This window comes from Pezoporus occidentalis, unplaced genomic scaffold (assembly GCF_034315485.1).
Source record: "Pezoporus occidentalis ecotype Australia unplaced genomic scaffold, CSIRO_AGI_Poc_V1 ctg68, whole genome shotgun sequence".
NCBI lineage: Eukaryota > Metazoa > Chordata > Aves > Psittaciformes > Psittacidae > Pezoporus > Pezoporus occidentalis.
Window position 1 is genome coordinate 1,049,285 of NW_026916030.1, and position 66,079 is coordinate 1,115,363.

The window sequence follows — 66,079 nt, forward strand, 5'->3', positions numbered from 1 at the left end:
GGAGCTTCCACTCCCGGGTGATGCTTCCCAGCTGCTGAGACACCACAGCGAAGGCACACGTCCAGCTGGGAACGTCTCAGCTCCACATCCCAGGGATGGGCCCTCCTGCAGGACGTCCCCCAAGGGCTCATCTTCCTGCTGCTCAACCACTGGCATTGGCAGCGCAGGGGCCACAGCAGGGAGTGGGTCCTGCTTGGAGCCAAGCTGGGCACAGCATGGTCCTGCTCAGCGTGGGGCTGTGGTGGGATGCAGTTGCCATGGAAAAATAAAACCCCTCAGAGGAAACTGATGGAATAATTAACAAGGAGCAAAACTGAAAGAGGGGGATGGATGTGATGCTTCTGCTCCACTGCCCAGGGTGGGCAAGCTGGGAAAGGGAACTGACCATCAAGGTAAAGCAATGGAAAAAGCAGGGATGTGAATCCCACCTAAATCTGAGCAGGACCATCTTCTCGCTGGGGCTGGGATGTTCTGAATTCTGATTTCTGGCCAAAAAAAGCAGAAATGAGAACTATGGGAGAAATTGCCTTCACACAATAGAGAAAACAGCATGGCCCTCTTCTGACCCAGGCTTTCAGTGTAGGGGGTGAGGGATGACGTCCCAGATGGACAGCCCTTGCTCCCCCTGGATGGGCCCATGGGATGGAGAGTGGCTCCATGGGACCTTCAGCAGTGGCTGAGACAGGGCATGTGTGAGGGTCTGTGCAGCTGAAAGCTGGGGTGACACTGGAGGGGACACTGAGGGGGACACTGGAGGGGACACTGAGGGGAACACTGATGGGGACACTCCATTCACCTGAGCAGGTCGGGCACTGTCACAGAAGAACCAGCTTTTAGCAACTATGAACATCCTGAATGCAAATGGCATCAAGAGGAGCACAAACGCTCTGCTCCTGAGGGCTCGGTGCCAGCCTTGAGCAGGGCACTGCCTGGACGCACCGTGTCCACCATCAGCAGAAGGCTCCTTCCCACCCTGCTATGAAACACAGCCTCCGATCTGTGTCTGCACCAATTTGTGCAGCATCGCAATGTGCTCCCTCCATCTCAGACACCAGTTGGCAGATCTGTGCTGTGAATGTCACGGCAGGCTTTCATAATAACTTCTCCCACCACCCCACGGAGCGCAGGGAGACGGGCGAACCATCTGCGGAGCCGCTTCCTCCCTCGCTGCAGGAGCCCTGGATCCCTTCCCCAGCCCACTCAGCCTGTCTCGGGGTGTAACTGAGCCGCACTCCAGCCCCTGCATCCCTCCCATGGGGATAAGCAGTTCCTTTGGGTCCCCCCCTTGCAGATGCCCCTTGTGGCTGCAGCAGTGGCCCTGTGGGTGAGGAGGTGACGGGGTCTGCGGCTTACAGCACCTTCTCACACGTGTCCTTCGCACTCAGCTCTAATGTAATGTTTTCCAGGGTAAAATACCAGCAGGATCGTCTCCATCTGCCAGACTCCTTCCCTAGCACAAGTAAGCAGCAGCACTTCAAGCTGTTGTGGATAAAATCGCTGGAATGTGATTTTCTTGGGCAGGAGCATGTCATTCACCAGGGCAGAAAGATGAGATCAGCTTTGCTGAGCAGCCTCTGCACAAGGGGAGCCCTAAACCTGGCAGCACCAGACTGGAGGCGAGCTGAGCCCGGAGCCCATCACCACATCAGGCTGCTGCTGCAACCTCTGCCAGCCCCTGCCACCACTGAGGACGGGTTTGGACCGTCCCTGGCTGAGGGTTTGTCCCAGCTTGGAAATGCGGGCAGGGAGCAGTGAGAGGAAGAAGCACCTAAAGCCCTGGCAGGAGCACTGGGCACCCCAGGGCAAGCTCCTTTCACTTGGGCTGTACAGAGCATCACCAGCAGGGTGATTTGTACCTGTTTGCACGCGGGGGGCAAGAGGCCGGGCTACAAAGGAGAGGAAAATCTCAGGGCACTTCAATGCAATTTTGCTGTTGGTGCTGCTGAGAGCTGGGAAAGGGCAGCACAGCCCCTGCCCCTGCGGAGCTGACGGCTTCAGCAGCTTCCGTAATGAGAAAAGGTGTTTGAGAGGAAAGAAGTGAAATGGGTTTTCCTGGTGAAGCTCCCGCTTGCTTGAAGCTGCTTCCAACACTTGTCATAATTAAAACACATCCACGGCATCACCCGGTGCTTTTGATACGTGCTTTCTCTGAAAGTATGATCTGGATCAATGAAAGCGTCCTAGGAGCTTACGGTAACAGCCTTGCTCAGCACTTTTCCCAGTTGAAACAAACCCGAGGGGAAGGCAGGTAGGAGGAGGGGTTTTCCAACAGGGCTATTCCGCACCCTGGAAAGAAGCCGCAATAACCTCCCTCCAGAGCTTCCCCCAAGGCTGATCTGCACATTAACACCAGAATGAGTCTTTGTCCCAACAATCTGGGTAGTTTGCAAAGGAAGCTTCGCCCAAGGCAAACGGAGTCCCCAGGGGGGAAGTCCCGAGTACCCAACATGCACCCACTGCTCTCTGGCTGAGCCAGACGGACTTCATGCCTTGTGATGGCCAGCCCTGAGCACAGCCAAAGCCTGGCATGCCCAGGCACTGACACAGCGATGATGACAGCCGCTAGATTTGAATTTGCCCTGAAAACACACTTTAATCAGATGTGATTGGATTAGCACCGAAACCCCGGCGCTGCCGGCGCAGAGGGCTGCCACTCCTCCGCCCCAAAGCCCCTGGCTCCGGTGTAACCAAGCCTCCCACCCGCAGCAGTTGTGTTCGGAGCTGAAGTTATGAGAAGGGACCTTGGTGCCAAAAGGAAACAGAAAACCAAGCCCCAAGCTCAGCCCCAAGCGAGGACTGAGCGGCTCTCCGGCCTCAGCACCCCGAGGGGTTTATTCCTGCCCCTCCTCAACAAGGTGTCAGAAATGTTCTTAATGAGAAGTTCCCTTTCAGACCAAGCGGTGTCTAAGAAGAGAGAAGGAGCCGTAAAGCCAGCGCTCATCCCCTCCTCTAGCCACACACATCACAGCTCCCTGGCAGCGGGACTGGCGGCGGGGCCCGAGTGCCACCTACAGCGGCCGGGGGGAACTAAGAGATCCGAAATCCTGCTGCAGCTCCAGGCTTTGCATTCCCTCTGCTCATCCCTCCCGCTGGAAGCACGATCCCTGACCGCGCTGCGGGCAGCAAATGCGAGGCCAAGGGGATGCTGCAGCTGGCAGAGCAGCGGGAATCGTGTCAGGGATGCAGGGCAGGTCCACGGCAAGTTCATCAGCTCCTCGTCAGAGCACCCCCGGCCTTTAAAGAGAGGTTAACTTGCAGCCCGTGTTCACAGCACAGCACACCAGTGCCCATGCTGCGGGCACTGGGGGTCCCTCACGTGTGTGAGGAGCAGGGACCTGGGGCTCTGCTCCTGCTCCATGGCAAAGCATTCCCGGTATAGGGATGAGGGGATCCAGCCAGGAGCCACGCTGCAGAGAGATCCACAGGAGAACATATGGTGTGGTTTTAAATGCACCCATAACATTTATTTAAAATACAGGCTCTAAAGCTTGCCAGCAGAGCTCAATAGCAGGAATCTTTAGGCTGAAAACTCTCTGTTGCACCTGAATCATTGCACTTGGGTTTAGTTGGGTTTAGCCTAAACAAATGGGGAGGATTGCAGGGAGAGCTGCCGAGGGCTCCCCTTGCAAGGTCCCAAACCCAACCTGCTCAGCAGGACCAGCCAACCCAGCTGAATTCCTGCTGCCCTAAGCCATAAATGCCCTGCTGCAGCCAGGAGATGCAGTGGTGGCCCTGGAGGAGAAGAGCATCTCTGTGTGTGTGTCCCTCTTGCTGCCAGCGGATGGGTGCAGAGGCTTAAGGTGCTGTTGTACCACGTCTGTACCAGGTTCGAGCTGCCCTCACAGGAGCCGTTCTCCTGCCCAGCCCTGCGGGTCTGGCAGCCGGATCCCTCCCGGCCCGGAGGTGAGTCAGGGGATGGCACCAGAGCAGGGTTTCCAACAAAAGGCTATGATGGAATTGCAGCTCCTCCGGCCGGCTCACTCCCTACCCAGCATGAACGGAAACACCCCCGTTGCCACAAGGCACGGGATCACCCCCATGATCTGTTCCTTCTCCTCCACCTTCCGCTGTGCTCTGCCAAGGAAGGGATGCCAGGAATAGCAGGAGATGGATGTCTCATCCCCTCGGTTCCACACAGCCCCGTGCCTGGCAGGGTGATGATGCTCCACAGGTACCTGGCGCAGCCCTTCAGGTGGGTGATGTGTGCAGGGCTGCTCCCCACAGCACCCATCCTGCCAGGGAGACAGACCTGGAAGGGGTTGTGGGGAGCTGGGGCAGCCCCAGGGGTGGCTGCACCCCACGTTCTGCTGCAAGGGCCGGGGTCTGCCGGCATCTTGGTGCCTCGTTGGTGTCCAATGGCAGCTGCACCATCTAGAGGAGAATCGAGCAGAGCCCAAATCCAGGCAGGCAGAGGGGCTGTAGGAAAAGGGTGAGGAGTCTGGTCATGAGAGAGATGCAAATCCTTCACTGAGACACGTGTGAGCGACATCAGGGCCTCAGGAATGAGCCCAAATGGCCCATCTTTCCCACAGAATGGGAACAGGGGGAATAGGATTCGAAGATGCCGGCCCTGCCTGCTTTACATGTGATTGATCCCTGCTGGCTGCAAGGAACAGGGCAAGGGAGAGGGGAGGGAAGAAACGCTCAGTGCCCGGCCTGCAGCCAGGCTGACCACACATCCCCGAGCCCGGAATCAACAGCTCTGAAAGCAATTTCGCTGCTCAGCTGGACCTGGATTACTTGTGTCTCTGAACAGATGTGCCTGTGACACTCATGAATGAGCACGGTGGAGATGTGAGCGAGTGAGGAAGGTGATGAAGAGCCCCCCTTCCTCCAGCCCAGCTCCCTGCTGTGCTCCCAGCTCCATTCCCGCAGGTCACTGAGGCCAAGCCGCTGCCCAGTGCTTCAAGTGCAGCAGGTTCCCGCTGACAACTGCTCTTCCCTTGTGCTGGAGGGATTCAGGGACCAAGCCATCAGGATCATACCCACAGGTATCCGGAGGGAAAGGGGCTGCATGCCATGGGGCTGGCTGTGCTGGAAACACCCCACAAGACACACGTGCACCCTCCCAGGACCTTGCACACAGCGAGGCTTTCACCTGCAGCACAGGGGGATGCAGGTGCTCCATTCCCATGGATTTGTTGGGTTTTGTACCCCTCCGGCCCCTGCAGATGGTGCAAGTCACAAGGCAATGTTGGTCACATCCCAAATACAACCACTAACACATCCCAGCTCCCAATCTGCCTCCTTTGCTGACATCCCAGTTTTCTCCTCCTCCTCCCACGAGCTCCTCGCAGCCCGTTCCTTCCTCCTGGTCTGCAGCACGTAGTCTGCAAGCTGCTCTGGCTTTCCCATCCCACGCTGCGTGCACAGCCCCGTGCTGCCTCCGCTCCTTCCCTTCCCTCCCATGGGGCTCCTGAGCCTTGGCCAAGCTGGATGCAGGCAGGGATGCCTGGCCGAGGGTCAAATCCTCAAGATCAGGATGAGGAAACTCTTGAGAAGGGCTTTCCATTAATGCCAGCAGCACAAGCTGCACCCAGGAGAAAGTGCCTCTCTAAATGCCACGTTTTCCTGATTGCTTAAAACAGGACGGGATTTGATCTGTTTCCAAAGCTGTTTTATGGATCTGTTGCACTGAAGGCATTTGCAGAGCCCAGTCAATACTCCTCCACCCGTGACAGCTCTGCAGCACAGGAGGGTGAATCTGACACTGCACCTAGCCCAAAATTACCATCACTGGACATATGCCATGGCCTTAAAAGCCCCAGGTAAAGCTAAGAGTGAACATGGAGTGTGTGCAGCCAGCACAAAGCAAGGGTGGTCGGGGCTCCTGCCCTCCACCTCTCAGCTGGAGCACAGGGAGGTGGCTTTGGGACACAGGGAGAGTGGGATGAGGATGAGGGTAAGTAAATACTCCAAGTAACAATCAGCATGTTTGCCAAATGCCGCTTCAACCAGCCTGGAACCCCCCCGGCAGGTCCCTGCACCCAGGGAGGCTTTTGCTCTCAATGGCTGGCCTGCTGATGGTGATCTGCTGGAGACCCCAAGTCAAAGGGCTGCACAGGGGCTCTGGCCCATGTCCTTTCAGCCTGGTGAAATTCAGAACAGTGGTGATCTTTGGTTTGATCCAAAGCTCATTTCAGGGAGCATTTTGACCGCGGAACCAAACTCGGCTGTTGCAGATCCTTAATCTGAGCCTGTTTGTGCAGAGTGCATCCTGCAATTGCAAAGGCACCGATGACTGAGCCTTGCTGTGCACTCTGGTCCCTGCCCTCCCCATTGCCCACCAGGGTGACCGGACAGGCAGTGTCCTGGGGTGGCAATGGGGACTCAACCCTCTTCTTGTGGACAAGTGGCTCCCTTCGTGCCACGCTCCAGTCAGACTCTGAGCATCACCAGCTGCCCTGTTATGAGCTCCCCACAGAGGTTTCACTTCTTTGCAGCCAAGAGACTCCATAGGATGCTAAAAAGAGAACTCCATGAAGGTGATCTGGAAAGCCCTCCTCCGTGTGAAGATGCCTTTTGAAACACGGGCTTACAGCTAACAGGGGCTGGGACAGCACTCAGGACGGTCCTGCTGGGAGTCAGGAATTGCTCCATGGAATGCTCGCCCCGTGGTCCCCTGCCTCATGGGCGACTGCAGGGATGGATGCTCCTGAGCAAGGAGCCAGGCAGGAAAGGTTCTCTGTAAATGCAGGATGTGATGGCTGCAGATGGACAAGTCCATGGTTGTGATGGGACTGCTCAGCAGAGGAGCTGGGGGAGCAGCAATGAAGGGAGCCTGTGAGTGCTGCAGCCCCAGGACAAGCTGGCAATGTCTCTTCAGGAACCACAGCTGGAAAAGCCTGCCCAAGGCCACCAGAAAGTCCCCATTTGGTGGCCCAGTGAACACCACATCACCCAGTCTGCCCTTCCTGGGTAGTCATAGCCCGTCCACAGGTGAGCATCCTTGACAAGCCGCACCAGCTCCTGGCTTCTTACACTCCTCGCTCCTCGCTTCTCTTCGAAGCCCCAGACACCGGAGACTGTGCCGATAACAGCCTGACACCTAATGGGCACAAGCAGAATTGTGACAAGAACAGAATCCAGCTGGAAATGCGCTGGTGGGAATTGCCTCGGAGCAGAGCCCATGGAGATGGACGGGGAGAGCTGAAGGAAGGAAACCCTTTAAGACAGCACATGAAAACATGAAAAAAAATCTAATTTAGCACAAAGGAATGAGCTCTATGAAGCGATTGAAGTTTTCATACGATTTATGTACTTTTTAACAAGGTTCTATAGGTACAGAATATGGAGAGGTGCCACATTTCCTTGGAAATTTTGGAGGTCTCTGCCACATGTAGCAAGGAAAGGTCGGGGCTGCAATCAAACCTGCTGGCTCTAAATTGTATTTCTCCAGTTGTATTCTTATGCCAGATACACTGGGATTTCCTACTGAAAAGGGGCATCCAAAAGCCATCCGTTGGGCCCCAGAGACCTTCGGTTTTGCTTAATGGTCAGTAAGGAATGGGAAGTGCATCAGATTTGAGTCAAAGCTGTTAAATGTGTTCTGTATCCGTGCTCTGTGCTATACTTTCCACTTGATGTGCTTCATGGAGCCGGTGGGTCTCTTAAGCAAATCCAGCTTCCAAAAGTGATTTACAACAGAGTCTTCTAAGGCAAGACACAGCAGAGCTTCTCAGCACCGAGCTCCACTCAGAGCTGCCCTTGGAGCTCTCTGCCCCAGATGCTGCTTCCCCAGGGAGCATCCATCCACTGTAGGGAAGCTCACACCATCTCTGCTCCAGGCGGAGGGTAAACAGAACCATTCAATGTGCAGCCCTCTTTGCTGGCAGCTTTCACAGCCATCTCTTTCTAGTTTTCTAAATTAGATTTCTCTATTACAACTTCAAGGCCTCATGAGTCTCCTTGGCATTTATTAAATAACTAAACTCTTCAATTTACCATGTTACTACACAATCCACTTGTACTCCATCTAACACAGGCACCTGCGATCGGGCTGGAGGAGCCGAATGGGCAGGAGGACACGGAGCAGGGCCACTGCTGTGACCTGCAGCTCACAGAGCCCTGCTGCAGCTCATAGCACGAGCAAGAGGGAACCAAGCTCTCAAGCCCCCCCGAGCCCTGTTCTGAACCAGAGCTAAGAAATGCGCTTGATTTCTGTCAAAGCCAATGCTGACACCACTTCTTTATATGGACCCCAAATACTGACTGAGAAGGTTCAGACTGGATTCCATCCACCTCTTTCCACCCACCTCCTTTCCCCATTGCTCCCCATTCCCCCCTTCCTCCCCATTTGGAGGAAGACTTCCAAAACCTCAATGGTCACAGCAGGATTTCACTTCTGTGGACCTGTTTTGCCCCAAAATCCAAAGATGTGCTTGGGGAATGCAGAACTGCCACCAGCAGAGGAAAGGGCTTGCAGGACCTGGGGCTATCGACTTCCCTTGTGTCCCAGACCCATCTGCGCACCCACCCAGCACCGGGTATGATTCACATTCCCAGTGGAATGGCAGCACAGCAGGAATGCCTGGTGCTTTAACACAGCTCCATGTAGGAACTAATTGGTCACGAAGCCGCAGGTTACCTGACAACAAGATCTGAGAGGTGAGCCTTTTTGTTCTTACTATTTGGTTTTAATCTTGTCCAATAAAAGAGCCATCACCTGAGCTCTGCTTCCAGCCTCTGATAACCCAGAGCAGCTTCTGCCTCTGATGTACCCAGAGCCACCTATAATGAGCGCCTGCTCCTACCCCCTGCAATAAGCTGCAAATGGGATGAGCAGATCCCGAGGTTGAGGAAGATGTTTCATCCCGAGCACATGAATGTCTCCCTGCCATTCCGGTCATCCTAACAAGGGGTCCAATTAGTGCTCCTGACTGTGTCATCCATCCAGCAGGGACACAGGGACCACTGCTCTCATTTCCACAAAGATCATGGATCAGGAAGACAAATCCTCCCTAATGGGACCTCGGGGAGAGGCTCTGCTCCTCTTTCAAGCTAAAGGGCGCACAGGGAGGTAACTTGCTCTGCAGAGCCAGAACATGCCACCTCCCCGGGCAAGCATAGAGCAACCCAGCAGCAGCCAGCCCCTCCTCCCAAGCAGTTCCATGTGCACAGAACCATTTATCAGGCTTCTGGCCACAGCTTTGGCTTTAATTTGATTTTACAAGCACTTTCACATGTAAATTGACTTGGCCCAAGAGGATACATGAACACAAGAGCCCTTTCTTTCCTCTGGCGTGGCGTTAGGAGCAATATGGTGAAAGGAGCAAAGTTGCCTCACCTCAGGGCTGCAGCTCTGCAGCTAAGGAAAAGCAAGTTCATTGTTTCCTTCTGCACACGGATGCTGGCTGTGCTGTTTTCAGCAGCCTTGTTCAAGCGAGCCACTTCAGAACATAAAAGCCTAAGAACACACAGGCCAGTGTCTTATCGGCTCCGTTTTATCTATTGTAAGAGCAGGAGATAAACTAATACGAGTCTGTAACTGTGTCTGGTGGTTTGAGACATGGTCCTGTCCCATTCCCAGGACCAGACCTGGTTTGGTAGGTGAAGGACTCCTGAGGGGGAAAAACACTTTAGAAGATGAGGTTGGAAACCGGGAAAGGGCACAAAAGGTACGAAAATACAGGTGCTCCCCAAAACAAGCATCCTGGGGTGAAAGCAAGTGGAAATCTGTTCCGCAGCACTCAGCATGTGTCAGCCCCACATTGTGCAATGTGTTGCCACAGCATGAGCACAAAAACTCAGCCCTTGGTGTCTGGCATCAGCAGCAGACACAGGGCAGGTTCAGTCCAGCCACGATGCCAGCTCCAGCTGCACCTTCCCTTTGCGTAAGGACAGAACAGATTCACCCCAGAGCCTGGCTAAATTCTCACCAGTGTTCAACACTGCACCAGGAGACCGCACTCTGAGTCCCGAGTTAACCTCTGTGGCTGTGGTGCTGGGATGCACTGCCAAAGCCGCAGCAGAACCAGCAGCATCGGTCCTGTCTGGAGCTGTGAATGAAAAGCGACACCAGGAATGAGTAATTGGATGTGATAATGGCTATTAAGGCAAATGGGCCTGATTCTGACATCCACAGCATTCTGGTGCACGGTCCCATGTCTGCACTACCACAAGCTGTCAGCCTGTTTTCAGTCTGGAACCCACTAAACCCACTGTTCCCAACTGCTGTTCTTGATATCTCCTAGCCCGAGCATTTCCCCTGTGATTTTGGAAACAAACAGCCAAAAGATGTGGTTTCCTCTGCAGTATCACAGGTGTTTAAGCACAATGGGAGGGAAAAATGCGCTGGGAAAGGGAAAACAGGCAGCACTTTGGGTTAAAGGACCAGGTTTGTGTTTGCTGGACATTGGTATAATAGAATCAGCCAGGTTGGGAAAGCCCTTTAAGCTCACCCAGTCCAACCATCCCCAGCCCTGCCAAGGCCACCCCTAACCCACGGCACTGAGGCCTCACCTCCACTGCGTGTGAACCCTTGCAGGGATGGTGCCTGCAGCCCTGCCCTGGGCAGCCTGTTCCAATGCCTGAGCACCCTTTGGGGCAGGAATTGTTCCTCAGCTCCATCTAAACCTGCCCTGGTGCAGCTTGAGGCTGTTTCCTCTTGTCCCATCCCTTGTCCCGTGGGAGATACCTCCTCGCTTCAGGATGACAATGCTTGTGAAGGTTTCCAAAGGGGGAGCTGGGCTCGCTCTGTATTTTCAGTGAACAAGCAGCTTGGAAGGGGTGTTCTGGAAGGATTCCGGAGCTTGGGAGCACAAGACAGGGCAGGCAGTGCATCCCTGGGGAAAAAACCTGCTCGCCAGCAACACGGGTTAGAAACAGAGCACTTCTGCACACAAAAGCTCGAACACCGTTAACTCCAGCAGCCAAAGCACCGAAACAGAGGCCTCGGCGCTCTCAACCGCAGTTCCAGTTTTGCATCCCCAGACTCCGGGCTTGGAGCAGTCTGCGCTGTGCCCTGCGGATGCTCTCCTCCCTGGCAGCCCCCATGGCGCTCCAAAGGGAGCACGATGAGACGCGCTCCTCCCGCGCGTTGTACTCGGCTCCTGTCTCCAAAGTAAGCGGTGCGAGCGCCCGGCTGGGAGCTCCCCCCAAGCCCGGTTGTGCCCTCGCACAGCCGCTGCCCGGACAGAGCCGCTCCGCGCCCGCAGGAGCCGCCGTTGGGCCCCAAACGCAGCCCCAGGGCTGCAAATGGCCGCGGACGCTCCTTGCCCCCGCCGGACCTCCCACTGCCCGCAGTTAAGGGGGTCCCGGCCTCCCTCCCCTCCGCGCCCGCTGCCGGCCTGCGGCGCTGTGGCCGCGCCTGCCTTTGTGCCCCGGCGGGACCGCCCGGCCCGGCCCGGCCCCTCCCCGCCCCGCCGCTCCCGCGGGCAGAGCCGGCGGCCGCCGAGGCCCGGGCGGTCGCTCCCGCCTTCCCGGAGGAGCCCTGCGGCGCATGCCTCCCGCTCCCCGGGGGCAGGGAAGGAAGCGCCGCCCGCCCCTGCACCAGAGCGGCGGGCAGCGGCCGCGCCGGAGCTCGGCGGAGAGGGGAGCCCGGCCCGGGAGCCGCCACCACCGCGATCCGCATCCCGGCCTCCCCCCGCGGCGGCAGCGGCAGCGGCAGGTGAGCGGCGGCGGGGGCGGGCGGGCGGAGCGGCTCCGGGGAGGCCGAGGCCCAGGTCCGGGCCCGGCCGAAGGCGGTGGAAGGCGGGAAGGGGCAGCCATGGCGGCGCGGGCAGGGCCCGGCCGGCCGCGGGCAGCGGGCGGGGCGGCCCCGGGTACGCCGCGAGCGGGAGCCCCCTCGGACACCCCCGGGGGCGCGTCCCCGCTGTGGGTGCCCCCCATGGCCCTCACGCAGCCCCTGTGGGTGCCCCCCCGAGGCTGTTCCTCCGGGTCCCCTGGCGTGGGTGCCCCTCGCCCCGGGCCTGAAGCGGTGCTGGGGCGGGGAAGCTCATCCCAGCTCCATGTGGTCCTTCCCGGCAGCCGCGGTCCATGTGCAGGGGAGCGAAGGTGCCTGCCCCTTCCCTGGAAGCTGTGGAAACAGGTTAATGGGAGCGGGGGGGGGGTTAGGTTTCCAATGGAGCTGAGAGCTCACGTACGGTGTCATCTGTTCTCATTCCTGATGAGAATTCTCATTTTTGATGCTCAGGTGCTCATTACAGTGACAAATGTTCCTAATTTATGCGTGCCCCCGTGAGTGTGGCGGAGCGGCCTTTAGGAACGGTGTGTGTTTGTGGAGGCCTGACCCACATCGTGTCGGGAGGTGCCTCCTGCTTCACCCAGGGGTGGATACGCAGGAGCACTGGGCTGGATCCTAGAGCAGAAGTTGGTCTGAGCTGCCTTCAGCTGCCTAAAAGGTGGAAGTTAGGACAGTGCTGTGTTGCTGCAGGTACCCACCAGTGAGGAGGGGTGTTCTTGATCATGATACTTACAGGTGCTCATAATCCTCATCCTGCTCTTAAAAACTCCTACAGCTTTGTGTTTACCAAAAGCTTTTATCCTGCGGTGAGGCCGGGGTGGTTGATGGCTTGGAGTCACTGCTGTATAGTGGGTTTCAGGAGGAAATAGGCTCCATTCCCTTTGTGCTGCCCAGGTCCCTGAGCTGTGTGTTTGATGCCACGCCAGAACTGGTAAAAGCTGTCTGGGGCTTGTGCGTGAGTCCAGGCGTGATGCTAACGTGGTTGCTCTGCTCTTTGAGAGCTGGTTTGTGTCCCACCACCTTGGATCACAGGCGAGCTCGTCTCATACCCACCTGTTGAACCGTATGGGCAGCGTTGCTTTTGCTATAGAGCTGAAACACTGAGCTCCGCACAGAGGGAGTGCTTTGGGAAGGGCAGTTCTGCCAAACGAAACAGGAGCGGAATGTTTTGCAGGGTTCTCTGCTCCCACCAGTCCCACTTTCAAAGGAAAGATCCCCTTAAATCTGTGCTTTCTTGCAGAAAATTCACTGCAAAAATACTCAGACAACCGTGAGTTCAGGAGGAGATCACACTGAGGTGCCATCAGAGCAGTTGTGTGGGGCTTGGCAACACCTGGTTGTTTAGGAATGTACAGAAAAGAGAGCACAGCCTTCCCTGGAAAGTGCAGGGAGACTTCTGGAGGTGAAGATAATCACCTGCTTGTGCTAGAATATACTGAGAACCACAAAGGATGAGGGCTCTGTCTTACCTTTAATGGCAGTAGTGACTGATTTACCCGTGGAGGTGATGCTAAGGAGTAAAACCCATGATTACCTGGCACAATAAGCCGCAGCGGTAATAACGGGTGATTTATGTTACCAGTATTATGACATGGAACTTTTAGAAGGTAAATGTGTAATAAAAACCATTTTCCTCTTTTTTTCTTGTAGGATGGAAGAGAGATCAGTCTGAAAAACTGTTCTGTCGTGGACCTGCTGTTGTCTGCTAGAATGTTCCTGATGAATGCTTCTCCTTTGGTAGCTCTTCAGACAAAATGGGAGTCCTTTGGACCAGCGAGGAATTGTAGATACCCTGTTTGCTACCCTGAACCTGAAGAAGAAGTCAGTAGAACCTCTGTAAGTGCAAAAGTTCAGATGATCATAAACAACCTGCAAAGTCAAGAGTCTGCCCTGGGTATGAACAATGAGTATGATTGTATTATGCAGAAGAAACAACAGGGAGAAAAGGGCAGCAGTAACAGAGTCACGTCTAGCCCTGTGTTGCTGCAGAAGCATCCTCAGTACACCCAGTGTGGGAGCCCTGCTGGTTCAGATGACACCGAGGAGGAAGAGGGTGTGGGGTTTGGGAGACTCCTGCTCGATTCTGATAGCGACGACTCGGTGGACCGAGGTATAGAGGAAGCCATTCAGGAGTACTTGAAAGCAAAAACCCAGGGTGACCAGTCCTTGCAGAGGGGTGCAGAGTGTTCTGAAAACATAAGCGGAGACAAAAGGTTTAAGAGAGAATTCTCACAGAACAAGGTGGCGAGTAACCTTCTCCCTGTGAAATTCAAAGCTGAGATGCTCTCTGAAGAGTACCTGTCTGACCACCTGGGCATTGGGAAAAGGCTGCAGCCTGCTTCCCCTCAGAGCATCAGTAGCGACGACTCTTTTGAACAGAGCATACAAGCTGAAATAGTGCAGTTCTTGAATGAGAAGAAGCAGCAAGAAATTCGTAAATGTGTAACTGGGGAGGAGAAGGATTCCCACGTCAGATCTGCCCTAAAATGCAGCAAGGAAGCGGCAAACAAACCAAACTGTGGTGCTATAAAGCAAGGTTGTAGCGCGCTGCTCTTGAGACACCGTGCCAAGCTGCAGAAACCCAGCACGCAGGCCAAGGGTTTGCAGTCTAAAACCCAACCAGAGCCCAGTGACTTCAGCCAGGTGAACCCAGCCTATCTGGAAATGGCCACTGCCAGCCAGCCCTGGGCAGTGGAGCAAGGTGAAGAGAGTGGAGCTAATTACTGGGAGAGCAGGGGAGCGCTTGTCAGCGAGAGCGTGCACATATCTGACTCGAGCAGCGATGATGGCATCGAAGAAGCCATTCAGCTTTATCAGCTGGAGAAAATCAGGAGAGAGGCAGGTCACGCAACAGACTGTGTCCCTTTGCAGAGGGAGGGACTTCCTACAAAGGGTCTGGCAGACATTTCTGCAAGCCTAACAATTAGCTCAACAACAAGTGCCTCACCAGAAATCCATAAAAGCCCTATAAGCAACAAGAGAAAAGAAACTGATTCCACCTCAACAGAACTCAAAAGCACCAGCAATGACTTTAACAAGCTGCTTAAACCACTGAAAAAAGCCAGACATTTTGCACTCCCAGAAAACAAGATTGCTGCTTGCGAGCTCACGCTGCAGGCCTCTTGCAGAGCAGACACATCTGCAGAGCTCATGTGTGCGGAAGCTATCCTTGATATTTCCAAAACAATCATGCCATCCCAAATGGGAAGTGACAGCAAATCACTCGCTGCAGACTCCTTCTCTCCCCAGCTCCTCTCATCCTCCTGCTGTGACAGCGACAGCAGCCTGGTGGACAGTGATGATAGCATCGAGCAAGAGATCAGGGCTTTTTTGGCTCTGAAAGCACAGTCAGAAAACCTTGGAACAAAGCCTCCCAGCCTGTCACACTCACTCCAGATACCTTTGCCTTCGGATCAAAACAGCCTTGCCAGTACCCTAGAGCCTCCTCTTCCCAAATCACTGAAGCTATCGCTGAATCGTAAAAAGAGACTCAAAAGGGAAGGCAGAATAGCAAAACAAGGTGCATCAAAACCACCTGAGCAGGTGGAGACCGGACTTTTCCAGCCAGGTAGCTATCCAAAACTTGCTGTGCTGCAAGAGGAGCGTGCCCCGAGCAGTCCCACAGAGCTTTGTGATGCTCAAAGGCTTGGCAGCAAAGAGCCGAGGCAGCAGCAGCTGCCGGCTCCAAAACTGTCTGGATCAGATGGCAAATGTGTGGCCTTGGACTCCGTAAACCCTTTTATGCAGGTTCAGAGCAGCACAAGAAAGCCTGTGAAAAACTCCATCCAGACTCCAGAGAGGGATGGTTCAGATGATGAGAGCAGTTCTCTGGATAGTGATGAGGACCTGGATAGTGCCATCAAGGACCTTCTGCGGTCCAAAAGAAAGTTAAAGAAGAAGTCCAAGGAGCAGAAATCTCAGTGCAAGAAGAGGGTGAGGTTCAGCGAGACAGAAGCTCAGCTGCTCGATGGATTTAGCAGCCTCCAGCAAGGCAGAAATCCCGTGGTGCTGAAGAGCTGCCTCTCCAAACCCAGAAAAGCCGCGAAAGAGAACCCGGCCCGAAATCCTCCTGACAACACAGGTGTCAAACCTCCCAGTGAAAAACCAGAGACCGGGAAGAACTTGGACTCTAACCTACAGCTTAGAAAAGGATCCAAACCCAGACCAGTCACAAGCCAGAATAACCTGCAGGCAGCTAAAAATAGGCAGTGTACTTTCACAGCCCCGTCGGGCGCTGACGACAGCAGTTCAGTGGACAGCGATGACAGCATTGAGCAAGAAATTAGGAAGTTTTTGGCAGAAAAGGCTAAAGACTCTGCAAGCACTTCGGAGCTCCAGAAAGATGATGCAGCTCTGGACCTATTGAGAGTGACCAAACAAACTGCTCCTAAAGGGAAAGCAAAGCCACAGCTGGTTGAAAGTGAGCTTGACCTTGTGCTGGGTCAGAGTGACAAGCCTGAGGTGTCTCAGCACACTGAGGAGCTGAAGAGCTCTCTTGGGACAGAAGGGAAAGGTGCAATGTTACATGGCAGTGGGAAATGTGCTTCCTCAGCACAGAATGTTCATACTACTGGTCAGTCAAAAGCTAAGCAAGGGCTGGTGGGGGTTAAAGGTGCTGCTGCTGGTGAGGTATCTGGAAGCACAGCAGGTAAAAAGGATGTCCCTAATCCAGAGCCCGTGCAGAAAACACTTCCACCTAAAACCAGCAAAAACAGAGGTGGTAAAGTACGAAAAGTAGTTACTGCAAAGCCCAGGTCCAAGAGAAAGAATACCTTTCACCTCAAAATCTCAAGTAAATTTATTGCAGGTCTAAAGGGTGCTCGGGACAGGAAGAAATCCATGCTTCTGAACAAAAGGCAGAAAGCAGAGAGCTTGCTCGCCCAGAGCGGTGCGTTAGGAACAGAGGCAGCTTCCCAGGATGCAGATGTGCTTAACCAGGGAAGAGGAGCTCCCTCGCCCAAAGATGAGTTTAGTGGGGAGAGCCCAACAGCAATAAAAGGATCCAGTTCTCAGAAGCTCCCTGGGGAAGGGTCAAGTCCCCCTGTAGCAGAAACCTGTGGAAGACTGGAGGCTGCTCCTCTGCCTGTCGGGGAGGAAGCAGGGGGCTGGGAGCGGGCTGGTGCTGCAGCAGAGCAGTCAGATTCACATTCCAATCTCCCTTTGCAGGAGCAGAGCGTGGCAGCAGTGAAGGTAGATAAGGTTTGCAGAGGAGCATCCAAAGCTGGGAGTGCACAGATGTGGATCGAGGCAGGAGATACCCACAAAGACAGCTGGGCTGATCCAAATGTAGATGCTCCATGCCCTCAGCACAGCGTGGCAGTGGTACAAGCAGATAAAGTCAGTAGAGATGCATCTCAGCAGGGTATACATGTGTGCAGCAAGGGAGGGAATAACCAGCAGGACAAGAGCCCAGCTCCAAGCTTAGGTTGCCCACCACAGGAGCTAAATGTGACAGCGGTAGCAGTGGATAAAACCGGTGGAGAAGCATGTGCAGATAACAGCACACAGATGTGCAATGAGGAGGGAAAAGCTGTCTGCGAGGACAGTGACAGGCAGGAAGAAATGCAGGTATCCAGCTCCAGTTTGGAAGGAAAAGTACCTGTCCTGGAGAATAGGGAAACCACTTGTGAAGTGGACCAAGGGCAGGAAGTTGTAGACAAACCCTGTGCAAAAGGTCCTGAGCTCCCTGCAGGGGTCTGCCCCGATTCCCTCTCTCTAGGAGGGGTTTCACATCTGTAAGTATGCTGCTTTTTACAGTAACAGTCTTTCTAGAGAACAAAGGTAATTACCTTGCTCAAACTTGAGACAGGGGAGACAGTGAGGGAGGCTGATACCTGTATATCACAGACACCTGTATCACCTGTATATCCTACACACACTAATGTGAAAGTGCTTCTGTTGAACAGGGATCCCATGGACAGGCATCCATCGTTTTTGTAGAATTTTGTAAATTATTTAAAGTGCTCTGAGGAAATATTTTTTCTAAGGATTTTTAGGGCTGCCGTTGCTGCAGGATGCTGTAGTCACTGTAGATAAAATACTGGCTCATCATGCTTTAAATGATGAGGCCTCTAATCATGTGTATAAACAGGAAACCTGTTTGTGCACGGAATACATTTGGCAATCTGCTCAGAGGAGGAGGACACAGCGTTCGATCGCGGTGCTCTGCCTCTGAAGCCCATTGTCTGACACCATTCCCGTTCGAGCTGCCTTAGGACAAACCCATGCCACGGGCCTGTGCCGGGGTCCCGGTTCTCCCCTGCCCCGGGGGCTGTTGGGTGAGTTCCCTCAGCCCAGCTCCAGCAAAGCCGGTGCAGATGTAGGTGTGGGGCTCCAGCCTTGAGGATCCAAATGCAAATTCAGGTAAATGGCGTGGATGGGTCTGTCTGCATGTCCTGGGTGAAGGCAGGAACCTTCTGAACCCCCCAGCCTCCCGCCAGCAGGTGATTCCATGCAGCCTGAGGAGCGAGTCTGTGCTGACACCAGGATCTGTGCATTTCACTAGATTGATGCCCTGTCGGGCCTGTGAGGCTGAAACAATTCCTCCTTGTTCTCAAGTCTCACTTTGCTGCCCTGCAGTTACCCATAGATGGATTTTGTTTCCTGTGTGAACTTCTGGAATCGAGTGCCCTTACTTGCCTTGTTCAAAGGGGTTTCTGAACTCTTACATCTCCATGGACTCTGATTTTCACTTACAGTTCTTGTGCAATAGAACAAAGCTGGGTTTGCTCTAGGACATCCCTGATGTAAGCGCCAAGGGTATTTCCAGCACTGTTCCTTCATACCAGTAGCTCTTTCTCTGCCTCCGTTTCCAGCAGCAGGAATAAAGCAATTTTTCACTACTCTCTATTTGTACTGACTTGATACGGGACTGAAGTAGCATGTTCATATCACCAAACAAAAGTGCCCCCACTCTGCCTTCCCTGAAAGATCCCAGAAGTGGGAATTCGAGCCTTTGGCTGGTTCTTCTCATTTGCGTGTCTTGGAGTCCTTTGAGTAGTTTGTTCTCACGTCTTGTCCCTGTGAACTGATCCGATGCTCTCTTTATCCAGTCTTCTCTCCCCTGTCCCTTGGTGTCTGTGTCTTCCTGGAGGCTGGCCTTGATGTTGGAAAATGGAGCGAAAGCAGCCAGGAAGGGATCCAGAGCCACCCAGGATCCCCCCTGGTGTGGTCACGTTTGCACAACAGCGGCAAACTACAGCGTAGCGTAGAGTAGAGCAAATAGCCATGGCATGTAGAGAAGTGAGCAACAGCCTTTGTGTGTGTGTCCTGTTGTGCAGTTACGTTTTAAACCTGTTCCTAGTGGTCACTTGACATTTCGTACTGTCCGGCCGCCCTTTTGTAGCCCTTGCCTTGGTGGCCGGTTTGTTGAAAGCATCAGTATCTCATTTTGTGCTAGGATACCTTGGAAAAGTGGTTTCTTCCTTGGCTCCCGTGCCTGCAGCCCCTGTGCACAGCCGTGGTTTTGGCTGCCTTGATGCAGTTGCAGGATTTGGGCCTTTTGTTTGCAATAGGTAAATAGAAGTTTTCAGAGTACCTTGCTTTCAAATGATTAAACTGCATTACAGAGGGGGTGGACGCATTCTGTACTGTTTGTGTAAATTAAGCTGGATGGTCCTCCTCAGAGCTGTCAGTAAATCAGCGCTGAGCCTCCCAGGGTGGTGGCTGCTGCCCCGTCCGTGTGTCTGTGTTCTCGGTACTCCTCACCACCAGATCCGGTTAAGAAGCCGTTCCCGTGAGCTTGTGCTTTAAAGAAAACCTGATTTCGAGCAGCACTTTTTTAAATTGAGAAACTTGATTTGTATATAGGAAATGGTGTACATGGATACGTTTATAATGGTTAATAAATGGGGTTCTGACCATGGACCGTGAAACCAGAGTGCTCCTATGGTTTGTGTCATCGTCTCGAGTGAGCAGTGGGTTTGCGTTACCTTCCCCCCCTGCCTGCAGTCCGAAGATGTGATTGACTTGTGCCCGGAGCTGCAGTTTGTCTTGGTTTGATAGTAAAGCCTCACCTAATTTTATCTGGACACATGAAGATTTTGCTTTCAAAATGCAGAGTAGCACGAGGCTGTTTCAGGTAGATTCCCTGCAGTGAAATGTGTCATCTTGAGGGTGACAATTTGGGTTGGTGCAGGTATTCCTTACAAAAGAAGCGTATAACATCTGAACAAACAGGTCAGTGTGTCTGAAGCCACTAAAACAGGGGAATGGGGGAAAGTAAACATAAGGAAACCAGTGTTTATAGAATCAGAATAGTTAGGGTTGGAAAGGACCTTAAGATCATCCAGTTCCAACCCCTCTGCCACAGGCAGGGACACCTCACACTAAACCATCTCACCCAAGGCTTTGTCCAATCTGGTCTTGAACACTGCCAGGGATGGAGCATTCACAACCTCCCTGGGCAACCCATTCCAGTGCCTCACCACCCTAACAGGAAAGAATTTCCCCTTTAGATCCAATCTAAACTTCCCCTGTTTGTTTTAACCCGTTACCCCTTGTCCTGTCACTCCAGTCCCTAATGAAGAGTCCCTTCCCAGCATCCCCATAGGCCCCCTTCAGGTACTGAAGTTTGACACATGGTGAGTGAAGCCTTGAGCAAACTGATGCGTACAGGCACATCTCCTGGGGCTGGCTGCACCTTGTGTGTTGCTCCCTTCCCAGCAAGCCTCAGTGGAAGGTAACTGGGTGACCTTAATGCAGCGTGTCCCTGGGAACAGTTGAGAGGTGAGGTGAGCTGCACCCGGATCTCCTCAAAGCAGCTGGCTTCGGTTCCAGACTAGAGCAGAGTGAGAGAGTTGAGACAAGGGAGGGAGGAGGTGGGGGGTTCTGGGTGAGGTATGAAGACTAGGGGGGAAATAGGTGACAAAAGCCACTGAATCCATTTGCAAGAGGGAGTCTCATCCCTAAACTGTTCCAGCTGCAGAAAAATGTGGCTAAAAATACGTGTAAACTGTCACAACCATCTGTATTAATTCAGCATTGTGTTTTTCATTTCAGGAGAAGAAAGGGAAGGTGTAAGAAGCTCAAGGTATTGTCTACTCTGATAGAGTAGCAGTGAATGGCTGAGGGCTGCTTATTCATTTCCAGAAGTTAAAGGTTTTAAGAAGTTAAGTGTTAAGGAAGCATTCCTGCTCAGTCCATGTGCTGGTTCCAGTGTGTTGGTGTGTTCTCAGCAGAGGTTCTTTAGCCAGCCCTTCTGTTTGAGGTAACCATATAAAGCGCAGTGAAAACTGGAATCGTTTGGGAGGTGGCATTGAAACCTTGGTGATGAGACCATGGGCCCACACTGGGGTTTCAGTGGTTGAAAAGGGACAAGTAAGGGCCTGGTTTTCTGTTCAGTTTTGGACCTCAGATTTGTGTTTAGTGACAATAATTAAAGAGGATTCCTCTGCCTTCCAAGGATGCTTAAATGCATCCTGCACCGTTTGCAAGGCTATATAAAAATAACCCAAACAGGGAATATCCCTCACATGAAGAGTATCATTCGCAGTGGTGCTTGGACACACTATTACACTCCTTGTTTCCTTTTTAGTTCTTCAGCAAACAGCTAGAACAGCGTTATGCTCATGTTTAATGTCTGCTGTTCCCCCGGTGAGGCGGGACAGTTCCTCATCAGACACAGGCTGCACAATTTCTGTTCAAGACGAGTTTATAAGCCACACATGCCAGGTTGTTCGTTCCAGTGCAGTTCCTGTGCAGGTGATGCAGTTCCACTCGCTGTGTAACCACCGTTGTTACAATAAACCTTGAGAAAGATGTTTTCTCTTGGATTAGGTGTCGTTATTTGAGTCGTTTCTGAAATCCCTGTAGCTTTGAGAGGTGAGGAAGGTGAAAGAGCTTTCTACAAGAGACCCAAAGACTCTTGGGAAACCTGCCCTTTGGTTATTCATTAAATAGTACAGAAACTGGTTTGAGGTCTTAAATTTTAATGATGCGTGGTACATGAGCCAAGAGCTTAAAGCATCATTAGTAGCAGGGAAAAGGTTAGGGGAATATAGGTATGTAATGTATATTGTTCTAGTATTTATGCTGCCTATAAACTAAGTAAATGGTTCATATGCACTGTTTAGCTCATATTTAATAACCTTAAATCTTCAACTGTTGTTCCTAATAGCAGTCATTCTGTGGTGATTTCTCCCATGTGTTTCTCCCAACAAATTCCTGGACTCCGTTTTAATAACACTTTTAAACTGGTTTTCCCCAAAGCTTATGCAGGCCTTAAAGAGGCCTGACTGAGGTGGTCACTGCTGGGAAGCGTGCAGGTTAATCTGCTGCCAGTAGTGAGCATGTGAATGACTTTGCAGTGCAGTGCTTCTTGTCAGGCTTTCAAAGAGGCTTAGCAAGAGATTGAGGGGCAGGTCAGTGCTGTTTGCTCAGGGGCCTTTCGGGGGGTGTGTGTGTGTGTGTATTTAGCCAGCAGTGACCCTGTTGCTCCCGCTGCAGCTCTAACAGTGGGACGGGCCTTTGGGGTTGTAGCTGGGGTGGAAGTTGAGGCGGTCATGGGCGGTGATGAAGTTGTCCGGACCCGTGACATAGCTCTTCTCCAGGGCCGTGTTGAGCCCACTGTTCCTGTACGGGCCCCCCATGCCTTGGATCCTCGTAAAGCCGTGTGGGGTGACATGGAAGGAGGTCTGGGGGGCGAACAGAGGGGAGAGGTTCTCAATGCCACCATCAGCAGCGCCTGGGCTCAAGCGCACACTGACGGGCCCTGCTGAGCCCCACGTCCTCCTCCTCGGGGCTGCTCTCCCCCAGCATCCCCTTGTGCTCGGGGCTGCCCCAGCCCCCGGCGGTCCCCAACCCTACCGGCACCTCGTGCACCGTGGGGGCCCTGCTGCCGTACGTCTGGTTCGTGGTGCGGTACCGCGGGTGAGGCTCCGGCTTCCTGCGGGGACAGAGCGGGGTTGGAGCGGGGCTGGAGCGGGGCCGGGGCCGCGCGGGGCCGGGCGCGGGGGGCTCACCCGTAGCCGCAGAGGCGGTCTGGCTGCGGGAAGCGGCCGGGCAGGCTGGCGCTGCTGCGGGGCCCGGCGCCCGCAGGCACGGACATGGCGCAGGGACGGGACCGGGACGCGGAGCCGAGCGTTGCCCGGAGACGGGACGCTGCGGGCGGGGCCGCGATGGCTCCGCGCCCCGCCCCGGGGATCGCCCCGCCCCGGCCCGGGAAGCGGAAGGCGCCGCTTGACCTTCATCCTCCTCCTCCTCCTCCTGCTGCAGCTGCAGCCGCTCCCGGCGCGGCGGGCTCGGAGCATGGCGGTGCCGCGGCTCCTGCGGGCAGGTGAGCGGGTCCCGTCCGGCTCCCGGCCCGCCCCCCGCCCGCCTCACCCCGCCTCACCCCGCGTTCTCTCCCCACAGCAGCCCCCCGGCTCTACAGCAGCATCGCGGCCCTGGCCCCGGCGCCCAGCCCGGCCCAGCCCCGCGGTGAGTGATGCCGCGCACCTGCGGGACCCTCGCCGGTGCCGCCAGGCCCCTGGGGTTGGGGGTGCATCAGCGCCCTTCGCATCCCCTGCAGACGCAACGCGGGACCGGCTCCTTACTGGGGTTTCTCTCTCTCAGCCGCGGATGAGAAGCTGCTCTCCGGGCCCCTCGCGCACCCCGACTTCTTCAACGTGAAGGAGCTCTTCTCCCTGAAAGATCTCTTCGATGCGCGGGTGCACCTGGGGCACAAGAAGGGATGTCGGCATCGGTGAGTGAAGCAGGAGGCTGCCCCGGGCTGTGTGCACTGGGTGGGTCTGGAACTGCCCGTGGAGACCCTCATATCCGCATGGGCTTGTACAGGGACCGTGCCCAGTGTGAGCCCTGCAGCCCCAAGCCCTGGTGGGACGCGCTGTGTGCAGCTCTGCAGAGAGCTCCTCTGGCGTCACTGGGGTTGGAGGCTGGGAAGGGTTCCACGGTGAGGCTGCGCCACATCCAGGCTGCTCGGTGCCCGCATCACCCCGTCCCTGCACCCCCTTGTGTCCTCCCTCTGCCCCCGCAGGTTCATGGAGCCCTACATCTTCGGCTGCCGCCTGGACCAGGACATCATCGACCTGGACCAGACGATGGAGCACCTGCAGCTCGCCCTCAACTTCACCGCGCACATCGCCTACCGCAAGGGCATCATCCTCTTCATCAGCCGCAAGCGCCAGTTCTGCCACTTGGTGGAGAGCACGGCGCGGGCCTGCGGGGAGTACGCGCACACGCGGTACTGGCAGGGCGGGCTGCTCACCAACGCGCACATCCAGTTCGGCGCCGGCGTGCGCCTGCCCGACCTCATCATCTTCCTCAGCAGCCTCAACAACGTCTTCCAGCCGCACGTGGCCATCCGGGACGCGGCCAAGATGAACATCCCCACGGTGGGGGTGGTGGACACGAACTGCAACCCCTGCTTGATCACGTACCCCATCCCAGGCAATGACGACAGCCCCAGTGCCATGGAGCTGTACTGCAAGCTCTTCAGGATGACCATCATCCGCGCCAAGGACAAGAGGCGGCACAGCGAGGCCGTGCGTGAGCTGCAGAGGAAAGCGGAGGGCAATTAGAGCCTGTGGGATGGTGCCCAGCGGGGTGGTGATGGGCGTCCTGCACCCGGAGCACAGGATTTTGGCAGGGCTCTGGTGCTGTGCAGAGGCCCCGCAGTGATCCCAGCTCAAACAGAAATGGTCCAGAGCGATGTGAGGGGGTGGGAGCCAGACCAGGGCCAGCTCCTGTCCGTGTGTGTCCCTATTGCACGGAGGCACCTCTGTGAGTGTGTGATCACTTGTGTTTCATGCTCCGTCCTGATGAATAAAGGGCTTCACAATCTTTCTTGTCTTCTTGTGAAACGGGGGCCTGTGGCCAGTGTTTATGGCCAAGGAAGGGGGGTGAAGGTTGTTCCCACCCCGGGAGCACACAGAGGGGAGCAGGAGGGGAGGTGGCACATCCCAGCGCTGGAGGGTCCCTGCTTTACCCCAGGGCATCTCGGGGTCCAACCTCAGCCACAGCCATGGCGAATGGCGGGGCCCCAGAGTGCGGCCGGGAAAGGGAGCTCCAGGCGCTGACACACGGGTGTGCGGTCCGGGATCCCGGTCCCGTATCCCCATCCCAGCCCCCGGGCCCCATCCCGGTCCCCCATCTTCATCCGGGTCCTCGGGCCGGCCGCTCCCGCTCCGAGTCATCCTGGCCAGCAGCGGGCGCTCTCGGGAGCCGCTCTCAGGGCGCGGCCCTTCCGCCCCCCCCGCCCTATATAAGCGGAAGGCGGGGGCGCTGCGGCCTTTTCGCCGTGGGGCCGCGATGGCGGCGGGGGCGGAGCGGGGCGGCCGCGGGGGCTGCGCTCACCCGGGCAGGGCTGGGCCCCTCCGAGCCCCTTCCCCGGCGGAGGGCGGCGGGAGGCTCCGGTGCAGGGGATGGGGATGATGATGGCGGTGATGATGATGATGATGATGATGGCGATGAGGAGGGCGCGCCGGAGGTACGGGGGTGCCGCTCCTGTGTGCACCCGGGGCCGCGTGCTTGGCGCTGCCCGCGGGGAGCCGGGGCTTGGTCCCTGCTCGCTCCCCCGCCCCGGGGTGCAGGGATCGGAGGGGAGAGAACGTGCCCGGCCCCGTGGCCGGGGAGAGCCGCGGCTGCCCGGGCAGCGCTGGGCTGGGTACGGGCACGGGCACGGGCACGGGTAGGGGCAGAGCCGTGCTCCCGTGGAGGGTGGCGAGCAGCGGGGCTGCCGCTGTTAACGGCTCCCGGCGAGCTGAGTAGCCCTGGACGTGCGCAGGAAGCGGCGCTGGTACTGCTGCGGGTTGATCTTGGGCTGCGTGAGGGGGCAGGTCACGGAGTTGTTATACACACAGCAGTTAGCTGCTAATCTGTGATGAGCTGGTATTGCCGAGGCCTTCATTAACATCCCTTTTCTTGCCCTCCTTCAGCCTGGCGGAAGACAAAGGGTGAAGTGAGAAAGGTTTGCGCGTCCTGAGAAGCCAGAGGTAAGTGGTGCTTAACGCAGAGACCTGCACCCTTCTGTTAATGCTCTGATGTACTGCGTTTAGTGTGTCCACGTGCACCAGATCCCGCTGTAACGCTACCGAGTAGGTGATGCTGTTCTACAAACGCGTGTGTTATCCCTTCAGTCCCTGTGGCGTTCCCTTCCTGCCACCAGAGGCGTTGCGAAGGTGGCTGCGGTGGCACCTTCGTGTCATGAGGTGGCGGAGAGCGACAGGCTGTGTTCTACGCTCGTTTGCTCCCGGACCCGTGGGCATTCAGAGTGATTGATGGCCTGACATGGTTTATAAACGGGGTTTAATTACCTGAAATGCGAGTAATTGCCCTAATGTGAGAGCTCGGTGTAAGGATACAAGGCTGCTGTGTGTGACCTGTAGTGGGTCTGCAGCAGAAGACCCACTGTGTGTGGCTTTTGTTTAGCCTTAAAATGGGTAGAATGCTGTGGGGTTATGAAATAACCACATGTGCCTAAACCCTGCCTGTGCTGAGCATTGGTTTCTTTAGCTTCCTTTTCCTGCTGTACCTTCCAAGCTTGTGTTACCAGTGCAACAGAGCCCTTCGGACCAGGCTCTGAGGTGTGTCTGGGTACACAAGTGAGCGATGTGTGCATTTCCCTTTGCAGAGGAAGCTGCAGGACCTGGCTGACGGGAGGAGGGCTCCTGCAGGACCCGAGGTGAGCAGCAGTGGGTGCCGTTGAACAGCCCCATGCCCCAGCTCGTGTTGCAGACGCGGCTGTAGTGCCTTGTTTGTGTCATTAGGTGGCAGAGAGGAAGAGGCTGTGTCTGTGCTGGGGCTCTGGAACCTGTGAGCACCCAGGAATGATGAGCAGCCTGACACTTGGTTCCTGGTTTTCCTGTGGTTTTTCCTTGAATGTTAAGTGTTTCAATGGTGAATAATGGACAACTCTGGAGGGACAGGGTGCAGAAGGGCTGCCCTCCACTGTGACACTAATTCTCTTCATGACAATATAATCTTACGTGACAGATAAGGGTACCTTTTATACTGTCAGATTCTGTGCTTTAGAAGTGAACCTGTTTTACTAACCTGCTCTGTTAAAATCTAATTCAGGTTTGTTGTATATCATTTATTGTTAGGAATAGCAGACTCCAGTATTCTCTAATAGCCCTGAGTCCTTGGAGGTTTGCTTTCCTGACATGTTGGTATCATTAGGAGTCAGAGGTGAAGAGCTTTCCTGTGCCAGAAGCTTGTAACTACTCAGCTCAGTAGCTTGACATTGCTGCTGCATTTACCTCTTTCTCCAGAGAACCAGCAGAATATGGAGCAAAATTCCTTAGAAAAGCAGTTTAAATGATGCCAATTTTAACTGCATCAGGGGAAGGTCCTTTTGGGTTTTGCAAGGACAAGCAGAAGTGACAGCTGCTGTCTTGAATTCTCTTTTTGCTTTCAGCAGCTCCTTATGGCCTGCAAGACACTCTTGCTTGCTGTCTGTTCTGGTGGTGAAAAGACACCTGGAGTTCAGCAGGGTTTATTTAGTGTTATGTAGATACCAAGAATCACACCTGGGCGTGGAAGGGATGGGGGAAACAGGCTTTTGAGTTTGGTGTTTTCAAAGGATTGATGTAGATAGAAAACCAGTTTGGTGTGGATTTAGCAGGTGCTGGAAACCATGCCTTGCTCCTAATGTTAACTCACCAGCTCCTCACTCCTTCCTCAAAACCCAAACTAAAGGTGTTTTTCCTCCTCACAGTTACAGCTGAGAGCAGGGCTGACTTCTGGAACTTGCTTCAACTGCTGCAGGTAGGTGTGGCATCACTTGGAAACCCACTGGGCCGCAGTGGTGTCTGGTAGGATCCTAGGGGTGGTACATCCTGTCCTTACGGGACAGGGACAAATGAAACCAAGTAAAATAACAGTACCAGTGTAGAGTTGGAGAAAGCCTGAATTCAGTAGTTTGGCATCTTTTTCTGTTGGAAAAACCTGCTTCAGGTGGCGCGCGCCCAGGTTCCTCTGCTTTGCTAATGCAGCAGTTTTTGTAAGCAACCTTTAACGCTCTTCACCTTTTCATTTCACTTAAACTGCCTTCCTCAGCTCCCCAGGAGCATCCTTTTAAAGGCAACTGTCAGTAGAAGAAGACACTTCTGTTAAAAGCTTCCGGTTTTGCGTGTTGAAGTGCCTGAGATAATGAAGATGGGTTCTGGTGCTATTGTAGTCCGACACGAAACGCTGCTGAAAACATGCTCATGTCTCATATGCAAGATAATGAGAGATTGTGTCTTAGGCATAATGAAAGAAAAAGCTTGATTTTAGTAATAAAGCAACAAATTGATGCGAAAACCTGAAGTCCTTTAAGTGGTGAGAACAGCTCTGGCCACGTGCGGTGCTGCAAAACCGAGAGGCTTCGCAGTGACTAATGGCTTGACAAAACCTGGCAGTGCTGGGTGGTGGAAAATGTCCTCATTAAATGGGCATTAGAGGGCCAGAGGTGCCATTAACCAAGTGGGCTGCTGCTGGCTGCAAAATGAGCCATTTAATTGGGAAAAGGCAGTGCCTACCAGCAGCGGCTTTGGGAAGAATGCTAATAAGGTGGTTGGGGATATGCTCTGCAAAGAGCCATGCCCCAAGATGGGACTCTTCTATTTAAATACCCTGACTTCTAACCCGAAACACACATTTGGGTTATTTCTGCTCAGGCTTTGCTTGCATCAAGGGTCCTGTAGCAGTAGTGAGTGCCAAATGAGTGTCTCTCCAGAGCTTTACTGTGTGAGGCATGGGAGAGCTATTAAAATGCTCCTAACAGCATTTGCTGTGAACCGTCTTCCCCACCCTGAGCAGCAATCCCAGGCTATGAATATTGCTTTACTGAAAGAGCTGCCTGGCTCTCAGCTGTGGAAAAGGTATTTTGCATTAAAGTGGCATTGAGAGGAATGAAAAGTCTTTGTGCACATTAACTTAGCCCTGCATCATTAGAACTGGTTTATGCCCTGGCTTTGAAGGCTGGAATAAGCCCAGCTCTTCTCTCTGCACTATGAATGTTGCCTCTGCAGGCAAACTCCCCTTTGATTTTTAGGGAGCCCATGAGGGAAAGAAGAACCATGAGCAGGCTCTGGCTGTGCTGTTAAATTCCCCCCCTTCCTGGACTCACCAGAGTGCGCTGCCAAGCCAGGAGATGCTTTTCAAATCCTTTGTTCTAGTGTCAAAGAACCTGTCCTAAATGAGGCTGATTTATTATCATCTGCCTCCTGTCACTGCTTCGGGTCCTGATCCACTGGGGTTTGCAGGCACTTGCCTTCCCCTGACTGCAGTGGTAGGGTGTTTGGAGATGCTGGAGTCTGGTGCTTGAAGCTTCCCTGTGAATCGTGACAACCCAGCCCAGCTGATGACTGCCCTCAGACTTGGTTTCGTTTCATGAAGCTTTTATTGGTTCCTCTGGGATGGGAAAGTGTTTGGGCAGTCTCAAGACAAACCTGATGTAATGCTTGTCAGCTGAATTAGAGCAGTTCTGTGTCCTGAGGAGCTGCAGTGACCAGCAGGAGCCTGGATGCATTAATCAGCTGCTTGCTGTTGACCTCTGCTGCAGTTGGAGTTGTCTCACACCCTGCGCCTTCTCTTGTTTGCAGATCATGCCTTGAGGTTTGGAACTCCAGCAGACCCAGCTGCAGGAGAACTGGGCCGTGGTGTCTGCAGTGAGGATCTGTAGGGTGCTGAAACTTCATCTTCTCAACGTGGGTTCAAGCTCACAGCAGCCAAAGTGTGCGGTGATGCTGCTGGTTCCGAGTGCTGCCTGCAACCTGCATGCTCGGATGTTGAAGAGAAATGATTGTTCTGTTCCCAGTGTCCTTCCTTGCCTTTGCTGTGCTGCTGGTGACTAGCTCCCAGAGCTGTAACCTTGTCCCTCTCCCACTCATCTCTCTCCTGAGCTGTTTCCACATTCTGAAGCACTCTGCTTTCAGTCTGTGTTTTCCCTGCATGGTAAGAAGGGTTATAAAAAACCCCAAACAACTAAATAAAGATGCCACCTCCAGTGAGCCTGGAATGTGTGTTTGTAGCACCTCAAGTAATACCTTCTTCTTAACCATTCTAGCATAGAAGACTTTATTTGCGGCTCTGAGAAGTGGGATGGCTTCTTTAAACAGTGACAGATAGAAGCCTTGCTGCTGACCTCCAGCCCCTTGTGGCTCAAATCTATGCTGCTAAAGCAGCTGAGATGGGATTGTCACTCTTCCAGTGTTCTGCTTTTCCTCTTTTTCCCAGCTAATGTGGGAAAGCTGGAGCAGGCCCCAGTGTGGAATAGCTTTGCCTTTAGTCATTTCTCACCCGTATTGTGGTGTAGCTTGTAAACGATGAGCACATGTGTGAAAACATTCGTGCTTTGTATTAGTGATGAACTGAAGCCTCTGTTCTTGGGGTGTGAGCTCTGAGGGATTCCTGGGAGTGTGTCCACTGCTGTGTGGATTAATCACACAGGAATGTGGCAGCTCCCATTGGAGGTGTCTGAATAAGCTGCCTTGGAGAGTTCTGCAAGCACAGGGGCTGTCTTTCTCCTTGAACTTGGTACTTTCAGAAATTCTGGAATCTAGGGTCTCATAGGTAAATGAGGACCATGGTGGTTTTCCTCTGCTTTTCTAGGTGCTCATGGGCTTTATCTACCCCTGCTTTGGGGGCAGGGAGTCGTAAAGTGCCAACAGAGCAGGGGTGGTGAATTGCTTTCCCAAACACCTGAGGGGAGGATTTGGAGTGGGTGTTGAGTTCCTTTTTCTAATAGAAGGAAATGATTTCTCTGGAGCTGGTTGCTATGGGAGTGCAGGACCAGAGATGAGGAGCTCGGGCGGCTCCATGGAGCCGCATCACCCAATTCCAGTCCCCTCATTCACCTTCCACCCAGCGTTCCTGTTCCACACAGGTGACACTGGGTGCCCTAATGCCTGGAGGTGGGGCCTTGGTCATGCTTGTGTCTCCTGAATTAACTGAGGAACTCACCCCACTTCAAACAAACCCCACAAGAGCTCATCCTGACCACAGCTGAGTGATGCTGCCCAGCCAGCCCCTCTGGGAAGCTGCACCAGCACTGAGTGTGGCTGACGCTGAAACATTCCCTCCATAAATAACAGTGAGAGGGAAGGATGATCCTATGGAATGAATAGAAGGGAAAACTGGTGTATCTCTTCCAAAGGGCCCATAAATCTGCAGCTGTGACACCAGCACTCGCACAGGGGAGGTGCTGTCAGATGTACTTCCTTTGTGACTGTACTTCAGCTATATGCCCCACTTCAGTAGGCAGTTGGTGAGAGCACTGCCATGTGGTATATGGCATATTCCTGTCAGCAGGCATATGACTGAGTGAGCTTGGGGTAGGTCACACAAATTCCTCCTCTCTACGCCCAGGTTTCAAAGGTTGCTATAATTGAGTGTTTAAAGGAAACAGACTATAGAGCCCTGGTAACATCTACACAGGCAACCAAGTGTCTGGAAGCCTGCTGCAACCTTGCCTGCGGATTCATTTTAATGCTTTAAGCTATTCTTGGCTTTAGATGCTTCCAAAGCCAGACCGTGTGAGAGGGAATGGCCTGTGCTGCCAATTCCAGGCTGCGGGCAGGAGCTGGTGGGAGCCTGGCACAAGCCACCACATCCCTGTCTGGGGTCAGGCACTTCAGAAGGAATGGTGGAACTGCCAGGCCTCGCTGCTGATCTGCTTCCTAAGCCACAGCTGGATCTGGAGGCAGATGACTCAGACACTCTAGGAGATGCTTTTGGATGGGGAAATTACCTTCCCCTCCTTTCCAGCTCGCGGGCAGGCTCGTGCTGAGGCTGCTGCGTCGCTACTGATGTGCTGGTGCGATTCACGTAAAAGCCATTTATTTACATCAGAGACGTTCATCAAAAGATGATGTGACAAGAACAGCACGAATGATTCACTCTCATCTCGGCGCTGCTTTCCTGTTAATCAAGGACCAGTTTGATGTCTCCAGCTGGGCTCCGCTTCCTCCTCGCTTTCCATCTCATCTTCCTCCCCCAAGCTCAGCCCGGCCCCGCTGTCCCGGCTCCGCAGCACGCTCCTGCCGGCTCGATGGGTGATCCCGATGATCCTGCTGGGCGGTGGAAGTCATGACGCTTGGTTTTCCGCGAGGGAGAAGGGGCTGCAGCTATGCTCAACTCCCTGCGCAGGGGGTATTTGCCTGTGGGGGAGAGGATGGAGAAACAGGCCTTCAGCCCTTGCACTCAGCTCTGAGATCGTGGATTCGAAACTCCAGGGCCGTGCTCCCCCTCCCCGTTAGGAGTATTTGGTGTTGGAAATCTTCTTCCAGAGCAAGGTCTTGAGGTTGTTGAGCACGAGGGAGTGGTGCACCTCCATCTGGCTGGCCAGGCCGCTGAGGGTCATGCACGTTCGGAGCTGCTTCTGCAGCTCCTCCTTCAGCTCCAGCGGTGCCCCGTACAGCAAATAGTCCTGCAGCAGCCCGCACACCTTGGCCAGGTTGGGCTGCACCACGTCGCTCTTGCACTGCTTCAGGAGCTTGTCGCACGTGGCCGTGCAGTCCTTCCCGTAGGTGCAGTCCCCGTTCTGCTCGCAGTGCCGGCCCTTGAGGAAGCCTCGGATCGTCATCTCCGTCGCCACCTTCCGCAGGTTGACCATCTTGAAGTCGTACTTGTCGTTGTAGCCCACGTTGCTCACGCTGGCCTCGCAGATGTAGAAGTTCCCGTAGGTGCCGTGGAAGATCTCCTCCACGAACTCCAGGAGGCCAATGGAGATCTTTGCCCGCCGGGGCCACGCTGGTGCGAACCACTGGTGGATGATCTGGTGCACGACCGAAGGCAGCAGCGGCTGGAGGAAGGGGGGAACGTCCACCCCATAGAGGGAGGTGTGGGGGATCTTCTCGGTGACGTAGAGGTCCCCGCAGTGCCCCAGCAGTTTGGAAGTGTGCTCTTTCTCATGCAAGGAGAACATGAGCAGGAACTCATTGAGCTGAAGGAGAGCCCAGATGGATTTGGCCTCTGCTAAAGACACTTTCCCGTCCCGGTTCACGTCCGCCATGCCGATGATCCGGCTCACCAGGCCTGCAAGAGAAGGCTGATCTCCCAGCTTGGACTGTGAACAGAACCAGAACAGAACAAGCGGCATCAGACCCCTGCAGCTCTCCATGTTCAGGCTTCACATCACTAAACTGAGCTGGGGAGGCAAAGAACTGAGCTTGGGAGAGGAGGGAACAGCCACCCTGCTCATACGAGCTCGGTACCACACCACTGGGTAGGGTTGGATCAATTCACCCCCAGCAGAATTTCACCAGCATCAGGGCTGCACTAGACCCAGATGGGAAGAAGCTTCCAGGCTGAGAGCTGGGCTGGGTCAGCCTGGAGAAGAGAAGGCTCCTGAAGGGGAGACCTTAGAGCAGCTCCAGTGCCTAAAGGGGCTACAGGGAACCTGGAGAGGGGCTTTGGACAAGGGCCTGTAGGGACAGGACAAAGGGAATGGCTTTAACCTGCCCGAGGGGAGACTGAGATGAGCTCTTAGGCAGAAGCTCTTCCCTGTGAGGGTGCTGAGGCGCTGGCACAGGGTGCCCAGAGAAGCTGTGAATCAGAGGCACCGTCTGTCCCTGTCCCCACCACTGCCTGCACTGGGGCCAGCCCATTCCTCAGGGAGCCCCATAGCTGCAGGACACGAAGAGGAGCCCTGCCTGGCACCCAGCACCAGTGGGGAAGCATGGGCCCGAGGAGCTCTCATTCAATGGGAACAAAAGACACTATGAGCCTTTCCAAATGGCATCCCGGAGGGACTCGGGCACTGACCTTTAGGAAGTTGAGCAGCATTTCTTTGAACTCATCCATCGACGTCCCTCGTGTCGGCTTGTCGAAGAGGACCACGTCCCTCCTGGGCACAGAGTCCGGGTGCCCATCTGCCTTCAAGGCTTCCTCGATGCCGCATTTGATGATCACCTCCGTCTCCCTCCAGAGCCCGCTGTAAACCTGCAGCAATGGCAAAGGGACACACTGAGATGGGAGAAAACAGCGAGCGCAGAGAACTTGGTTCTGCTCCAGTCTGGGACCGGTACAGGGACTGGGTGAGGACATTTCCCAGACTGAAGCTTGCTCCCATCCCCAGCCCTGTGGTGGCTTTCTAGGCAGGGCAGGCACCTACCTGCTGGGTGGGAGAGGAGGAGAGGCAGTGCTGAAAGAGGAGGCTGCGCTCCTCACACAGGTCCTTGCACGTGGAGCCAGAAATGATTCCTTTCTTGTACTGGTCACACTGGGGAGGGGAAGGCAAAGAAAGGAGCTCAGCAGGGGCAGATCCCTGCTCACCCGATAGATCCAGGCCCATCCGCACAGCTTGTGATGTGCAGCCCCCCAAGCACACGAACTGGGGGCGCATGAACCCCCCTCATCCTGTCACCAGCCCCGTGCCCGTTGCCTGCCGTGCCCAAACCCCTCAGGGGCTCTGATCCGGCTGCTGGAGCTGCTGGAGGCAGCCCTGGGCAGGAGAGGCTGCAGCTTTCCAAGAGCCTCAGGGCTGGAAGCGGGAGCTGCAGTAATTCACTGCATCTCCCCCTTTCATGTATCCCTGACATGACAGGAATTAACCCCTGGACCTGCTCACAGGGGACTCGGCGTCTGCAACCCCCAGCTCAGAGCAGGAGCTAGCGTCCAAGACCCCGTGGTCAGAGTCATGCAGGAAATCAAATCAAACGATCATGCCTGTTGTTATGGCAATTCCTGCCTCCCTTCCCTGCGGAAGGACGGACGAGCCAGGCATTTCACACAGAGCCATGGGCCTGGCAGGCTGTGTGACCTGCTCCCTGCCATGGGGCACACTCAGCACCCTGCTCCTGCACCCCACTGCAAACCTGAGGCAGGGGCAAAACGCACCAAGCCAAGCTCCCTGCTCTTTGTGCAGCTCCTGCTTTCCTTAGGGCACAAGAGCAGTGCCAGGGGTACCCACAGACTGGCTGCTCCCCTTTCCTCCTGGCTCTGCTCTGGGGTCCAGCACGATGCTCTCCCTGAATGGGGATCTACTCGCTGCCCTCACGTTGCAGCTTCATCTCCACAGACGTTAATCTGCCCATGGCTGCTTGGCCGACTTCCCTCCGACAGCTCATTAGATGCTTTCCCCATCGCCCTGGCAGGATAAGGCCACCTCTCCCACTCCGAGCTCCGTGGGATGCCAGGGAAGCAGCTGCCAGGAGCACTCCTTGGCACAGCATTCCTGATGGATGCTGCAAGGCACCACATGGGGCTTGGAGGGGGCTGGATACAGGCTCCTGCAGCACCACACACCCCGCACCGGCCCCGGTACCCACGGGCACTGCCCCATCACTCACGATGATCACGCGGCAGACGTGCCCACGGCACAGCTCCGAGTAGGATGCGTAGTGCATGTAGGCCACCCAGCTGCCCACGAAGATGCCCAGCCACAGCACCAGCAGGTACTTCACCTTGATGCCCGGGAGGCGGCTCTGCAAGGACAAGGAAACGCTGGTGAAGGCCGGGTCGTTGTCAGCCAGACAAGGACAACTTCTGCACGACTCGACCTGAGCGCCGGTGAAGCCTTCAGCCTGTTTTGTACAGATGCACCAGTCTCTTATGCAACTCCTGCTGCAAGTAGGACATATAAAATTCCCTAAAAGCAGGGAGATTACAGCGGTGGGCTGCGGGGAGCTGGATGCTGTGCATCCCTACGGCAGGGAGCTGCGGCCGTGTGCTCCTGCTCCGCTGCTCGTGTGAAAGCAGAGCCTGCTGCCTCTGCATCCTTGGGTGTGAGGGGTTCTGCTTCTACCTAGCCCCTTTCCATGGACACGGGAGGCAGCCACCAGCAGTGTGGGTGCCAGCAGAGGGGTGAGGAACCTCCACACAAACAATGTGAGGCTCCCAGCAGGGTTCGGGTGCTGCCATCTGCCCTCCTGCAGCACAGGGTGTTTACCTGACCTGTGTAGCAGGGCACAGAGCCCTGGCAGTTCCCACAGGCAGGGAATGAATCCTTGCATCAAGCACCCCATTCCCTCTGGTTTCCATGGCTAATTCCTGCTTCAAGAGAGCCCTTGGCCTGTGGCCATCTCCAAATCTCCTCTCTTCTCACACCGCATCAGTGGTGAGACCACGACCTGCTGCTGGGATAGGGCTGGATCCAACGCTGTTACAACCTGCCAGGGATCCCTGCTTGGTCTTGTAGCCCAAAACTGCTCCCACCTCCAAAATGCCTCATCCCTGCCTCTTGCCAAGTGCTGCAAGGGCTCTGCTGCAGCAATACCCGGTGGTGGTGGAGCTTCCTGCTCTCCTGTCACAGCGGCTTGGGGGTGAAAGCAGGCAGGTCTGCTCGGGATGGTGACATTATGCATAATTGCAAGCGCATCTTAACTGGAAAGTGAAGCAGGCCACGATGCCCAGTTTGCCATCGAGCCACAGCACTGGTAACAAAGGCCTGGTAAAGAGAAGCTGACCATGGCGAGGACTTGGCAAAGGATGTGTGGCTGCTCCCGGGAGCTGAAAACCAGCTCATGCAGTTTTCCAGAAGTCCTTGAAGTCAGACACAGACCACTGCGACCCACGAGATCCCCCCAGCACAGCAGCCCCCCTGAACCTGCCCAGGGGTGGGTATGTGACCCCCTGCTCTGGGAACGGGGCTGCTTCACGGTGGGTCCCACCAGTGGGGACCATGGTGGGGCTGCCACCCCCTCCCATGGGGACCCACATGGGTGACCTCGGCACAAAGGCTGTCCCCAGGTCTCACCACCCTCACTCTGCACCCAGCTCTGCCCTCCCAGCCACAGCCAAACCCAGCCCCTGCCCGTCAAAGTGGCCCCACACAACTGCTCCACAGCCGTTTTGGCTGGGAAGAGCACAGCAGGCAGGGCTGGCTCAGCACCCCAGGGCCCTGGGAGCAGAGCCGCAGCACTCATCCAGCAATCCGCTGTGCTGGGGACCCACAGAGCCTCCTCTAAACACTGCCCTCCCTATGCAGCCCTCCCTGCACCTGGTGAGCCCAGGGCTCTGCCCCATCTCCTACCACCATCCTCTGCTCACCAGCTACCCACTACCCCATCCCCGCTTTTCCCCACCACAGGGATAACCTCCCATCCACCGGGAAAACCGCTCTGGTCCAGGGCACTAGCCAGAGCCAGGATTTCTCATCCCATGGCTGCAGGGGAAAACGCCCAAGACAACAACCTGCCCCTGCATTCCCAGCCCCGCATCCCCAGCCCCACGTCCCATCCCCGCATCCCCGGCGGCACTGAACCGGGTCCCATCCCCCGGCAGCTCGGGGATGGGAAGAAGGAGAGAGCAGGAGTGGCGGCTGCACCGGCTCCTCCATCCAGCGCTGCGGGCTGGCGGATGGATGGGCTGTCCGGTGCTTCACGGCCGCTGCGGCTCCCCCAGCACGGCGGGGCTGCGGCTGGCCCGGGCTGTGCAACGCCCGCGGCCCCCGGTGCCGGTCCCCGTAGCCCCTTGTCCCAGACCGCGGCGGAGCGTCCCTTTGTGCGCGGCCGCTGCCAGGATGCGGAGATGGGCACCGCATCCCCCGCCCCGGCCCTGCGCATCCCCCCCGGTACCTGCAGGCCCTTGGAGCTGGGGCAGAACAGCACCAGATGCACCAGCCGCCGGATCCTCCGCATGCTGCGGGCGCGCCGCGGCCGCGGGCCTCAGGCTCCGGGGGGCATGGCCGGGGCTGCCGCGGCCCCCGCCTCGCCGCCGGGGAGCCGGGGGGGGCTCGCACCGACCGCCGCAGCCCGGCCCGGCGCGGCTCCGCCCGGCTCGGAGCGGCGAGGGGCGGTGCACGCAGCGCGGGGAGGCGGGGGGGGGCTGCCGCGGGGCTCGGCCCGGCACGGCCCGGCTCGGCTCGGCTCGGCTCGGCTCGGCACGGCTCGGCTCGGCACGGCTCGGCTCGGCTCGGCATGGCACGGCTCGGCTCGGCACGGCTCGGCTCGGCTCGGCTCAGCTTGGCTGGGCTCGGCTCCGCTCGGGGTCCCATCCCAGGCTCAGGCCCCCAGCCGGGGTCTCACCCGGGTTCCCCAAGGCCCGTTGATGACCCTGGAGATGCTGAGCCAGCCCCGGCACTTTGCAGTGGGGAACCCCCAGGGCTGAGCCGGGCATCACCCCCTTCTTCACCTCCTCACTGTCCCCAGCAGCAGCAGCACCAGCCCGGGCCTTCCTCCCCGTTTGCGTTGCATCTGGGCAGGGAAACCTCAAGGCAAGAGAGCAGCTGCTTTGTGTCAGGCAAGGAGCAGACAGGCCAGGAGCAGCCTCTCACCCAGGGGAGCGCAGCATACAGGGAAGGGAGAGAAAGGTGGAGAGACAAAAATGTGCCTTTTGGGGTGCCCTCTCTGCGCCCGTGGCCCTGGGGCTCAGCAGGCTCCCCAGGTCACCCTCCTGTGCCCGGAACCCTGATTCAGGGGGCTGAGTACAGAGCACAGAATGAAGCCCTCACTGGAGATGGGAAACGTAACACCTGGGCCCAAGCAGAGAGAGGCTGGAAGTGCCACGGAGCTGTCTGCGGGGCTCTGTCACATTCCGGGGTAGATTGTCCAGGGAATCTAATTAGGAGTGAGCAGACCTTCCCCAGCTGTAATATGCCAAGTAATGAAGTGATCGGTATTGATCGCTGGAATGCCTAATGAGCACTTATCACTGAATAATTAATGCAATCAAGCTAATACAAATTCTGCAGGTGGGATTATCTCTCACACCCCATGTGCAGGGGCAGGCACACCTCTCCCCACGGTGCCCATCTCCTCTTTGTATTCCAGACACGGGGGGGACCTGGAACCGGAGATGTTGGTGTTGCCACCCCACAGCCTGGGCTGTGACAGGGGTCTCTCCCCTCCCCAAAATCCCCGGCACTGCCTGATGGGATCCCAGCAGCAGGCAGCATCCTGAGCACCTCCAGGTTGCATGGAGGTGGGGAATGTGGTCCCACAGGAGCTGTCACCATCCGGAAGATGCCGGAAGCAGTCGATGCTGATCTCCAAGCTGGGAATCTTTACCTGGATTAAGTCACTTAGCCCACGAGAGCCCCACACTGATTTCCACTGGCACACTCCTCGGATCACATCCCAGCCGTGCCAAGAGCACTGTGCCCTGAGGACACAGGACCTCATGGGTCACCCACTGCCCTGGAACAGTCATTTGCTGACCTACAATATTTACCCAGTTACATGATAATGATATTCAATACTGAATAATTTATCTTGCCAGCTCTGGTGCTAACAGCAAAGAACAGAGCAGTGCTGAGCACCAGGCAAGGACCTCCACTGTCCCCTCATCCCCTCCGGAGCACCCTTTGCCTTCCCCCTGGTGGGATGTCAGTGGTGGGTGACACCAGCCCGATGCCATCACCCACAGTGCCCATTGCTGCTGCCTGGCTGGGGGTGCAGGACCCAGAACCAAAACAGGGGCTCTGCTTGCTCCTGCCCAAGTGATGCCATCAGGATCAGCCCCATGGCCAGGAACCAGTGGGATTTCTGCCCCGGGGGCTGCAATGGCACCGGGTGTTCCATCAGGAGCTGATGGAGCCAGGCTCCAATGCTCTTTCCTGTGCATCCTTTAAGGATTTGAGGCTGACGGCCCGCGCTTCCTGCACAGCACCACAGCTGGCTCTGCCCGCCAGGCCCGGATGGGGCTGAGCGCTGCAGTTATAATTAGAAATGCTAATCAGCTCTTGTGCTTCTGGCTTGACAGCACAGCCACCCCCAGCACCAGCTTCCCTCCAATCTGGCCTGTGCTCGCCCCCTCCGCTTCCTCTCCAAAGCCCTTCTCCTTGTAATTAAGCACTATGGAATTCGAGGGGGGGGGTCTGCTGAGGCTCCTTGTGTGCTTTGGGCCAGGGATGCAGCTCTGCAGAGCTTGCTGGGGGTGCTTTGGGGGTCTCACCCTCTGTTCACCACCACTCCCCTGGGCTGGGGACATCCCAGGGATGTCCTTGCCCCTTGCTAAGAGCCCAGCACCAGACCATAGGGTAGAAGAGGGGCAGCACCAGGGGTAAAGGCAGAACGTGGTGGCTGTGGCCAGGAGCTCTGCAAGGGGAGCCATGCTCATTAGGATTTCTGTCATGTGCCAGCCATGGGCTCTTCCCAGCCAAGGGAGAAAAGGAATTTGCAAAGGAGCATGGACAAGGAGGCTGAGCAGCAGATCCCTGCACTGGCTCAGCTGGTTATGGAGTTATTTATTCCCAGGGCTTGCATTAGGAGTTGCAACCCAGGGAATTCCTCCCTCGGCGGTGCCTGCAGACAGCCCTTGTAGCCCCCAGCCCCTCCACAGGACCCCCTCCTATTGCTCCATGGGCCAGGACATGGATTTCTCCTTTGGGATATCACAGAAAGGGAGCCGGGAGGGACTGGGCTTGGTGGCTCCTGCAGTGATGGACTCCCAAAAGGCCCCAGCAGCACAGGGAGCTGACTGGGAAATCCTGGGGACAAGCAGGACTGCATTTGTCATGAGGAACTGACTCCTTCCAACGCCCAGTGTATGCTCCACAACCACATGAGCAGGGTCGTGAGCACACAGGAATTAGCGAGGGTCTGACCCTGTCTGCACAGCCACTTGAGCTTCCCCAATGCAGACAGCTGGCTTAGGAGGCCCCTTTATTCTTTACATCCCAGATCAATCAGGATAGTTGTAATCAAGTCCTTGTGAAAGCTCGGAGCGGGCTTTGCTGCCCAGCGAGCTCAGGGGGGAGAGCAAGCAAGAGGGAGAGGTCATGCTGAACTATTGATGGAGCAGCAGCGGCGCTGCTCCCAGGGCTGGCTGTGCACGGAGCTGCCCAGGACAGTTTGCCTCCGTATCTCTTGCTAATGCTGCTCCATTGATTTCCTGTGACAGGCGGCAACTACAAGAGGTTTTTTTAGCTGGAGTCATTAAAAGCATTAATCAATAACGGGGGAAAACTGTTTCATGGAGACATATTCCTGTTGTGAATGTTCGCCAGTGTGGTTTGCTTCCAGCAGCCAGGGAGGCCTGCCAGGAAAGAATCCACCTCGCGCTGGACTCTGGCACCTCGAGTAGATCCTGAGCCAGCAAAAAGCTGGCAATGAGAAGGGATCACCCAGGGAGCACATGGCATCTAATTCCAGGTACCCCAGCACCCCAAACCACCCCGACCCTCTGTTCTCACACAAGGACCCCAGGAAGAGCCAATATGCCTGAAGTGTGCTCGGTACCGGTTTCATGCTGCCTCTGCTATACGCAGTTGCTGCCTGGCAGCGGTGTGCTGGGTGCCAGCAGCTCCCTCAGGGGTCCAGCCCTGTCCCAAGGCTCAGCCTGCAGTGCTGCTGCCATCGACAAGACCGGGAGCTCATTCCTGTGGCAAGACTGGAGTTGTTTGCAAGAGAAACCGTCCTTGTGCTGGGAGCACCCGAGGCCGCCCCGCTCCCTCCCGCCCTGCCCAGCGGTGTCAGTACATTTCCATCGCTCCACGGCAGCAACACCCAGGTCATTTCCCCGAGCAGCTCCTGTGCTGAGCCCCAGCGAGTGCCTGTGAGGCGCTGGAGCCCATTTCCCTTGGGGAGCTGGAGCAGGCGGCTGGAGACGTGCTCAGGAGCAGGAGGATGGGATCGCCTTCAAAGGTGACTGCAAAGGGAGGCGATGGGACAGTGTGAGCCCCATGCGCTGCTGCAGGCAGTGGGACCACGGAGGTGGTGCGGGATCCCACTGGATGAGCTCAGCTTGAGGAAAAGACCCAGGACACAGGAGCTGAGCTGTTTAGTTGCACTTGCAGACTTAGCCCAACGGCCCTCTCGGAACATCACACTGCTGTGTGCTGGAGGGGGCACAGGGAGAGCGAGCAGGGCCTGCACCCAGCAGGTACCAAGTGATGCTTCAGAGTAAGGAAATGCCTGTTTGGAGACAGGGACAGGGATCCCAGTGGATCTGAGCTTCCCTTTCCTCCCTGGGGCACAACACACTCAACTCCCAAAGCCCAGGCTCCCACTGCTCTCATGGGCCACTGCACTGTGGTAATTACAGCAGCTCCCGGGGGGAAACGGGATCTTCCTCTTCCCTGTAATTACAGCTACGCATCGGCAGCAAAGGGATGTGCGGCAGCAGGACAGGAGCGATGGGGACACTGCCATCGGCAGCAGATCCAGATGTCACGTCCAAGGCTGTGTCCTGTGCTGGGCTTACTCCCATTTCACCCCGAGCCTTGCCTGTGCGGGTGCTGTGATGCCTCGCACAGAAGCCGGGTGCCGGGGGATTTCCAGCCTGGGCGTGTGAATGGGAAGCAGTAGTGAGATCCTGCTGCCGTGTGTTTTTGCTGCCTCCCGGTTTTGGCAAAGCCTGCCAGGAGGAAAAAGTTAAACCCGGTCCCGGGGATGTAGGGATCTGAGCAGAATCCGCGCCTGATGGTGCAAACGCATCTCCAGCCTCCCCGACAGCCAGCTTGTGTGGGGTTCCTCATGCAACCACACGGTGCCAAATCAGCCTCATGTCTTCCATGGATTTAAATGTTGTTCAAGGCAGAGAAAAGACAAGCTCCGAAGTAAGACACAGCACAGGTTTTGTGGGGCCTGAGAGCCACCAAGTGCTCCGGCCCCTGGCAAACAGGACCATAAACCCCAGCTGGCTGCAGCAAACAGCTGAGCAGATAATGCTGTTTCCTTCTCAGAGCTCTCTGTAGGTGAGCAAAAGTTACAGGAAGGAAGGCTCTGACTATCTAATATACTTTTGCAATATAGCTTTTGCAATTCTCTTAATGGTGTGTTTCCAGAGTCAGACTCCCTCAGGCTCTTTGTCTTTCCAGTGACCACTGGAGGCTGTGTCTGCAGAATCACAGCACCAGAGAATCCCAGCCTGGTTTGGGCTGGAAGGGACCTTAAAGCTCATCCAGCTCCAACCCCTGCCACGGGCAGGGACCCCTTCCACTGGAGCAGCTTGCTCCAAGCCCCTGCATCCAACCTGGCCTTGAGCACTGCCAGGGATGGGGCAGCCACAGCTTCTCTGGGCACCCTGTGCCAGCGCCTCAGCACCCTCCCAGGGAAGAGCTTCTGCCTCAGAGCTCATCTCAGTCTCCCCTCTGGCAGGTTAAAGCCATTCCCTTTGTCCTGTCCCTACAGGCCCTTGCCCAAAGCCCCTCTCCAGCTTTCCTGCAGCCCCTTTAGGCACTGGAGCTGCTCTAAGGTCTCCCCTTCAGGAGCCTTCTCTTCTTCAGGCTGAATCACCCAGCTCGCTCAGCCTGGCTCCTGAGCAGGGATGCTCCAGCCCTCACAGCATCCTCACCACAGCATTTAGCAATCGTTTGTTTTTGCAGAACCCTTTTGCTACCCAGTCCTGTGGGTAACTGCAGCACTCACTCCAAACCACACTGAGTCAAGAGCCCAGTTCCTCCCCAAGTGTTTACTCTGCTGTCACAAGAGCACTGTGTCATTACTGACAAGCGCAGCCACGAAAGGAAGTGTGACCATGCGCACCCGGAGCCAACACAGCAGCTGGGGTCAGGCTGGAGCTCTGCCTGTGCGTGTGATGGCTCAGCCCTGGGCTTCCACACCACCAACACGAGGAGCAGCAGCAGGACTTCGTCTCCATGCACTGGTGCCCTTTTAGGCTGAAACAAGTGAGAGGGAAATGGGATTCACCCACAGCCTTCACCCAAACCGCTCTTGGCCACCATCTTTGCCTTGCCAAGCAGCCTGCAGCTGTAGATACAGCACAGCACAGCTGTGTTTGCCAGGGCAACACTTCTAGGAGGTTCCAGTGATGCCATCCTGGTGGTGTCAGCCCTTAGGACAGCCTTGCTCACTGATGCAAAGATGGCCCAGGTTACCAGTATGCCAACCTGGAGCAAGTGGTAGCAGCATAACTGCGTCTGTGTCATGATGCTGGGCTGTTGTATGTACCCTGACCTGCACAGAGGTGAGACTCAGTGACTCCAGGCTCCAAGATCTCTCAAAGCCAGCTGCTGGTGGAGACAGGTGAAGAGGGAAGAGGATGGATGGATGGATGGATGGATGGATGGATGGATGGATGGATGGATGGGTGGATGGATGGATGGACTGGCAGAGGTCTAGAATAAGTTAGGTACATAGATCTTCCTAGTGTCCACAAGTCCCTGACATGGAGGCTGCTGTGCAGCACCCAGCAGCAGGGGTTGCTGTCTAGGAGCTTGAGCAAGCCATGGCTTTGTGCTGCCCTCCCTGGGAGGGCTCACAGCCACCCACATGCTTTGACATGGCCAAGAGCAAGGAGGCTTGGCTGGTGTTTTGTCCTCCCCTGGCTTTTAATGTCACCAAAGCCAGCTGCTGCTTTCAACACGTGTCCCTTGGCAGGAGGCGAAGGGAAGCAGGCTGATAGGTAGAGATGCCAAAGACACTGTGGGACGTCAAGGGCAGAGGCACGGGGAGGCAGCGGGGACCAAGACACCACTCTGCAGACAGGGGCTGAGCACCTCAGCCCCAAGCCTCCGACTGCTTCACAGCCCTGTGAGGTGATGCTGGGTGACGGGCGCATCCCTCCTTCCGTCCCACCCCACTGAGTGCTTTCACTTCCCCACACACCTTCTCCCTGCGTGGGAGATGTTCTCATGGCTCCCTTTCTGTTCCAGTCAGAAGCCAGTCATCCAAAGGGAGGTCCCATGGTGTTTCCAAGGGAAGCAATAAAGACAAATAAAGATAAAACCCAGAGATGGATTGTTACAAGACACCATAAAACTAGGGCCAAGGCTGGTAAAGCTTTATTGACTTTTCATGGGCCCGGCCTCAGCAATCCCACCATCAGCAATGCTGCATGCTTTGCTGTTAGTGCTCGTGCCTGGTGTAGCTTCCTGAGGTCTCTGCTATGGGTGCTAGGGGACCCTGGGTGCCACAAACACCCTCAACAGGCAGCGTCTGACATGGAGAATTGACTGCTCAGCTCCTGCCTGTGTCTCTGGACCCCGTTCACACAGATTGCCTTGCACTGCATCTAAATAATTCAGTCTGGTGTAAATATGCAAACCACACCCTGCAACCCGAGGAGATGGGGGGGTAAAGGAAATTGGAACTGCTTCATTCTGGCTGCTGGACCTTGGGAGGGCAGGAGGGGGCTGCCTTTGCCTCAGCCCAAACCCAGCCCCATTTCAGGGGGTGCCACGGTCCCTGTTGTGTTACACAGCCCGCAGAGGCTCAGGGCCCGCTCCCATCAGGCTATTTGTTATGGTCATGTTGATGCACATTGATGGCTGCCGTCATCTGGCAGCAGAACCGCTTTGCCTTATGAAACCACTCAGCGTGACAGCTCTGCTGCAAGCAGGCAGGCCCATGTCTGCCTTCTAATCTGACATCAGAAATCCCTGCCTTTCCTTGAGCTGCAGGCTGATATTAAACGTTGCATTTGCATCACTCCAGATAAGCTGCTGGGGAGAAGGGAATTGCAGCCAAGCTCCTTTCGGAGCCCACGTGTGGAGCCGTGTCTGCCGCTGTTCGCCGCGGCCGCGCTGCCATTCCCATTTCGGGTTCCCAACGGCAGCCGGCAGCTGCGAGCTGGGCAGACGGGCAGCGCGGTGCCCCGGTGACACAGCACCCTTTCTTCTGCGGTCAGCAGAGGGGAAAGTCACGAGGATCACGCAGGATCGCTCCGGGCCCAGCGTGTGCTCAGCCAGAAAGGTCTGGGTGACTTCCCAGGCATACGGCGGCTGGCGCGGTGCTCGGAGCAGCCGGCAGCACGCAGGCCGGAGGATTAATCTAATGCTGTGTGGAGATGCTAATACAATCAGGGTTCTCTGTGGCATTAGCAGGAATCATGAGACCAGCGCTGAGATGTCATTGCCTGGCAGCACAGCTCAGGGAAGGAGCTTGTCCTCTGCTTCAAGCGTTCAAGATGCTGGGGAGCAGGGAAACGCAGTGAAGTCCCCTCTGCTTTGGTGACAGCTCATTTGGGGGCAGCCCGCTGCCTCTAAGGAAAGCCGAGGGAACAAGTGTCCTTTGGAACAGGACAACCCCTTTGAGTTTTCTGGGTGCTGGGGGTGCTGAGGGGGTGCTGGGGCTGCAGCCTTACCCCGGTGGGATGAAGGCCGCCGATGGGACCGGGGTTTGGCTCTAAGTGGTGTTGCAAACCCTGTGTGAGTGCCAGCACATGTGCTTTCTCTGCCCACAGAGCTGCTGGGCCTGATCCTGCCCTAACCCCAGCGCCAGCGGGGCGGCCCCGGCCCACTCAGCGCTGTTTGTGCCAGCATCGGGCGCCATGACGAGTGCGGGCGAGGCGCGGGCAGGGAGATGGGGTGATGGCGATGTGCCACAGCGGGGCCATGCTGAGCTCTGCTAGTGAGAACCATCGTGGGAGACCTGGGTACCGCACGGGAGGGACCCAGAACCCCCTCATGGCACCGTGAGGGGACCCCAAAGACCTTCCATGGCACCATGAAGGGACTGAAAACCCCCTCATGGCAGCGTGAGGGGATCCCAAAGACCTTCCATGGCACCATGAAGGGACTGAAACCCCCTCATGGCAGTGTGAGGGGATCCCAAAGACCTCCCATGGCACTATGAAGGGACTGAAAACCCCCTCATGGCAGTGTGAGGGGATCCCAAAGACCTCCCATGGCACCGTGGACTGAAACCCCCCTCATGGCAGCGTGAGGGGATCCCAAAGACCTCCCATGGCGCCATGGGCTGAAACCCCCCTCCTAGCACCACGAGGGGATCCCAAAAGCCTTCCACAGCACCATGAAGGGACTGAAAACCCCCTCATGGCACCATGAGGGGACCCCAAAGACCTTCCATGGCACCATGAAGGGACTGAAAACCCCCTCATGGCAGCGTGAGGGGATCCCAAAGACCTCCCATGGCGCCATGGGCTGAAACCCCCCTCCTAGCACCACGAGGGGATCCCAAAAGCCTTCCACAGCACCATGAAGGGACTGAAAACCCCATCACGGCACTATGAGGGGATCCCAAAGACCTCCCATGGCACCGTGGAATGAAACCCCCCTCATGGCAGCGTGAGGCGATCCCAAGGACCTCCCATGGCACCACAGAGGCAGTGCAAGCCCTGACATGGCGACATGAGGGGACTCAAAGCCCGCCCTCCCCGGGCTCCATGCGGGAACCAAACCCGCCCCTCAACGAGCCCCGAGGGCAGCCGGACCAACACGGCACCGGCAGCCGGCCCCAACCGGCAGCCGGGCGGGCCCCGGCGGAGGGGAGCGGCGGGGAGGGCCGGGCCTGGGCGGAGCGGAGCGGGGCAGCCGGGGCCGGGCCGCCCACATAAGGCGGGGTCAGCGCCCAGCGCCCGTCTCGGCGGCGGAGGCCGTTGCTGGGGCGGGGAGCGCGGCCGAAGTCGGCGGCATGGAGCCGGGGTGGCTGCTGTGGGGAGCGGCGGTGCTGCTGCTGCTCCACGTCCTGGCCGAGCTGAGCCCCGCCGTGGGCTTCGCGCTGCGCCTGGGCTGGTACTGCGTGCTCTGTGTGCTGGGCTCGCTGCTGGCCGCGCCCGCCTGCCTGCTGCTCAACGGCGGCCGCACCGTCCGCAACATGAGGTGGGTGAGCGCGGCCGCACCGGGGCCCGGCGGTGCAGCGCAGCCCGGGGCGGGGGGGGATCGGCTTCAGGCCCGGCCGCGCTGTGCGGGGACGCGGAGGGTGGCGGTGGCCGCCGGCACCTCGGTGTGAGGATGGAGGCCTCGGTGGTGCCCTCTGGGCCGCGCCGGTGCGGGCTGTGCAGAGAGCGCCGTCGGGGATGGGTGTGAGGATGGCGGCCGGTGCCGTGGTGAGGGGCCGTGAGCTCCGTGACAGCGCTCTGCGGCTGTGTGTGGGGCCGGTTCCCGGCGGGCAGAGCCGCGGTCGGCCCGGGGCCGTGGAGGTTGTGCTTGCTGCCGCCAGGCCCCGCTCCGCGGGCTGCTCGCGGTGTGGTTGGGAGCTGCGCTGTGAGCGCAGGGCTGGCACGGGAGAGCTCGGGCTCCTTGCTCTGCTCTCCCCCAGGCCGGTTGTTACCTGCTCCGACCAGCCCAGCCCAGCTCGAGTTCTGCGGGTGCCGAGGGAAGCGGAGCCCCGTTGCCTTGGTACGTCCGTTGGATCAAAGGTTGGGCAGCGTTTCAGCTGGTGGAGGTGGACTTTGCTTCGCAGTGTGGCTCTGGCAGGCAGGGCTCGGGGTGGAGCGGGCGCGGCAGTGCACGATGTGCTGTTGCCCTGTGGGCTCTGGTCCGCCCTGGTGCTGTGGGCCCGGGCGCTGGCAGCAGCAATCTGCCCCGGGAGCTCCAGCCTAGCTGCCTCTGCAGCCTTGGTTGCCTTGGCTTGCCCAGGGGCAGCTTTCCAGTGCATCACCAGCTTTGTGAGGCTCTGTGATGGCAGTTAGAGGCAACCCCCCCTCCTTCCCCACCCCTAAAGCTTGTAAAATTTGTGTCAACTTGAAGGAACTCTTTGGAAACAACAGCTCTTTGCACTGAGCAGCTCCTCGTGTTGAAACTTGGGGCTGAATTTAGGCCAGAACCGCCCTTTTCCTGTAACTTAAGCCTGTCATTTCCATGTGCTGGCACTGGCTGATGATGCTGGCTGGGTATGCCAGCCGCTGGGAGGTCTGTGGCAGAGGTGAGCCAGTGAACTCATTCCTGCAGCATCCCAGTCTGCTTATCCCAGGTCGAGGAAGGGGTTGGAGCAGAGCATGTGCTGGTGGACAGGCAGTGATCACAGCATGGCTGCCAGGTGCAGAACACCCCGTCCTTGCTGTGCTCCTGGCTCTGGTGCCAAGCTGTTGTGACTTGGAAGAGGTTGCCCTCATGTCTGACAGAGATAGAGCGTTTATCTAGAGGTGAAACCTCTTGTAAGAGCTTCTTATCTGGGAAGCAGTCCTGGAAAATCAGAGGATCCTGACGAGGCCTGTGTTGCAGGCTGTGAAGCAAAGCACATGGCCTCAGGTGGTTTGGATGCACTGAAAAGGCACATTCCCTCTTTTCTACTCTCATGCATCAGACTTAGAGCTCTCTGCAGCTGTGACCACCCCAGGTCAGGGTGGTTCGTACCAGCAGAGCTGCTGCTTGCAGTGTTGGAGGGGAGTGCAGCTCATCTGCTTAACCCCGTGGGTGACGTGGCCCCTCAGCAGGGCCGCTGGTGGATCTCTGCTTGCTCTGAGCTCTGCCCCTTTCCCTCTTTCAGCTCACGCCACATCTTGTGCAAGGCAAGGCTGGCTCTGCACTGGCAGGAGGAAGTTGGATGCTTGCTCTTGAGTAATGTGTAACCAGCCTCTCCCAGCAGCTCCTGAGCTGTGTGACTTCCAGAGCAGTGACCTCCTTTTTGGTTGGCAGTCGGGACCCAGGAGAAGTGGGATTTAGGTCAGTCTGGTGTCACAGCATCCCTGTGACCCCACTGATTCCTGTCACCCTGCCTCTCCTCACCTGGGCTGCACTGTGTAACCTCACTGCAGGTCCTGGCCACCTCCTGTGTCCCTTCCCTTGGTGTGGCTCTAACCTTTGAGCACCTCTTAATGACAGGGAGTGATAGTGCTGTTACTGAGCTGTGTCACCTGTGGGCACTGGCCTGGCCTGAACTCCTGTGTCAGAGCTGGCACAGGCATAGTCTACGTGGCAGGGTGCCCCATGGGGATATGGACCCCAGTGAGGGTAGGAGCCAGCTGGGGGAAGGTCACGCTGGCAGAGGTGTGCAGTTGAAGATGTGGAGACTCTCAGGTGGGGATGCTTTTGGAGAGCAGATGCTGGGAGCTGCTGCCAGGCCGCGGTGAGGCACTGGCTGGGTGCTCACCTCCTGCCCTGGGTGTCAGGGGTGCTTCCCAGGCTGGGCCCTGTGGTGGGGGAGAAGCTGGCAGTGGTCCCTCTGCCATGTCCTGCAAGGAGGAGAGCTTCCCCCCATTTGCCAAGGAGAAGGAGGGCCCTAAGGCAGGACATCCAGATGCTTGCTGGAGGGCAGGGGTCAGCACCTGAGTCTGCCCTAGGGGAGAGCCGAGGCGAGCTGGTGGCCGGGGGGGTTCACGTGCAAGCTCCTCTGCTTCCAGCCCTGGCAAATGGCTGTTCCCTGCCCAAAATAGCCCCTGTGTGCTGCCAGAGCCTGGCTGTGTCCTCTGGCCCAGTTGGAGGCTCTCCAGCTCCCACCTGCCCGGGTGGTGTGGATGGGCCCTGCTCCGTGCGCTGGTGACCAGTGCTGGGTGTGCTCAGCAAGGGCATGACTGGTGTCTCCTGCCAGCCCTTGGGCACACAAGAAAGCTGGGAGCTCTGTGGACAGACCTGTGGATCCACTGGGGAAGTGAAGTGACAGGCAGAAGTGCTTGCTTGAAGATGGGTTTGCCGGAGGCACCTTGCCTGTGCCAGGCTGTGTGGGAGCTTTGTTGCTTTCATCCTTGTGTTATGCAGGGAAGTATTTCTTTCTTTCATCCCTTCTTGGACTTCATGGCACGATGGCACCATGTTTGTATGATTAAGCAGCATCTTCCAGCACTGTGAGCAGCAGAACTGGCAGAGCCTTCCTTGGGTGACGGGTGTGCAGGTTAATGCCCATGTGCTGGGAGTGGCAGCTCCGAGGGGAACTGCTGGAACAACGTGTGGGGCTCTGCTGATGGCAGGAAAACATGGGTGGCATCAGAGCAGGCAACAGTTATGGCACAGGGGAAACAGCACCCAATGGGTAGGACTGGCAGCGGGAGGAGCTGTCTGTGATGCAGTGTGGAAACCAGCATCCCTCCCTCCTGGACTTTGGAGGGCTTCCAGCTTGCCCTGTGTGTAGGGCTCTTGCAGCTGCGCTGGGCTGGACTTGCCTGTACCAAAGAGCCCATAGTGAGCCTGGTTGTGAGCTGATGCTTTCAGCTTGAAGGAGATGTGGGCTTGGCTGTACCAGCCTCGGTTACAATCAGCTTCCCCCAGGCTTCCAGTAAAATTCCCTCAGAGGAGACAAGGCTTAAAATGCAACTGGGTTGGACCTGGGTGGACCACAGGGCAGATGGGACTGGAGGTTCTATGTCACAGAGGTGCTCTTGTCTCCTTCCACCCACCCTGTGGGTAGCATACCCGATCATACCCCTCCCCTGCCCTGCTGCTGACTGCTCTTCTCTTCTGCAGAATCATCAAAAATGTGGTCAAGACCTTCAAGTATTTCTTCGGCCTGAGGTTTGAGGTGAAGGGACTGGAAAACTTCGAGGTAGAGGGCCCTGCTATCATTGTGTCCAACCACCAGAGCATCCTCGACATGATGGGTGAGGAGTGGTGGTGGGGAGGGAGCAGTTGTCTTGCTCACCATTAGAAATCCTGTTCACATACCCTGGCCGAGCAGCCCCTGCCTGGCCCCTCTGGGCTTCTGAGCCCACTGGTCCAGCTCTCCCTGTCAGTGTTGATGCAGGAAGGTTCTCCCCTCGCCCTGAGCAATCACACCCCATTCAGCACCCCAGGTACTCCTCGGCTTCGGGTGCTTCTCAGCTCCCCCTTACACCCCTACCCGCTAAAAGCCTGGCTGGCCAAGCATGTGTGTCAGTGTGCTGGAGGGACCCTGCCTCTTGAGGGTCTTGCTATGACCTGCAGCCACCCTGCCCCTGTGATTCTGCTGTGTGGAGTCTCCTTCTGCTCTGCTGCCGGCAGCAGAAAAGCCGGTAGAGAAACAAGGCACTGCCCTGTCCCTTGTGCTCCCTTCCACACCTCGCATCATGTCTCTCATTCCATCTGGATGCAGGCAGAGGGGTGACTGCTGGGTCTCATCCTCTGCCATCATGTTAGGGCTGATGGAGGTGCTGCCTGACAACTGTGTCCAGGTGGGCAAGAAGGAGCTGCTGTACACGGGCTTCGTGGGGCTCATCATGTACCTCGGTGGCGTCATCTTCATCAACAGGAAGAGCACCACCAGTGCCAAGATGGTGATGTCAGAGGTGGCCAAGACTATGGTGGCTGAAAACGTGAGTGTGACCGTGGTGCTTGGAGGGGTGGCATGTGCTGGGCATCCCAGGTGGCACTCCTGGTGCTGGTTCATCTGCAGCTTTTGGCAAGGCTGGCTGGTGGCTCGGCCGGCAGGAAGGAGCGCTTGAAGCGGGTTGCTGGAGTGGAGCCTTATCTCTCCATGTGCAGGTGAAGGTGTGGGTGTACCCAGAGGGCACGAGGAACTGCACCGGGGACTTCCTGCCCTTCAAGAAAGGAGCGTTCCATCTCGCTATCCAGGCACAGGTAATGGTGCTGTGCCCCTGCTGGGGACCCTGGGAGTTCTGCAGTGGGTGTTGCACACTGGTCATGGTGTGGTTCACTTGCTCTCTAGTGAGTTGTTTCACAGCTGAGCTCCTCAGTTAAACCACCTTTAGGTGTCATAAGCACTGCCCAGCAGGAGCTGGGAGCCTTTTCCATCTCCTGCAGGAGTGACTTGGCCCCTGTGGATGGGTGGCTGCAGACAGTGGAGAAGCTGCCTTGTCCTCTCTGGGGACCACCCCAGCACTGCAGCCCTGGTGTCCCATCTGGAGGGCAGAGGTGGGGACAGGCACAGTTGTCTCCCTGGCTCTAGGCTTTAAAGGTGGCTGCCTGGCAGCGTGGGGTGCCGTGTCCATGCCCTGCTCCTGGGAGCACAGCACAGAGCTCCCTTCTGGCCAGGAGCCCAGCAAGCTCTTGGGGAACCCCAGAGCTGTTGATGCATTTCCCAATCCCCCAGGATGCAATAGTGTGGTGTTTGTTGATCCAGAGTTGTTAATGCTGGTGGTTTGGAGCAACACCTGGGCTTGTTCTGTGTGGAAATAGCTGCTCCCTTCCAGACAGCCTGATGGTACTTCTTTATGTCTTAAATGCCTTCTCGAAGATGACAAGATCTGGGAGTAGGCAAATTGCTCCTTGGCTGCTGGAGCTGTGGGTGCTCCTGGAGGTGGTACCTGCCTGGGCAGAGCTCCGGGGCACTGTGCCAGGGATGCTGAAGGCCTGGCAGTGCTGCCTGGGCCACCCTGCTCAGTTCCCAGTGCTGGGAACTGGGTGCCAGCGGGGAGATGGAGGGAATGGGTGCTTTACCTTCCCATGGCATCGTTTCTTGGGGCTGGGATGACCTCAGGCCTGAGGGGAAACTGCTTTCCCTAAGAGAGGTGTTACGGCAGGATCCTGGAGAAGGGGAGTAGGCGCCAGATCCGCTGGGTTCAGCTGGCCCAGCCCAGGGTGTAGCCTGCATCCTGCCATTCCTGCTGGGGTGATGCAACCGGGGCAGGGGCTGGCAGAAAGGAGACAGTGGAAAAAGCACCCACCTCTGACACTCCCCCTGAGTCATGGGCTGTGGATTGTGTCTGTTAGCACTGACTGTGCCCTCCTGGTGTGTCTGCCTCTCTGAACCTTCCCTGAGAGCAACTGGTGACCCTTTGTTCAGAAGCTGAAGGCGCACAAGCTGCCTGCCCCACTCGTGTGCCTGCACAGCAGGGCAAGGCCTGTCAGAACGGGCACCTTCCAAAGTCTGTGGCTCAGAAAATACCTGGGTTTGAAGCCTGCCCTGGGACTATTTGCCCAGAGAGCCAGTGCTGACCGGGGGCTGAAGTGTAACTTGGTCCTAGTGCCCAAATGTCCCCGTGCCTTGAGTTGCTGGGAGTGGTTTGAATCCCATTTGGTTCCTGACTGTCCCAGCCTTTGGGAGCGAGTCTTGCCTGTGGGACTGTGTGGTGCCCTCGGTGTCTGAGAGCTGGGCCAGGTCAGCTCTGCTGCTAATCTCTGGCCTGCCCTGGGCTGCTGCAGTGCAAGTAACTCCTGTTTTTCCTCTTCTTCCCCAAGGTCCCAGTGATCCCTGTGGTTTATTCCTCCTTCACCAGCTTCTATAACCCAAAGAAGAAACTATTTACATCAGGTACCAGAGCCTGAGGGTCTTTACAGTCACTCGAGGACAGGGTTGAAGCCATGCCCAGAGGAGACCTATGGGTGTGGGAGGGAAGCAGAGCTGGGCTGAGCAGGAGGAGTCCCTGTGGGACATGTGTGGAGCCAGTTCAAAGCTCTTGGCACCAGAACCTGGGCTGGGCTAACTCCAACAAACACGGGGGGATGTTTTGATTTAAAATGGGGCACCACCTCTCCTCGTAACTGGTGTGCATTCTCATAGGCTCTTCTTGTTCCCAGGCAAAATCAAGGTTGAGGTTCTGCCTCCAATCGAGACCAAAGGCCTGACATCAGATAATGTCTCTGACCTCACTGACAGATGTTATCACACCATGAGGGAGACCTTCTTCATGCTGTCGGGCCGTACAAGTGAGGCAAAGGACTCATCTTAGATGCTTCTCCAGTGGCGTTACCGTGTGGTGGTGGCTGAAGGGACCTGTCTGTTGCCAAATCCCGAAGGGACTTCCCTTCCTCTGCAGTGACTTGTCACGCCGGGACACCATGGACCAGCACACACGGGTGTCCAGCGAGCTCTGAGGTCCCCGTTGAGTGGATTTCTCTTATGAGTTCATTGTCTCCCAGTGAAACGTCTCCTTTCCCTGAATTTCTCAGGCATCAAACTTGTGCTACCAAAGGGCTCAATGACCAGAGAGGTGAGTTCCCCAGCTCCTGTGGGCTGACAAGGAGAGCCTGGCTGGAGGCTCAGGCTGGAGCTGGCCTGGCTGTCCCACAGGCAGCAGTCTGTGTCTGCATGACCTTGATGCTGCTCAACCAAGGCTGAGAATCGGGTGAAAATGCAGACTTTGGCTCTCAGCAGCGCAGGGAGCGGTGTCCTCCCTGGGCAACCAGCACGGTGGAGCTCACAGGGCGTCCCTGGGACAGGGCCTGTCTCCTGAGGATTGTCCTTGTGCCACAACAGTGTTTAGTGCTACGGCTCTGCGTTACTCCTGAGCGGAATCCTTCGCTTCTGAAGGAAGCACCAGGGCTGATATCCTCAGCTGGGGCTGCAGAGGGGAAGGTGTAGGGCTGCTCGGTCTCACAGTGTGTCTTCAGGCTTGATTGCCTTGTCTGAACCAAGTGCCCTTGTGCAGCAGTGGTGACCTGACCAAGCCAGATGTATGGTGTGGTACAGCCTTGCTGGTTTAGGCCTCTTCTGAGCGAAGCCCCATGCTTGTTTTCTGAGCAAAGCCCCATTCAGAGCCACCAGCTTGTATTTAAAACCTACAACTCTGTCAGCCCTGGGCAAACCTGTGCTCATGGTGACTTGTTTGTGCCGTGCTGGTGGCTCAGCCTGGTCCCAGCGGGTGTCCTGGTGTGTGGTACCTGCTGCAGATGCAGAGGGCTCTGTCCTGCTCTCTTTGCCACTTGTCATGGTCAGCGCTGGCCGAAAGATGGTGCCTGTCTCATGTCTTTGCTGATCTCAGTGGAGCTGCGGCTCTGCGGGGCTTGCAAAGCTCCTGCAAAGCCACGGGGAGGGTGAGCTGGAGCTGTGACCGCGTGCTGAAGGCTTCAGCTCTCCCTCTGGGGGAAACGGATCCTTTCCAGTTCACATAAAGGGATTTTCCCTGTGCTTTGGGGTGATGGAGCCTGCATCCCTTGCTGGGAGCCGCACAAGTGGTGATGCCCTCTGCAAAGAGCAAGGCTGGAGCAGGCCTGTGGTTGTGGGGTAACCTTCACCTGTAGCTTGGGTTCAGGGAGGCTTTTGCTCTCCTGTTCATGGTGCAGGGTGTGGAACTCTGAGACAAGCTGCCTGGGGCTGCTCAGGTAACCAATGCAGATGGCTTTTGCAGCCTGCATTGGTGGAATTGCAGTCATACGGCATTTGGGGGTTAAAGCCTCCACTGGGAAAGGCAGGGAATTCCTGTAACAGGGATCTGGGGCTGGGGGGGGCTTTATCAGAGGGGCCTTAACAAGTACAGACTCAGGGGTCAGACCCGCTGCAGCCGGGTCAGGGTGGGAGGATGGGGACTGAACCAGCACTTTGTAAGTGGCAGATAAGGGGCTGTCACGGAGGGTCCTGAGGGGAACGGTGTCCGCTGAGGGACCTGCAGCCTCCTCCCCAGGAGCAGGGAGCAGTGCCTCTGTGTGCAGTTTCTGCTGTTCACTTTAATTGGGGTGACAATGATATGTGCTTTAAAGAGAAAAAAAATACACCTTTGGTTATTTAAATAGAGTCCTGGTCGTGTGTGGGAGCTGGGGGAGGTGGGTTGCTGGGGGTGGAAGGGTGCTGACCCCCTGCTTTGTGCAGGGGGGTTTTGGTGACCGAGGGGTGGTCCCAGTGGGCAGAAGGGCTGATGTGCTGTGCCCCAGCCCCACCCCAAGCCATGGACCAGGAGGGACCTCTCCTGAGGAAGAGGAAGGTGGTGCCTGTGTGGATGGAGCTCTCCAATCCAGGCCCTGGAGGAAGCACCTTCCCTGGCAGTCAGGATCCCGCAGCATCAGTGCAGGCACAGGAGCCTGTATTTGGGTGCAATCCCTGCAGCTCTGCTCTGGGCAGGTAGGGGAGTGTGGTACCCGGTTGTTCATGTCTGCTCTGCTGTATGTGTCCCCCTGGGCTTGAGCAAACAGCGCTGTATGTGTGTGTGTGTGTGCCATGGGGCTGACAGCTGCTGTTGGGTCTGGGAGAGGCTGGCTCCGTCAACAGCCTGTGGTGCCAGTGTAAACACCTCGGTTCCCTGTCCAGGCCTGCAGGGAACTGTCCCTCCCTCCCTGTCCTCACCACGAGTGGCACAGGCTTGTCCCTGTCTGCTCTGTGCTGGCAATGGGAGTGACACAGGGAAAGGTGTTCTATTAAAACGGGTAAAACCAGCCCCTGTGCCTTGAGGTTACAGGTAGAAGCATCGCCCTTGTGTCCCTTTAGGGCACAAGGGAAGGGGCAGAGAACAGCGAGCAGGAGCAGGTAAGCTGAGGGCAAGCTGATACTGTGCCAAGAAGCGGTGACCAGGCCACCTCCAGTGCTTGAGGCTGGTCCCAGAGAGCAGAACAGAGGCCACGGGGATGGGCTCCTACTCCCTGTACCCCACCAGCGATTGGGTGCGCTCATCCCCTGCCGTGGTGCCTGGCTTGGGGCTGTCCCTCTGCACAACCCTTTGTGGCCACAGTCCCCCAACCACAGGACGTGTCCCCCGGTGTGCGGGCAGGAGCAGCTCTGTGCCCCTGGGCAGGCAGCACAACCCGCCCTGTGCCCAGCGTGGTGCTGAGTGAAGGGTGAAGCAGGGCACGGTGCAGCCTCCGGCACGGGCACACGGAAAGGGGTTTATTTTCCGCTCTTGCACAGGAAGGGGTGAGATGCTGAGGGTGCAGAGTCCAGTCTGGAAGTAACTGCATGACCTCTGCTGAGGTGAGCTGGGAGAGAGAATGGAGATGCTGCTGGGACACCAGCCCTCTCCTGCCACCCCGTGCTTTCCCGCAGGTGATGTGGCTTCGTCCCCAGCCTGGGGCTGGACAGCGAGGTCAGAGCTGTGGCTGCGCTCAGCTCGCTCCAGTTCCTCGGTGCTCGCTAGAGTTCATTCTTGCAGGAACCTGGGAAGAGGGGAGACAAGCGGCAGTGGTGTCAGCCTGGGGTGGGTTGGTCTCCTTCCTCACTGCTCCCCACTGCTGCGCTGGGGTCCTTCAGCCTCGGACAAGGCCTGACCTTGTGCCTTTGCTGGTGGTTTAAAAGAGGAAATGGGTTTTATTCCTTACACACATCCCCACTGGGCAGATAATGGGAGTGTGCAGTGGTGCCTCAGCTGCACAAGGCACAGAAAGCGTGGTCCTGAGCTCCATGGGATGCCCTGCAGGCCCCAGTGCTCGCTGGAGCACTAAGGGACAGTCCTGTGTCCTCCAGGGACTTTCAAGACCAGGAGAGGGACAAAACCAAGTTTTGCTTGCTGGGCCAGGCTTGGCAGAAGTTAATTCCAGGACCTGGGAGTCATCCCTTGGAATACATCCCTGTCGCCCTGTGATAGTGCTCGCATTCCTCGGCTGTCACTAATGGTATGTACGGGGCACTACTGGGAAGCTGGGTGTGCTGGAGCACTCACTGCTTCTGCTGATTGCCCCTCCCTGAGGTGGTTAAGTGGCTGTTTGCTGCCACTTGCTCTTCAAACAGGTTCTTTGAGGTCTTTTCTAGCTAAGCCATTACCGCAGGCAGTGACCTGGGACGGCTCTGCCCTGAAACGGTTTCCCCTCAAGTCTTTGCGAGCACCGGGCCTGGTTTCTGGGCTTGTTTGACTGCAGTTAATGGAGCTGCCTGTTGAAACAGTGGCCAAAGCAAAGCTGCAGAGAGCTCTGCACACACCTCGGGGCCATGCGGGGATGGGCAAGACCCCCGTCCTCAGCCCTTTCACCCACGACAGCTCTCACCAGGGGCTCTTCTTCAGAGTCTGCTACGTGGGGACCCTCCCTGGTCCACGGACTTCAAAGGGAAACATCTGAACCTTCCCAGGCTCGTAAATCTGCCTCCTTCTGCGCTCCCTGACCCTTCCTGATGGACTTGGGGGGCTGCTCATTTCCTCAGAGCTGGGGTTCCTCTCCTAAGGGCTGAGTTAGAGCAGCACAAGGAGGGAACAGCCGCCCGCCCCGTGCGGGACGCGACCACTGCTTCTGCCCCAGAGCTGCCTTCCCACATGCCAGCCTTGGGGCTGCCGGCTGCTATGGGGACAGTCAGATGGTGCAGCCACAGAACCAGCTCTGCAATGGAGCTAATGGGCTGCTTGTGTTCATCTGCTATTAATTACAGGCTGCTGAGCTTAGGGAGACATTGAGTGGCACATGTGTTCCTGATGGCGCTGGCCCACATCTGCTCCCCGGGGCCGGGGTGGAGCAGTGAGCCGCTCCAGCCCTGCTCCAGGCACTCACACGTCTCCAGGCGCTCCTCAAGGAAGGAGATCTGCTCGCTCAGGGACTCGATCCTGTCCAGCTGCTGCAGGGAGTGGGACAAGCGGCTGATGGGGTCTGCGCCGACGTCCTCGGGCACGGAAGGCATGAGGTTGTGGAAGGGGGCCAGCACCAACTGCAGCTTCTGTGGGGAGAAGGGAAGCCCTGAGCGTGTCCCCGTGGGGTGCAGCACCCACCAAACCACTCAGGAGCTTCGGTTGTGGTCAAAGGGCTGTGGGGCTGGAACCCCTGGAGCGCAGGGGGCATCCTGCAGCATCTGAGCCCAGGGGGAAGTTATAAATAGAGCCAGGATGGAGGGAAACCCCGGCTGCAGCAACCCGGGGGGGAGCAGGCTGAGTGTGGCCTCGAGCTGCTCCGGGGTGGTGAGGACATGGCAGGGAGGGTCCATGCTGCAGGTTTTACCTGCTCCAGTGCTTCCACTCTGCTCCTCAGCTCTTTCAGTTCTTCCTTCACTTCACTGGGGGGACCTGAGAAAGGGACCAGGAGAAGCTCAGTGAGTTCATGCCCGTTGCCTGCAGTGAAGGGGAAGGTGCTGGGCAGAGAACGCGCTGCAGAGCTCAGGCCAAGCTCTGGTGCCTTCCACTCCCCCTGTACTGAGCCCCTGGCATCAGTCCCTGGAGCATCATTCGGATGCACCGCCTGCTCCAAGCAGTGATCCAGGCCTGCTGCTCCCAGGCACAAGCCTCTGCTGGCTGCTGGGTACCTGCAACAAAGCGGGAAGTTTTCAGGCAATGGGGTGATGCTTAAAGGGCAGGACGTGGTGAAGCCCGGCCTTCCGTGCCTGCGTCAGAGCGGTCAGCACCAGGGTCTGCCCTGTGCAGGGGAGCCCTGCAGACGTGCCCTGCTCTCCTGGCGTGCGCTGCCTGTGCTGGCCCCGGCGCATTATTACTCACGGTACGAGTTTGAAGTGTCACAGCGCGTACCAAAAGTAATAATGGGCCGTCACCAGCGGCGCCGCTGCTCCTCGCGCTGTGGGAGGGATGGTGACGATGGTGATGGCGATGATGGTGATGGAAGGAACAGCCTCATCCGGGGCACCACAGCCCATGGCCAGGCTCCGTCAGCCTTGCAGAGAGGCAGAGGCTGGGTGTGTGTGCAGGGAGGTTGGTTGGCTGGCAGAGGTCACCAAGAATAAAGCTGAGGGGCTCTGGCTGCCGTCCCCTCTCCTGCTCCAGCTGCCCTGGGGTGCAGGGTGTTAATCCCAGCTCCCACTGAAAGGGGACGTTACCTGCGTGGCTGAAGGCTCCTGGCTCCGGCGCTGGCACCAGGGGCTGGCAGCTCTTGCGGTCAGCAGTGAGGCTGAAGCCGTCCCGGCAGGCGCACTGGAAGCTCCCAGCTGTGTTGAGGCAGAGTTGGCTGCACCCATGGCTCTGCCCGGCGCATTCATCCACGTCTGAAACCAGAGGTGCAGCTCAGGGCGCTGCTGGGTGTGAGGGCTCAGCCATGCACAGGGTTGGGGACACAGTGGGACAGACTGAGCTGGTGCTGGGTGCACCTCTGGGTGCTCTCAGCACTGCAGGGGCCGAGCGCAAGCCCCCCCCCAAACCCGGGGCAGCCTTTCCCCCTGCCCCAGGCCGGGGTAAACCTGTACTAACCCCAGTGGGACCCTTTGCCCTCAAAAGAGCCCAACCCGGGAGCTGTACCCGAGGCCCCAGCCCTGTGCCGGCAGCGCTCGGCTCTCATTTACGGCCGGGGTTTTGGCTGCAGGCGGCGTGCCGGGGAGCGGTGTGCGCAGAGCCCATGGCTGCTCCTCGCACGGGGCAGTTCCTGAAGCTGTTCCCACAGCGCCAGGGGAGCTGAGCCGCTTCCCACGCCCGGAGAAGCTGTTTTAGGCACTGGGAAAATGCTTCCCCCCCCCCCCGCCCCGCGCTGGAGCCGGGGCTGTCAGCGCTGAGCTCAGCCCAGCGTGCTCAATGCTGCCCGTTTCCCCGTCTCCTGGTGAGGAGCAGGGGCAGCCCTGGAGCTGGGTGCCTGCCGCTCCTCAGGCCCCCTTCCCCTCCACCCGGGGTGTTTGCAGTTCACAGGTTTGGTGTCTGCACCCAAGTGGGGTTTACGAAGCCTGGGAGATGGGTGGTGACAAACACACGTCTCAGGCCTCCCCCCAGTGCCAGGGCTGCTCGGCAGAGCCAAGCGGAGCCTGTGCTCGCACGGACCCCGCGCAGAGCAGCGCTGGGTGCCGGGGGTGACACACGGGGGCTGGGAGCCCTGGGGCAGCCAGAGGGAGGTCAGGGCTCCCCTGGGAGCTGAGCTTCCCATCCCTTCCTGGCCAGAGCACCCAGCGCCACTGCCCTGGAGCAGGATGTGGTGTGCAGAGGGCTCACACCCTGGTTCCCGCTGTGCTCTGAGCACCAGGCACGTGCTGGTCCCTGTCCTGCACCAAGGGCTGGGGGCTGAGGGCCTCTGGAGCCCCCCGGCCACCTTGGTGCCCCCAGCCCAGCCCAGCCCGTACCTGTCTGGCAGGCTCGTCCCGTCCAGCCGGGGGGGCAGATGCATCTGTCGGGGAGGGCGCAGGTGCCGCCGTGCTGGCACGGCCCCGAGCACAGAGCTGAGGGACAGAAAACAACCACAGCATCACCGACAGCACCCACCAGCCCCTGCGTCCAGCCTGGCCTTGAGCACTGCCAGGGATGGGGCAGCCACATCTCCTCTGGGCACCCTGTGCCAGCGCCTCAGCACCCTCACAGGGAAGAGCTTCTGCCTAAGAGCTCATCTCAGTCTCCCCTCTGGCAGGTTAAAGCCATTCCCCTTGGCCTGTCCCTCCATCCCTTGTCCAAAGCCCCTCTCCAGGTTTCCTGCAGCCCCTTTAGGCACTGGAGCTGCTCTAAGGTCTCCCCTTCAGGAGCCTTCCCTTCTTCAGGCTGAATCACCCAGCGCGCTCAGCCTGGCTCCATAGGAGAGCTGAATAAACAATAGAATGAACAGGACCTTGGGATGCAGCCTGGAGAAGGGCCAAAACACCTGCAGGCAGCACAGCAGGAGGGAGGATGGCTGATAGGCATGGGCTGGGGATGGACTGTCTGCTGACACGTTCTGCATCTGTTTTGTGCCTCCTGAAAGCATTTCTATTCCATTACTGCTGATTTGTATGGAAAGGACTTACTCATTTTATTTATCCTCTGGTAGAAAGGTAGTAAGTGATCCCAAAGGAAAAATGCCTGCGAGGCAGCAGGGGAAGGCAGGGAGTTAATCAGAAATTGAACAGCGTCTGGTTGTGATGCCAGAAATGTAAATGCTTTCCTTCAGAGACGCTCTACCTGAGGGGCAACGCTGGTAACCGAGGGAGGACCGCATCCAGGGCCATGAGCTGCCTGGCCCATGGGGCCTGAGGTAAGGATGAGCACAGGCAGCGGGGTGGCACAGCAGCATCTTACCTCTATTGCAGCCGAGTGCGTGTCCATCAGCTCTGCTCCAGCCGGGACAGCACGAGGCCACGGGCTGGGGCAGCTGCCTGTACACCTGCCGGTAGGCAACCCTGTAGATGGTCCTGCAAGGCAAGGATAGGGCTGAGCATCTCCCCCAAGCACCCATTCCCAGGGGCTGGGAGCCCCTTCCCCACGGATCAGGGCAGGATTCCCCCCCCCCCCAATCCAGGTTGGGGACCATGGTGCGGGCAGCATCCTCACCTGTACGTGCTGCAGAGGTGGCCCTGGCAGGTGGTGAGGTAGGGCTGGTACACGGGCTGCACGTGGGACTCGGTGGAGGCAACGGCACGGCTCCGTGGCCCCGTGGCGCAGACCCTGCGGCTGAGCAGAGCGGATGGGTCAGGCCCAGCGCACCCCTCCTGAGCTCACAGCATCCCCTCCTCTCTGAGCACCGTGGGCATGGCAGGGCCCGATCCCCCAGGGACCGGGAGGGGACCTCAGGCTTCAACCCTTGGGGATGCTCAGGCTCTTCCTCCCCTCGGCCCCATCCCAGGGGAGCCGCTGGAGCCGGGATCTAGGGGGGATCTACGCAGAGCAGTTCTTCCACCCATCGCCTCCCTGCCCCTGAAATCACTCACTTTAGGGGAGGACTTTTCCTTTGAGACTTTTGCATTCCACAAATGTGCTCACCAGGAGATGATTTCACAGGGAGGGTCAGGCCCACCGAGGAAAAGTAGAGACCAAAGAGAAGTCTCCCTGCAGCCTCCCTGAGGTAACAGTGATCTGCTCAAAACTGCCCCCAGGTTCACAGCCAAAGGGGTCTTGGTTATAGATTCCCTTTTTCCAGCATTTTCCAGCCCCGGCAGCTCAGTCCTGCTGAGGAGCTTCTCTGCTCGCCCCAGCCTCCCAGCCCAATTAGAGACAAATAAAAGCCTGGGAATTAGCATGGCCATCAGATGGCTTCTATTAACTCCAAAAGCTCCCCTCAGCCTCACTGTTGATGCTATAGAAGATGCAGGTTTTAAATGGCAATTGTTTGTTTGCAGATGGAGGATAAAGCTCCAGCTCAGGCTGTGCTTCAGCCACCACCAGAATGGAAAAGGTTTAACGCCAGAGGAGAGGGTTTCAGTGCAGAACCAAGCTCTGCAGACAACGAGCTGTGTCTGGGGTGGGCGTTGAGTTCCTGCTCCTTTTGGCCTGGGATGAAACCAGGCTCTGGGTTCCTTCTGACCTGGTGGGAATGGAGCTGGGCCTGCCCAGCTGTGCTGCGATCCAGGGCACTGAACTGGACCCCTGGCCCAGGAAGGGGAATCACTGGAGCTGCCAGCAGCATGCTCACAGAACCATGGACCACAGTGAGCAACAACCCACAGGGGCGTTCTGTGCCTGCACTGGGCATCCCCTGAGAGCTGGAATGCTGCATCCTCCCCCGATGGTTTGTTTGCAAGGCGATTGGTGTGACGGGGCTGCAGGGGTATTTCTGCACAAGGATGCGCTTGAAAGAGGCAATAACAACTCATGGACAGCTCAGGGCCTGATGGGGGCACACACGGGAGGTGCAGGCAGAGAGGGGCTTACCCTGCCCGGGCCAGCCCGGCCACGCTGAGGGCGAGGAGGAGTCCGAGGAGGAGGCAGCCGCCGCGGGGCATGTCCCGGTCCTGCCGCCGCGCCCCGGGCTGCGCGGAACCCCCCAGGCTGGCTCCGGTGGGAAGCGCTGGCTCCTACCGCATGTCGGGTCCTTCAGCGGGGATCCCTGCGGAGAGACCAGAGCAGGGTGAGCACGCAGCATCCATCCCACTGGACACATCCGACGGGGAGCCGCTCGGGGTCAGAGCCATGGCGCCGGGTGGACACAGGAGGGCTGGGGCAGAAGCATGCTTGCTGGCGTCATGTGCCACAGCACAGGGCCATTGCCGGGTTGAACCCCAGCGGGTGGGCGCTCCCCCAGGACAAACCCGCTTTGCCCCACGCGTTTAAGCCGTGGCAGTGCTTCACCCTTGGGCACACCAGGCTCAGCACACAGGGGATGCTCTCATGGCACCAGGGGCCATGCTGCTGCTTGTCGGGTGGCAGGGAGGGGACCTGTGCCACATGAAACACGCTGCCAACTCCAGGCAGCGAGGGCAAAACAATGGCCCCCAATTTCTTAATCCATAGAGCATTGTAGAGCTGCGTTTTCCCACCACAACACTGAAATCTGATCTTCTCTTTAAAATACAAGCTCTCGCCAGAGAAAAGTGCTGTGAGGGGCAAATGTACCGTCTGCAGAGCCAGCACTGACCGAGTCACACATAGAGAGGCTTTGATTCTCTAGCAGAGGACACATGAAACAAGGCTGAAGAAGGTCACAATATCCAATTTAAACAGTATCCAGTTTAAACAATACCCAATTTAAACAGTATCCAGTTTAAACAATACCCAATTTAAACAGTATCTAACTTAAACAATACTCTTGGCCTCCGGATGGCAGCAGTTACAACCCACCTTAAAGATACCCCAGTTAAAGAAAGAATCAATCTTTCTGATTAAACCTTGAGGAAGGAGCAGCTTCACAGGGAGGCCACACAAGACGCATCCTCTGCGACTGGAAATACGGAGAGCTGCACATAAGCTGTATGAAATCCCTCGATGATATGAGGGGGATTAGACTGGAGAGCTGCAGGCTCATTCCCAAACTCTTCTGGGACAATTCCTAACTCCAAGGCACGTTGTTAGGAATAACCATCCCAAACCTGCTGACCCAGCAGTTCCCAAAGCCCTTCTCCTGAGCACTCAGAATCATCTTTTCCTTCATGCAGGTGGAGAAACTGAGGCATGGAGAGAAAGCAGCCTTCCTGCCCCCTAATACCACATGCTTTGAGCACGTGTCCATGATGATGGTGCTGAGCAAGGGGGTCACTGGCTGAGCTGCCCCTCCCCTCCCTGCTCCATCCCTGAGTGGAGCACACGGCTCTGCCTGGCTGAGCAACAGGCTTTGTGTCACAGCAATTCAACCGGTTTGCTATAAAACACCATCGGACCCTCATCCAGACCCTGAATTCAGCAGCACTGCAAAGGCTGAGCCTCTGGCTCCAGGACAGGAGGGACAAACACATCCCCACCCCATCCTATAGCCCCGTGAGCTATTCCCATGGAGCACAGCCCAGCAGGGAACCGCTGATGCCCAGACCCACAGTAACCACCCTAGCTTCAAGCCCAGCTTTGAGGCTGTGAGGAGGATTTCGGTGATCCAAAGCCTCCATTCCTCTCCAACACAGCAATAAATTCAGTCTTTAGTGGCTGATCTATGGTACCTCCATCGGGAGATCAAATCTTGGGTGGCCTGCAGGGGACACAGTGAAGAAACCTCCTTTCTCCCCAGTCTTCCCCAAGACACCCCAGGGCACCGGAGTGCTCCTCACTGCTCGCTCAGCCTCTGTTTCCAGGGCTATCCTGGGACCTTTCCCTCACAGCCCCACATCCCCATCCCGGTGCTCCTGCTCCAGCTGCAGCTGCTGCCAACCAACTCCAGCCTCCCACAGGATTCCCGCAGCTGCTGCGGGAGTTTCCCTGTGGGCAAGGCAAGAAACGCGGGGCACAAGCCTAAAACAGAGTTTGTTGTTTCACTCAAGAGCAGCGCTGCCCCACCACGAGCGGTCAGAGCATCCCTCCGGGTCCCACAGCGGCCCTCATAGCAGCAGTTGTTCCAAAAGCAGAAAATCTGATACTCTCCACTCGATTTGTAACGAGTTGATGAAAATCAGCCTCTTTAAAGCCGCGGAGGATGCCCCAGCCTCTTGCCACCACCTATTCTAATCCTCCTCTTTCAAAGCACAAAAGGAAAAGCTTTTCATGCTCAAGAAGGATAGAGAGTTTTGTCGTTCTGTCACTGCCTTTCTAAGTCTCTCGAATGAAGAGGTGAAGCCCCGTGCTCTGGCAAGTGAAGCCGTGTGGGTGCATCTGAGCTTCTGCTGTTTCAGGGGCGCTGCCCCAATGAGTTTGGAGCCCTTCACAGCCGGAAACATTCCCATAACTCTCCCAAGCCGGCTCTTGCCACAGCAACCACGGGAAAATCCAGCCCAGCGAGTGGGTTTGTCCAGGTCTGCCCATGAAACCAAGGCTAAACCCCAGCTGATGCCGCAGCAGGAATCAGGGTCTGCCTGCAAAGTGGAGCAAGAGAACCCAGTCCCTCAGGAGGATGAAATCATCCCTATGGGAACGCCACAGCTGCACCTTTCCAAGCCTCCTAGCCTGGTTCTGCAGGTGAAACCGCTGCTCCTAACTGCGCGTGGACCTGCCCTGGGAGCCAAACCCCCCCCCGGAGGGGGATTTTCCCTGCTGCACGCCTCCCGCTGCTCTCTGTGCTGGCTGGGACGCGGGTGCAGGACGGAGCGAGGACGGGGACTCTGCAGCGGGGCGCAGGACACGGGTATCCCGGGGGGGGGCTGAAGGGATCAGGGTATCCCGGGGGGGGGCTGCAGGGATCAGGGTATCCCGGGGGGGGGCTGCAGGGATCAGGGTATCCCGGGGGGGCTGCAGGGATCAGGGTATCCCGGGGGGTGTGGAGAGTGCAGGACGCGG

General features: G+C 57.1%; 6 protein-coding genes, 1 long non-coding RNA gene and 2 other non-coding genes across 12 annotated transcripts in view; 6 read left to right on the forward strand and 3 right to left on the reverse strand.

Moving 5' to 3' along the window:
- The first annotated feature begins 11,393 nt into the window (after window positions 1-11,393).
- PPP1R26 (protein phosphatase 1 regulatory subunit 26) lies at window positions 11,394-21,456 on the forward strand. Its single transcript, XM_062641465.1, has 3 exons — window positions 11,394-11,608; window positions 13,334-17,418; window positions 20,684-21,456. Exons 1-3 carry the CDS (start codon window positions 11,441-11,443, stop codon window positions 20,736-20,738), a joined length of 4,308 nt encoding a protein of 1,435 aa, XP_062497449.1. The 5' UTR covers window positions 11,394-11,440; the 3' UTR covers window positions 20,739-21,456.
- Window positions 21,457-21,830: 374 nt separating this feature from the next.
- PIERCE1 (piercer of microtubule wall 1) lies at window positions 21,831-22,814 on the reverse strand. The gene is made up of 3 exons (XM_062641467.1): window positions 22,645-22,814; window positions 22,490-22,568; window positions 21,831-22,317 (listed from the first exon to the last, which is right to left on the reverse strand). The coding sequence occupies exons 1-3, from the start codon at window positions 22,728-22,730 to the stop codon at window positions 22,132-22,134; spliced, it is 351 nt and encodes a 116-aa protein (XP_062497451.1). The 5' UTR covers window positions 22,731-22,814; the 3' UTR covers window positions 21,831-22,131.
- Window positions 22,815-22,907: 93 nt separating this feature from the next.
- Window positions 22,908-24,400, forward strand: MRPS2 (mitochondrial ribosomal protein S2). Its single transcript, XM_062641466.1, has 4 exons — window positions 22,908-22,958; window positions 23,036-23,101; window positions 23,237-23,366; window positions 23,658-24,400. Exons 1-4 carry the CDS (start codon window positions 22,931-22,933, stop codon window positions 24,199-24,201), a joined length of 768 nt encoding a protein of 255 aa, XP_062497450.1. The 5' UTR covers window positions 22,908-22,930; the 3' UTR covers window positions 24,202-24,400.
- Window positions 24,401-25,776: 1,376 nt separating this feature from the next.
- On the forward strand, window positions 25,777-25,912 carry LOC134175487 (small nucleolar RNA SNORA17). The gene has a single exon (XR_009969029.1). It is a non-coding gene; the product is annotated as a small nucleolar RNA SNORA17 (small nucleolar RNA).
- Window positions 25,913-25,982: 70 nt separating this feature from the next.
- Window positions 25,983-29,616, forward strand: LOC134175478 (uncharacterized). Its single transcript, XR_009969022.1, has 2 exons — window positions 25,983-27,388; window positions 29,209-29,616. It is a non-coding gene; the product is annotated as an uncharacterized LOC134175478 (long non-coding RNA).
- On the forward strand, window positions 26,335-26,468 carry LOC134175488 (small nucleolar RNA SNORA17). Its single transcript, XR_009969030.1, has one exon. It is a non-coding gene; the product is annotated as a small nucleolar RNA SNORA17 (small nucleolar RNA).
- Window positions 29,617-31,427: 1,811 nt separating the features above from the next.
- DIPK1B (divergent protein kinase domain 1B) lies at window positions 31,428-37,296 on the reverse strand. Its single transcript, XM_062641521.1, has 5 exons — window positions 37,123-37,296; window positions 34,897-35,031; window positions 33,720-33,827; window positions 33,371-33,547; window positions 31,428-32,672 (listed from the first exon to the last, which is right to left on the reverse strand). Exons 1-5 carry the CDS (start codon window positions 37,183-37,185, stop codon window positions 31,860-31,862), a joined length of 1,296 nt encoding a protein of 431 aa, XP_062497505.1. The 5' UTR covers window positions 37,186-37,296; the 3' UTR covers window positions 31,428-31,859.
- A 9,470-nt stretch (window positions 37,297-46,766) lies between these two features.
- AGPAT2 (1-acylglycerol-3-phosphate O-acyltransferase 2) lies at window positions 46,767-55,447 on the forward strand. Its single transcript, XM_062640954.1, has 6 exons — window positions 46,767-47,009; window positions 50,529-50,662; window positions 51,177-51,352; window positions 51,522-51,617; window positions 53,178-53,250; window positions 53,517-55,447. Exons 1-6 carry the CDS (start codon window positions 46,822-46,824, stop codon window positions 53,666-53,668), a joined length of 819 nt encoding a protein of 272 aa, XP_062496938.1. The 5' UTR covers window positions 46,767-46,821; the 3' UTR covers window positions 53,669-55,447.
- Window positions 55,448-56,515: 1,068 nt separating this feature from the next.
- Window positions 56,516-66,079, reverse strand: part of EGFL7 (EGF like domain multiple 7) — a 15,951-nt gene continuing 6,387 nt past the window's right edge. For 2 of the 4 annotated variants that reach the window (XM_062641083.1, XM_062641084.1), the window contains 8 exons: window positions 63,098-63,272; window positions 61,781-61,900; window positions 61,529-61,641; window positions 60,607-60,702; window positions 59,386-59,550; window positions 58,560-58,624; window positions 58,119-58,281; window positions 56,516-56,798 (listed from right to left, as the gene is read on the reverse strand). In XM_062641083.1, coding sequence (XP_062497067.1) covers window positions 56,776-56,798; window positions 58,119-58,281; window positions 58,560-58,624; window positions 59,386-59,550; window positions 60,607-60,702; window positions 61,529-61,641; window positions 61,781-61,900; window positions 63,098-63,168 — 816 coding nt within the window. In that variant the 5' untranslated portion in view covers window positions 63,169-63,272 and the 3' untranslated portion in view covers window positions 56,516-56,775. The remainder of the gene's footprint in view (window positions 56,799-58,118; window positions 58,282-58,559; window positions 58,625-59,385; window positions 59,551-60,606; window positions 60,703-61,528; window positions 61,642-61,780; window positions 61,901-63,097; window positions 63,273-66,079) is intronic. The other 2 variants (XM_062641081.1, XM_062641082.1) reach the window with 2 other exon arrangements.

Bases quoted from the DNA above. Each gene is read 5' to 3' on its own strand.
- PPP1R26 (XM_062641465.1), top strand. From the start codon at position 11,441: ATGCCTCCCGCTCCCCGGGGGCAGGGAAGGAAGCGCCGCCCGCCCCTG. The intron at 11,609-13,333 runs GTGAGCGGCGGC...TTTTTCTTGTAG, and splicing joins GGCGGCAGCGGCAGCGGCAG to GATGGAAGAGAGATCAGTCT. The intron at 17,419-20,683 runs GTAAGTATGCTG...TTTTCATTTCAG, and splicing joins CTAGGAGGGGTTTCACATCT to GAGAAGAAAGGGAAGGTGTA.
- PIERCE1 (XM_062641467.1), bottom strand. From the start codon at position 22,730: ATGTCCGTGCCTGCGGGCGCCGGGCCCCGCAGCAGCGCCAGCCTGCCC. The intron at 22,569-22,644 runs GTGAGCCCCCCG...CTGTCCCCGCAG, and splicing joins GACCGCCTCTGCGGCTACGG to GAAGCCGGAGCCTCACCCGC. The intron at 22,318-22,489 runs GTAGGGTTGGGG...TTCGCCCCCCAG, and splicing joins CCACGGTGCACGAGGTGCCG to ACCTCCTTCCATGTCACCCC.
- MRPS2 (XM_062641466.1), top strand. From the start codon at position 22,931: ATGGCGGTGCCGCGGCTCCTGCGGGCAG. The intron at 22,959-23,035 runs GTGAGCGGGTCC...CTCTCCCCACAG, and splicing joins GCCGCGGCTCCTGCGGGCAG to CAGCCCCCCGGCTCTACAGC. The intron at 23,367-23,657 runs GTGAGTGAAGCA...CTGCCCCCGCAG, and splicing joins AAGAAGGGATGTCGGCATCG to GTTCATGGAGCCCTACATCT.
- DIPK1B (XM_062641521.1), bottom strand. From the start codon at position 37,185: ATGCGGAGGATCCGGCGGCTGGTGCATCTGGTGCTGTTCTGCCCCAGC. The intron at 33,548-33,719 runs GTAGGTGCCTGC...CCATTGCTGCAG, and splicing joins CCTCCTCTCCCACCCAGCAG to GTTTACAGCGGGCTCTGGAG. The intron at 32,673-33,370 runs GTCAGTGCCCGA...TTCTGTTCACAG, and splicing joins TGCTGCTCAACTTCCTAAAG to TCCAAGCTGGGAGATCAGCC.
- AGPAT2 (XM_062640954.1), top strand. From the start codon at position 46,822: ATGGAGCCGGGGTGGCTGCTGTGGGGAGCGGCGGTGCTGCTGCTGCTC. The intron at 47,010-50,528 runs GTGGGTGAGCGC...TCTCTTCTGCAG, and splicing joins CGCACCGTCCGCAACATGAG to AATCATCAAAAATGTGGTCA. The intron at 53,251-53,516 runs GTACCAGAGCCT...TCTTGTTCCCAG, and splicing joins GAAGAAACTATTTACATCAG to GCAAAATCAAGGTTGAGGTT.